At 37.9% G+C, this 60,948-nt stretch overlaps 4 protein-coding genes across 17 annotated transcripts; 2 read left to right on the forward strand and 2 right to left on the reverse strand.

The window, feature by feature from the left end:
* Positions 1-686: 686 nt before the first annotated feature.
* On the reverse strand, positions 687-3,545 carry LOC112164918 (CBS domain-containing protein CBSX3, mitochondrial). Of its 2 annotated transcripts, none has more exons than XM_024301273.2 (6): positions 3,394-3,545; positions 2,323-2,586; positions 2,145-2,226; positions 1,334-1,407; positions 1,138-1,198; positions 687-1,032 (listed from the first exon to the last, which is right to left on the reverse strand). In XM_024301273.2, the coding sequence occupies exons 2-6, from the start codon at positions 2,578-2,580 to the stop codon at positions 890-892; spliced, it is 618 nt and encodes a 205-aa protein (XP_024157041.1). In that variant the 5' UTR covers positions 2,581-2,586; positions 3,394-3,545; the 3' UTR covers positions 687-889. The 2 variants fall into 2 exon arrangements, with proteins under 2 accessions (XP_024157041.1, XP_024157040.1); XM_024301272.2 differs by lacking the exon at positions 3,394-3,545 and adding an exon at positions 3,202-3,334.
* Positions 3,546-9,823: 6,278 nt separating this feature from the next.
* Positions 9,824-13,924, forward strand: LOC112164917 (probable protein phosphatase 2C 66). Of its 2 annotated transcripts, none has more exons than XM_024301271.2 (5): positions 9,824-10,393; positions 11,294-11,683; positions 12,367-12,484; positions 12,601-12,824; positions 12,902-13,924. In XM_024301271.2, the coding sequence occupies exons 1-5, from the start codon at positions 10,112-10,114 to the stop codon at positions 13,487-13,489; spliced, it is 1,602 nt and encodes a 533-aa protein (XP_024157039.1). In that variant the 5' UTR covers positions 9,824-10,111; the 3' UTR covers positions 13,490-13,924. The 2 variants fall into 2 exon arrangements, with proteins under 2 accessions (XP_024157039.1, XP_040362116.1); XM_040506182.1 differs by lacking the exon at positions 9,824-10,393 and adding an exon at positions 10,454-10,745.
* Positions 13,925-29,601: 15,677 nt separating this feature from the next.
* LOC112167862 (scarecrow-like protein 18) lies at positions 29,602-30,819 on the forward strand. Its single transcript, XM_024304956.2, has one exon. The coding sequence runs from the start codon at positions 29,602-29,604 to the stop codon at positions 30,817-30,819; it is 1,218 nt and encodes a 405-aa protein (XP_024160724.2).
* A 21,038-nt stretch (positions 30,820-51,857) lies between these two features.
* Positions 51,858-60,247, reverse strand: LOC112167244 (nardilysin-like). 12 transcript variants are annotated; one of them, XR_005800553.1, is made up of 10 exons: positions 58,655-60,243; positions 57,930-57,986; positions 57,472-57,819; positions 56,855-56,901; positions 56,099-56,211; positions 55,451-55,524; positions 54,779-55,314; positions 54,355-54,682; positions 54,032-54,226; positions 51,875-52,189 (listed from the first exon to the last, which is right to left on the reverse strand). XR_005800553.1 is itself a non-coding variant. In XM_024304245.2 (10 exons), the coding sequence occupies exons 3-9, from the start codon at positions 57,767-57,769 to the stop codon at positions 55,070-55,072; spliced, it is 516 nt and encodes a 171-aa protein (XP_024160013.1). In that variant the 5' UTR covers positions 57,770-57,819; positions 57,930-57,986; positions 58,655-60,247; the 3' UTR covers positions 54,259-54,682; positions 54,779-55,069. The 12 variants fall into 12 exon arrangements, 5 of the variants coding, with proteins under 5 accessions (XP_024160013.1, XP_024160010.1, XP_040363038.1 ...); XM_024304245.2 differs by lacking the exons at positions 51,875-52,189; positions 54,032-54,226 and having other exon boundaries at positions 54,259-54,682; positions 54,779-55,096; positions 55,238-55,314; ... (2 more) ...; positions 57,764-57,819; positions 58,655-60,247; XM_024304242.2 differs by lacking the exons at positions 51,875-52,189; positions 54,032-54,226 and having other exon boundaries at positions 54,259-54,682; positions 54,779-55,132; positions 55,238-55,314; ... (2 more) ...; positions 57,764-57,819; positions 58,655-60,247.
* Between the last annotated feature and the right edge of the window lie 701 nt (positions 60,248-60,948).

Consider the following 60,948-nt stretch of genomic DNA (forward strand, 5'->3'; position numbering starts at 1 on the left):
TTCTACCAAATAAGTTTAATTTAATGGTAGTTTTAGTTCAAAATGTTACATGAAATTCGAAATTCAACTCTTTTTATTAAAAAGTAAATTATTGTGTTAAGTCCAACTCAGAACGAAGTTAGGCCAAAAAATAAACAATGATCTTTCCTCATGTTCAATAATATTTTGACGTTTTATCTTTGAAAAGAGTGTGATTCAATCGCCTCAAAATTATGCAAATAACGTGCAATGCTTTTCTTCATGATCAATAAAATTTTGATGTTTTCTCTTCAAAAAGAAAATGATGTGTTACTCTACCAGCTCAGACTCACAGTCACATGTGCAGAAAAGGTGTAATGATTCTTCTCCATAACAGGACACTTGGTTTTTGTAACTTCTGAAAATAGTAATCATTTGGGTCATCTCCCTAATATTTATTTCATGAGAACTGTTATTCAACGAACTAATACTGCCAACTGTCAACTGTCAACTGTCAACTAACCAAAGTGCCAACTGTCTCAGATGAAAATGACGAAATAGATTTCACGTGAAATGGATTGATGTCACTAGGTTGGCGAAAAAAGAACTGATGATCTGAGCTTTATGGCAGTTATCCTTTTCACGAGGATGCAGGAGTAGACGCACCCCAACACACGAGGATGTACCAAATGCCAAACATCCCAAAGAAAGAAAAATTTAGGCAAAAGAAGATTTGAAGCAAACATTTTATTAACTTGATAGTCCACAAGTTGGTAGTTCATGTGATAGATTGTAGACATTGGGAAATACAGAACCAAACAACAGGCGAAGCCCAAAGCATGCGATATATACAAGCACTCTGGCTTATTACTGCTTGTCATTACACCGTGTCAGCTAAACGGCGTCTTGCCATCCTCTTTGTCATCATTATCTAGTAACCACCTTGAATAAAAGCATTCAAGCGGTCGAGCTCCTCTCGGTGCTCACTCACCACAGCACGAACCACATCACCAATGGATACCATACCAAGCATTCCCCTGTCATCTATAACTGGAATGTGCCTAATTCGGTTATCTGCAGAGTAAAGAAACGAATATGAATATCAGATATTAGCTTCCTTAAATAAAGGGAAAGACTGGCAAATCAGAAAATATAAATACAAGAAGCAGCACACAGTACCTGTCATCAGCTGCATTGCCCGCAGAACTTTGGTGTCAGGGGTGACAGTGATAAGCTTGTTCTGCAGCCACCAGCATTTTCCATCAGAAGTTGTTACACATTCATCAAAAGATACGTAATATATGGTTAACAGATGTAAATTCTAATAAGCACGAGTTTCCGGGAAAAACAGGATGCAATTTTTCACAAGCTATACCTCCTCAGTCATGATATCCCCAACCTTTGTTGACTTGGATGATCTTCCCTGCACTATGATCTTCCTGAGATAATCTGATCAGTGCAAACAGAAATACCATTAGTTGAGGAGCACACAAATGTATCTTCCAAGCATCATTAGAGTCATCATGTACAGCCAACGGTGAATTTATTTTACATTTAAAAGTGAACAAGCAATTTCAAGAGCATTTCTCTTCGGTAAGGAGATGGTAGTTAGTATTAAAGCCCTTTAATTAAGTTGGCTATTACTAAACTTTATTCGAAAGGAATGTCATCTGGTAATCAAGAGCTATTAAAACCATTCAAAGTGATCATTCCAAAGAATTTTCCTGACCCCAAGTGTCACTCGTTCCTTCCAACTTGGTTTCCTAAAGGTGCTTACCCAATTAGCTGTTCTACTTTAGCTTATTGCTCAGCAACAAGTTCATATTATGAACTCTCCTAACTTGTACTCCGTGCTTTTCTTCACCCTTATTAACTTAATAATTTATCGTACAAGAATAAGGTTCAGACTCCAACTAACATTATAGATGAACAGTGATGTCATGTTGGTCTTTTGCTCATTCAAGTTGATCCTCAGGCTCTACTGCCCAAAATATTCTTAGAGAAATTATCAACATTCTAAACATGCTTGCTGCCTACTTGTTCTAACCAACAAGTTTCACATTAGCCTATCCTGAAAGACAACAGTCCAACTTCGGATTAGAGGACCCTTATCATAATCTCCAACAAGATGAGCAATGTGTTATATATCCAGTGGTTCAGACATGGAAGCCTTAATGTAAAAGTACCTCTCTCTGTTATGATTCCTGCAATAGATTTTTGCTCTCCAGGTTTCACGACCACCAAGGCTCCAACATTGTGCTGGGTCATCTGCAAAGGAAACGACCAATGACATAAATACACCATGCCACAGCGCATCAAATCATTGCAATAATTTGAAATTTCACAAAGCTCAGAAATGCTTACCGACTTAACAGCATCATAAACAGAATCATCTGTAGTGCACCAAAGCCAGGAACCATCAGCACCTTTACCTTTAGAGTTCAAGATGTCTGCAATCCTAGTGCTTTCGAAACCTTGCTCTTCTATGCGGGCGGGTGCAGCAGACTCAAAGCGTGAAAACAAAGCAGGCTGAATTAGGGGATTCACAACACGGACGTGTCGCAAAACTGCATTTTTCACAAAGTTCCCCTGTGATGAAAAGGCTTTAAGTGCTCCTTGCATTTTTATCTGTTTGAAAATACAGGTTACATTCCATCAACAAGTATCAAAAAGATAAAGGAATAAGCCTTTGATAGAAACAGTAACAAAAACATGAATCAATTATCTCCGGCCAATTCCACTTCTTCAAGTTTTGATTTACGTACTCCATCTACTATTGGAGTCTTTCCATTTAGACTTGGTCATTACAGCTTTCCATGGGGTTTGATTTTATTAGTGAAATGATCACACTTAATCTGGGCCCTGCATCCTACACATAAACTAGATCTGATAGTTTCTTGGAACCCAATTCACCTCACAAATCATTTAACATGGAATCGGGCTAATCCACCAAAGACTATAAAGTAGTTCAATCTAAAATTTCTTTTTCTTTTTCTTTTTTGCCAAAAAATTATGTTCTCTTTGTAGTCAATCTTTGATGGATTTTAGATTATCCAAGCAACCTGGACTTCAATATCCAAGTGAAAAAGTCAAACAAACAAGACCTTCAAAAAGTCCCACAGTCCAAAACTTGAAGAAAGATTGAAACTTGATCCTACATCAACTACTACTCCTGTACTCAAAACCACTTCACAACTTAAAGATTCAAACTTTTTTTCACTCAAAAACAAAATGAATACATACAATCAACATGTGAAGCGATCGATCAAGCACGAATCAAACCTCAAACAACTACTGCATCAAAATCGTACAACCCAAAATCATCTAGAACAATCTGAAAGATCATATAAGCATCTGAATCGAATAAGATGAAGATGAAGAAGAGTAAGGAGGAGGAGGAGAGAGAGTGTGAGAGTTAAAGAGAGAGAGGAGAACCTGAGACGAAAATTTCGGCTATGCGGATAGAGATGGACCCGTCAAGACCTAAGCTTGACGTCTTATGTTGTAATTGTGTTGTACTTTCCTGTGTCAAACGGCGTCACTTCGTAGTGGATAAGAAAAACCGTTTGGACAGCGTTTTCCCGTGAAATCTTGTCTTTAAAAAATGAAAAAGGCGCGGACTTTAACGGTTCTTGCTTCGTTTTTTCAAAAGATTCGTTTTTAAACCACACAGTTTCGAGGAATATTTTTGTTTCTTTTTGGGTTTTATTAAAATGTTTTTTTCTGGATTATATTTCCTTATCCACCCAATTAGTTGGCATCATTCATCAAAAATAGAAATAGTTAACATCATGATAACAAAAAATAAGGAAAATAATTGATTTCATTTATTTTTTGTGGGTTAGATTTCTAATTAGTTTCTTTTTAAAACATACCTAATTAATTATATTGTATATTCAATTCCTCAATGAATGATTTTTATTCCCTACTATTGAGAGTTGACCGTTTATTTGTATTACATCACATACTTTTTTTAGATGAATAACACGTAACATACTTGTACTAATTAATTTGGTTATCCCTTCTAATGTTGAGAACTCTGACCTTTCTAAAGAAAAGCATATTATAGTTACTTAGTTTTTGTCAAAATAAGGATATAGTGTTTTATAATCACTTATGTTACCCTTTCTGCTAGGGTTTGCGAGAAAGCCATCCATGGGTTGGCGTTTCTGTACCTCCCTCCATCTCTGATGGAGCAAAATTCCGACCCTGGTGTTGCAGCTGGCGTGTACGGTCGAGGCTGTACCTTTCTTTTTTCCTTTTATCTCCAAGACGTTGACATCCAACACCCGGGTTGAGTCCACAACCCTCTCTCTTCCTCTGATTGCTACGAACAGGGGATCGAATTTGTCCTCGGTTCACCGCTATGGAATGATGGCTGCGAGTGAATGGAGGGTTTGGGATCCAGGGCTCCTACCGGCGTCATGGAGGTCTGATTTGGGCACTAGGCCGAGTGGTGGATTGGATGTTGTACCAACAGCGGCTCCGGTTCTGCTGCGATCGGATCGTGCTCTGTTGGACCCCTTCTTCCACGGTTGGCAGCAGGCGTGGTGGTGTTCTTTGTCTGATTGGAGAATTTGGAAGGACTGATGGTTTCGCCTCTATGAGATGGCGGTGGCGAGAACTCGTGGGGAGGATGCTGCTCTTCCTGAGGCTATTTCACACTAGGTTTGCGGGTCTGCTCAAAGAGAGGACGCCGAAGTTAGGCTGGAGAGTCGGTGTGGTGTCAATGCGGCGCTGGCTGGAGTGATGATGTGGGGTTGGTGCGACGGCGCCGGCGGCGGCAAGCACAAAAAGTTTGTTGAATGGGCTGCTAGGGTTCATCCTTTTTTGGCTTGGGTTTGGATCTGTTTTTCAGATTTGGGCTTGGGTTTGGATCTGTTTTTCGAATTTGGGCTTGGGCCTGTTTGGGTGGACTAGGGCAATGGTAATTGGGCTCTCTAAGGCTTGGATCCAGATTTGGGATCCTGGCGAATTTTCTATAAAAATTTGGGATCCAGGGCGGCTTCTGTTTTGGTATCTAGGTTATTATTTTTCTTGGGATCAATACCTGCGAGGAACTGTAGGTCTTATTGGTCTGAGGTTGTCAGCGAGTCTACTGATGGATTCTGCGGATAAATTTAATTGTCAGTTTCTTATTAGTTTACTCCCCCCTAAGCTTCACTCAATAGGTGGAGTGGTATTGCGTTTAGCGGTGTCTCTTTCTGACGGCCCCACTGGGCACTGTGTAATATTGCTTTTTCCATATTGAATACAAATGGCTGACCTCCTTTTACTTAAAAAAAAAATAGTTGCTTAGTTTTTATTTATTTATTATGTCTGTGCTAGCAAAAGCTCATTTACAAGCCTTTGTAAAAGTGTTTGGTTTCATCGTACCACAATTGCGTGTTCGGCATATGGAGTCAACTAAAATAGATTGCTATAAGGTGAAGTATTTTTGTTTAGTATAAAGACTACAGTCATATTGTTATCATAGAGTGGTTGTCTTTGTACTGTATATTCTAAACCATGTTCATAGTCATATTTAAAGCTATGAATTCTTCAGTTAAAAAGAAAATTCATAATTTGGTTCGACATTGTCATCTATACATATGTGTCTTTTTGGTCACATTGAAGTAGAATATGGTTTAAATTCAACTTTTAATCTCCCTCGCCACTTAGGCTAACTCTAATGACTTTATTAGATCGGGTTTTTTTTTTTAATTATTAAGAGTTGGTACGGCTGCACTCAAGCCTGGATTAATGAAACTGTCGAATACAAGAGGGGGCATATTAAGTCTAAACCCCTGATAATAATAAGCATATAGAGTATTTCCTGAATAATATCAGGAATCTTGTATTCTAACAAGCACTAACTAGTAAAAAGTGTTCTACTGTCTACTCCATTTGTTTTGACACAACGTTGACATAACGAAAAGATAACTCGATATGTAACCTGATTAGATCGGGTCTTTTAGTACGTGTAAATTTACATATACAAAATGAATATAGAAATGAAGTGTTGGAGTTGAAATTTAGGTAGATGGTAGGGGCGTTGGAGTCATTTATGTTATCATAGTAGTTCCGCTTGTGTAGAGACATTGGCTCATTAAGAAAGAAGAACCGTTGGACATAAGCAGTGGGTGAGAAATTGCTTACATAAGTTATATACGTTGTTAAAAGGAGTATAAGTCCAATTTTTACATTTTTCATATTTAAGAAAGTTTATCAATCTTTATCCATAGTTAATGAATGATGCTGTTTACATATTACTAACTAATCGAGAACCATACCAAAATATTGTAAGATATAATTAGAGTATCTCACACACTTTACCTACTTCTTCATAGAGCCTATGCCATTTTGGTTGAGTAATATGAGTTCTACTTAAAGCCCACTCCAACATAATAAGCCCCTACTCAGCAAGTTTGAAGTTCACTTTTGGTTAGCTAAATTCAGCTAAGAGTAGACCTGTAAATGGACTAGATTTGGATCGGATCGACCTAAATTCAAATCCATTTACTTAAAAAAAAATTCAATCCAAACCCGCTCTGTTAACCAGGCGAATCATTGATAGTTCGATCCAAATCAGTATCCACCAGATTAACGGATACCCGATCTGCTAATCTGACCCGTTTATAATTTCAATATTTTAAAATTTTAAATAGTAATATTAAATTTGATACCTCATAAAATATTAATAAAATATTAAAACAACATGAAAAGTATCACCAAAAGTAGAGTTACATTATCAAAATTCTTAATGCTTCTTGAAATCTTGAGTGATGGACTATCCCTTAGATTTCTGCAAAATATTTGTATTAGAAATTCTTAATATTTTATATTTTATATATTTTTAAATAATAATATATTAATAAAAAATAATATTTTATTATTACGAAAACTGGCCGGATCGACCTAAATCCGTATTTGATCAGTTAAATAAACAGGTTAACGTATTCAGATTATTAACGAATCAACGAATCAAAATTTTCTATCCAAACCCGTCCAATAGCCATGGATCTAGAGTGGATCCGGATCAAAATCCGGTCCATTTACAAGTCTAGACTACCCACTATTCTCTCTTCTTCTTCTTCTTCTTCTTCTTCTTTTTCTTCTCAAGTTTTTCTCTTGGAGAAATTTTAAATACACCCCCTCAATTACTTAATGCACATCCTTTTATATTTTTTTGTCTCATTTTTTCATCAAACTTCCATCGATGCCCCTCATTAAATAAATAAATGAGAAAAAATTAAGAAAAAAAAAGGTCGACTATGTATCTAAATATATACATTCTTTTTTATTTAATTGTGGAATTAGTTGCTAATTAATTTCGGCACATATCAATATGGTAATTACTAATTGTCTTTCTTCTTTCTCACATAAATGAGGTTGGTATATCGCTAGAAGATTGAATAACTTAACTTTCTTACCTTTGTTGTTTTTCAAGTTAAAAAACTTGATGCCACTAAGATTTAAAATTATTTAATATATGTCAATATCTTCGTAATCGATATAGTCATGATCAATATTAAAATCAATAAAGAATGAGTCATGGTGATTGTTTTGCAAACAAAGTGATTGATCATGATGAATTCAGTACCAAAGCCAACTAAGGCCGAGTGGGGTAGTGGCCCCAGTAAAATTGTTTATTTTGTTCATTGATATTCTTTTTGGCCCCATGCTTCTTTTGACTCAGCCCCCATGCTTCACTGATATTAATACTATATTAATAATATGGGTACTAGTGGCAATATAAATATTCCATTATTCCTCTTAGCCAGCACGATTCCTCTCCTTCTCTCTTCTTCTTTCTCTTCTTCTTCCTCAGCCAGTCAACCCCAACTTTGCTCCTCCTCCAAAAACTAGAGATCGACATTCTCCCTGTCGTCATTTTTACCCTCTCTGTTTTTTTTATTTTTTTTATATCAATCTTTCTCAACTCTCGGTCACCTCTTTATCTCATTCTTCTTCATTTTTCTTTTCTCTTTCTTCTTCATCTTCTTCCTCTTCCCTCACTTCGGCACTCCCTCAATTCCTGTCCTTGTGTTCCTCAGTGCACAACACCTTCTTGCCCTAACGCGTCTTGATCTCCTCCACATCAGCCACGCTTCTAACAGCGCCGACCAAGTGGATGTCGACCAAGTGGAGAAAATTGATTTGTTTCATTACTTGTTGTAGGTGTAGCCTTGCTGCTACTGCAGATTACAGAATGGTACTATTTGCAGCCTTGCTGCTACTGCCATGAACTGAAAACCCGGAGAAATCGGACCATAGGGCCGGTCCTGAAAATTAAGAGGCCTAGTGCAAAAATTTAAATGATGCCTTATTAATCATGATCTCAATTAGAAGAATTAAGAAAATATGTTTGGTATAAATAGAAGAAAAAAATAGTGGACGCCTAAAAACATAAACAAGGAAGGAAAAATAGAGAAAAAAAAGGGTCAAGAAACATAACAGAAGATCGAAGAAGAAAGTAGAGAGGCCATAGGAATGAAAAGAAAAAAAATAATTAAAAGAAGAGAGAAGATCACAAAAAAGGCAAATAAAAAAATTAAACAGAGCTAAGCACCCATGGGTTTTGGAACCCAAGACCAATCAATCAAGCCTAACAACTCGTAAAGTGGCCAACTGAACTGAACAACAATTCAATAACTCTGAACATTCTTCACCTATATATTTATCTAAAGCCATTACAAAATTGAATTCAGAGGCCTTCGAAAACTGGAGGCCTTGTGCTGCTGCTCCATTTGAACACCCCAGGGCCGCCCCTGCCGGACCGTATTGTCTCAGTTCTGGTTTAGGCAAGTCTCGGTACTCTGCATGTTCAAAACCGGCCTGAAGTTGCTCTGCCGGAGTGCCGAGTAGAGAAGAGGCAGAAAGGAAAGAAATTTTTTTGCCCCCGTTTATCTACATCCCTGCCTCCACCATTGGATGTATTCATGCATCCAAGATATATTTGATGGTTTTATAACTTATTTCAATATGTTTCAAATTGTTTATATGTATGATCTTGAAGAGACGTCGATTGTATTATGAAGACGAGGAGAAAATTTAACATGTAAGAAAATTTTTAATTAATATTTTGATATATAAAGCATTTAATTCTTATTTTATTTTTGTAGACTCTTCTTTGTTTTTGTTTTTATTTATTTATTAATGAGGAGGGGTATAGATGAAAGTTTGATATTCATAAGGGGTGTGCATTAAGTAATTGGATATGTGTATATAAAACTTCTCTTTCTCATGATACCCTTAAAAAAATAAAAAATAAAAAGGCCTAAATGATTCAAAAGGTATTTCGACTATTTTCTTTCCCGCAAACTCTAGGGGAGATTCTCCAAATACTCTAGCTGGCCAAACTCCAAACAAAGAAACAAACCGAACTAGTAAGTGACACCTGAACCAGGAGACTCCAGTCCCCACTAGAAGCTGGAGTGCTGGACAACAAGTTTGACAGAATGTTCTAACATTTTGTTCCCTATAAATCCGAGACGTCATAGCAAATAACACCAACAAAAAACCACAAAACAAGGCAATGCTCCTAATCCACTCCCACTAAAAACCATTTTGCAAAAACATACCCTAAAACCAAACCATGCATTTGGGACGGACTTGACTTGTCTCTACAATGCAAACTAGATAACATTTTGCAGAAACACATGTTAACAGTTGCCCAAAGATATATAGCTGATTACCCAAGTGGTTTTATTTTTTTTGGTAATAAAGGATGTGTTTGGTGCCAACAATTAAACCTGTCTTTCTCGTGCTGGTCACATGACGCAACCGATTATTAAATGTTAGGCAATATAATGGACCAGTGGTAGCAGATAGAAATATTTATATTCATACCTACAATTTTATTTATTTAATTGTCCATTCTGGTTCTTTCCAAAGGTGAAAATAAACAAAGTGGAATGGGAAAAGACCACCTTTGGAAATAGACAAGAAGAAAAAATTGAAACTTTGAACAAAGGTCAAGAGTAAAAATGTCAATGAAACTTCATTACTGACATTTATACTGTTTGTTTTGAAGTTTAAATTATCTGGGTCTGGGCCAAAGTTTACAACTTTGCTCTGCTTTTTGAATCTGTGAGATTCCTTACAACGTTTTTGGGTGCTTTGGATCCGATTTGGCAGTTGGGTATTTGGTAGAGTATCAAATAGAATCAAAATGGGTTCTTGCTGTTCTACCAATTCCAAAGGAATGGGGAAGAGGATTGATACTGTGGAGATGAGCACTGTGGAGGATGATGGTACTTCTTCTCCTCCAAAGAGCTCAAAGAGATGGATTACGAGGAAGAAAAGCAGAGGTGAAAAGGTGGGTGACAGAGATGTGGGTCATCAGATTGAGATTCCTGGCAGGTTGATTAGCAATGGGGGCAGCAAAGTTGCTTGCTTGCATACTCAGCAGGGCAAGAAGGGAACCAATCAGGACGCCATGCTTGTTTGGGAGGTTAGTGATGACTTGGTGCTTACTCTTTTCTAGCTTAGGTTGTTTTGTTGCTTTGTGTATGATCAGCAATACTAAATTGTTTGACTTTGATCTGGGCCCAATTTCAGAACCCATTTCTGCAATTCTTACTATAATTTCTGTGGTGTTTGAGTAGAGAATGGGGTTGTAGAGCTAATAGGGAAAGTTGGAATAGTGTGTGGGGAATGTGGTTGACTTGGAGAAGATGGTTTTTGTTGCAGAGGGTTTTATTGAAATGGGAAACCAGAAGACTGGACCTTATTGTTGCTTCTGTTGCACAGTTTCTTGGTCAATTTCTTTAGTGCTATTTTATTCAGGGTTCACTCATTCTTAGGTAAGTATAATTTCATAGTGGTTCTAATTCAACATGTTTTCCTTCATGTTCACACTTTCGAGCAAAGATCGCTAATCCAGTTCTCCCACATATACTAATATATTTAAGCTTATTGTGATTATAAAATGACCCTTGTGAGGAATGATGGTACAAAACTACAAATGCCCTGCATGTAGGTTTGCCGTACTGTTATTGCAGATGAACTAGTCTTTAGAACTGCAAAGGAACCTTGCCATACCTTGTGACGTGAGTAGGGTATGGCTAACTGAGATTATGAGGGCATGAAATATTTGGCATGCATTTTTCCCTGTTGACAAAATAATACAAATTGCAGAGCATATTCAGGCTAATAAACCAGTCTACAAGCTGAATCTGTATATCATTAGTTGCTTTTTTTCGAGCCTTGGAATTTGTTATGTATACAGCATATTTTGGTTTTCAAAGATCATTAAATTTGGGGTCAAATTACATGCATTTTGACGGTTTTCCTTTTTCTTCTCTCTTTTGCATCAGTATGTGATGATTTGGTTATAATGTTTGTATGATAGGATTTCAGTTCAAGAAGTGATACAGTATTTTGTGGGGTATTTGATGGCCATGGTCCATTTGGTCATATGGTTGCCAAGAAAGTTCGGGATTCTCTCCCGCTCTTACTTTGCACTCAGTGGAAAGCTAATTCAGATGGTGACCTGAGCAACCTCAGTAAGACTGAAAATGCACTTGGAAATTCTAATTTTGAAGAACCGCCATCTCCAAGCATTGATGATGAATGGCGCGAGTCAATGGAGGTCCAGGAAAGTGAAAATCTCCCCGACATGTATACACCACTAAAAAAGTCATTCTTAAAGGCTTTCAAGTTAATGGATAAGGAATTAAGATTGCATCCCACAATCGATTGCTTCTGCAGTGGGACGACTGCTGTTACATTGATAAAGCAGGTGATTATTCATGAAATTGTGATACACATAATTCATCGATATTTGTAGACATGTATGCATTTGGATGTGTGACTGTACTTGTCTGTCTGTTTCTGTACTGCAAACACACTCAGACATTGAGATGTATAAGTGAAAGTAGAAAAACTTTGATGTTTTGAAGATACTGTAAAGTTATGGAGAACTTAGTTCTTTAAGCAGTCACGTTGGTGACAACTTAAGAGCCTCACACCACCCCCTCCCTTAATAAATACAATATTGGAAATTTGGTTTACCATTTCATAAGTCAAGTCAGACTGTCACTTAAAAGAGTGGAAATGAATTGTGAATTTTTGTTGTATATTGCATCTTTGTGCGAATATCAGTCTGTTGTCATACCTTTCAAGATAGAATTCTATAGCAAATTTTTGTTCCTTTATAATCCATTATTTCCTCATATGGTTGTAAGAGTTCTGATCTATGGATAAGCATTTTTTATTAATTTATTTATGTTCAGTATTATGGCGGAGAAGCTTAAGTCAAGTCATCCCTGCTCTATTCATGTTTTTGTTCACAATAGACATTTATCATAACGGCATTGCTTGGAGTGATTCAAAGTGCTATAGTAGAAGGCATTACAATACATGTACAAGATGATGAAATTTCCTACGAGTGTTGCATCTAATTTGTAATGTTTGGTTTTTCAGGGTCAGAATCTTGTACTTGGAAATGTTGGGGATTCAAGAGCTGTGCTGGCAACAAGAGACAATGAGAACTCTTTGATTGCTGTACAATTGACAGTAGACTTAAAGCCTGATCTTCCTAGTATATATCTCTCTCTGTCTCTCATCACACACAACAGATGTTATGTAGAACTACTGAGTACTGAACTACTGGTTTGGAAGAATGTTGATAAATATCTATTGTCTGTCTGTAATTAGGGGAAGCTGCTAGGATTCACCAATGCAAAGGAAGGGTATTTGCATTGCAGGATGAGCCAGAGGTTGCTCGTGTTTGGTTACCTAATAATGATTCTCCTGGTTTAGCAATGGCTAGAGCCTTTGGAGACTTCTGTCTAAAGGATTTTGGTTTAATTTCTGTCCCAGATGTTTACTATCGCCACCTAACGGAAAAAGATGAATTCATTATACTTGCCACCGATGGGGTAACTTGCTGTTCTTTTCTTTATATATTTGGGTTTCTTGCCACTTAAAACAGATAAATAAACTGTACATCATGCAGGTTTGGGATGTCCTTTCAAACAAGGAAGCAATCGAAATTGTGGCTTCTGCCCCTAGTCACACAACAGCAGCTAGGGCTCTTGTAGACTGTGCCGTTAGAGCTTGGAGGCTTAAATACCCTACATCCAAGAATGATGATTGTGCTGTTGTATGCCTCTTTTTAGAACAGTTTTCTGTAGCTGATGAGGTTGTGACAGATACTGAAGTGACGAAGAATAACGGAGAGGAAATGGAGATGATGGCAACTGCACAAGGTAACAGTCAGGATGTAGAGATCGTTGATTCTCATGTCATTGCTGTTGAGCATTTGGGTAGTGATTTAGAACTCTGTGCTTCTCATGCCACTGGTCTTGAGCATTCCAGTACTGTACGGAGCTCTGATGAGATTGTTCCTGTGTCCGAGTCAACAGAGAAAAAGCTTCCTATGAAGTTAGAGGGCCAGTCTAAAAGAAGTCTGGCAGAGTGCATTTCAACAGATGAAGATTGGTCAGCATTGGAAGGCGTTACCCGGGTTAATAGTTTGTTAAGTCTTCCGAGATTGTTCTCTGGTGACAAAAGATCTCCCAGTTGGAGAAAGAAGTGGTTATGAAAGATCAAAAAGGCTTTCATTCCATTTCACTCGGGAAAAATATCTTAAATGATACCTGTGTCCCCTCCAAATTTTGTTTCTGCAATAAACACAATGTTCAAGTTCACTGCCAGCCAGAAGGCAATCTGGAGGTTTCGGTTTGGATACAGATTCACAGGTATCGCACCATTCCTAGGTATACCAGTAAGCCACTATGTGTCGAGAAGCCTCTCTTTGTTGAATATAGTGCCCTGCAGATTTTGTTGGTGAATATTGTATTGTCCTTTGAAATATGGATGAACAGCTATATTGTAGTCTAGTGAAACTGAGATGCCCTTTTGTGTTATTTTTCACTGTAATTTCTTTAGACTTTTGGCTTCTAAATACAGTATAAATTTGATTTATTTGGCAGGGGAAGATTGTTAGTGCCACTGTTGCTTGATGCAACGCTCTTCACTCTGGTGTAATTCTTTTCATCTTCCTGAGCATGTAGCACCCTTTTGACAGTTGAAATGTTCGACGCATAAATATTCTCACTGAACTAGTTTGTAAAATTAAGATAGTGAAGAAAGTTCAACTCAACCATACCTAATTACCGAATCTCTTTTTATAAAGAAGAAACGATTTCTATTTTCTCACCTATCTACTATGGCGAAGCAAGCTGCTATAACTAGCCTGCTAGCGCTCAATCTAATATCAAGTAAAGGCTCTTCTCATACGAGGCAGAAGATGAACTGAAGGTAGAATCAATCCCATGAATTTTATAAGAGAGGGATGAACATTCACCACCAGTAAGCTTTGATCTTATTAATAAGATACAATTGATGGTTGACTGTTCTTGAGCAATATCTGAAGCTAAGTCACTTGGACTGGATTACCAATCAGGCGTCTCTCTCTGGCTCTCTCATACATTATGACTTGTTCTAGGAGAGGCTTTGGCAGTTGTAATAATTATCGCTACTAATTGTGGACCTCACAGAAGAAAGCTACACCGAAGTGCTGATATGCATTGAGTTCATATATCTACCCTGAATTGCTTGTTTAAGGCTCAAAGGCATGAGCCATCTCAAAGGGTTTAGTCCCAAACTGCCAATTAGTCATTTATTTTTGTAGGAAAATATGATTCGAGAGAAATTGTGTGTCATATTATTGATAATAGGAGTCCTTTATATAGGGATTTACAAAGTATATACAAGGTAATATAATTCAAATATAACTAGGAAATCTAGAACCTTCTCCTATTACAACTCTAGAACTAAACCCTAGTTTGAAGAGGCACACTAGAATTCAACATCCTTCAACACTCCCCCTTGTGCCACTCAAACTTGGTGATGACGCTTTGATCGTTGCCTCACTAAAAACCTTGTCAGCTAACAAAAATCCAGTGAGACAAAAATAACCCAAGTCGAAGGATAAAAAAGCGCAACACGTCTTTCACTCTTCGAGATTGATCATGTAAACATCATCCATCCCCCTGATGTCGACGTCTCCCCCTCATTGCTACAATCATGAGAGTTCGGATAACTTTCTTAATCTGATACTCTTCACATGTTTCTCAAAGGTAGATTTAGGTAAGGACTTAGTAAATTAGTCCGCTACATTATCCTCTGATTGGATTTGATTTGCTTCAATCTTTAGAAGTGATTGTTGTTGCTGATTGTAAAAGAACTTAGGTGATATATGCTTCTTGTTGTCGCCCTTGATGAAACCTAATTTCATTTGCTCAATATAAGCTGCATTATCTTCATAAATGCATGTAGGTTCATCTGTGGTAGACTTCAAACCATAAATTCCTTGAATGTGTCTAATTACAGACCTTAGCCATATACATTCATGCACGACTTCATGTAGGGCAATAATCTCTGCATGATTCGAGGAAGTAGCAACAAGGGTATGTTTTGTAGACCTCCAAGATATAACAGTGCTTCCCATGGTAAAGACATAACCCGTTTGGGAGCAACCTTTGTAAGGGTAAGAGAGATACCCTGCATCAACAAAACCCATCAAGACATCGTTGTCATTTTGATGGAGGGGAGGAGGAGGATGCCTGCCACTATAGGCTGCGGTGTCGACGGCTACATCACGGAAATTGGCATTTTGTCTTATGGGGTCCGATCCCAAACTTCCGTCATTTCTTTTCTCTCTATATGGATAAAATAAGCCCATATCAATTGTACCTTTTAAGTATCGAAAGATTATCTTTACACCAATCCAATGGTAGCGTGTTGGCGCGGAACTATGTCGAGTTAACAAGTTCACTGCGAATGAGATGTTCGGTCTTGTGCATTGAGCTAAGTACAATAATGCGCCTATTACACTTAGGTAGGGTACTTCTGCCTCTAACAACTCTTCGTCCTCATCCTTTGGACGAAATGGATCCTGTCCAGGCTCAAGACTATGGCCAATCATGGGAGTACTCACAGGCTTCGCTTTATCTGCATTAAAGCGCCTTAGTAATTTTTGAGTGTACGCTGACTGATGGATCATAATCCCATCACTACGGTGCTCGATTTCTAATCCGAGACAAAACCGTGTCTTCCCAAGATCTTTCATCTCAAATTCAGATTTCAAGTACTTAGCAGTTTCTCTTAACCTATCTAAAGTTCCAATTAGGTTCATGTCATCGACATAAACTGCTACAATTGCAAATCTGGAACTTGTCCTTTTAATAAACACGCATGTGCATATTTCATTGTCTACATATCCCTTCCCGATTAAGTAGTTACTTAGACAGTTATACCACATCCATCCGAATTATTTCAATCCATATAGTGAGCGTTTCAATCTTATAGAAAACGCGCTCCGTGGTTTAGAGCCACTTGATTTGGGTAATTGAAGTCTATCTGGAACCTTCATATATATATATATATATATATATATATATTTGAATCTAAATCCCCATAGAGATATGCTGTAACCACATCCATAAGCTGCATGTCAAGTTTTTCAGAAACTACCAAACTAACGAGGTAGCGGAATGTTATAATGTCCATTACGGGAGAATATATCTCCTCGTAATCGATTCCAGGGTGTTGTGAGAAACCTTGAGCCACAAGGTGGGTTTTGTATCTAACAACCTTATTTTTCTCATTACGCTTTCTAACAAAGACCCATTTATGGTCAACTGGCGTTATACATGGGGGTGTCAGCGCTATATATAGGCCCAAATACCTGTCTCTTTGTTAGTGAATCTAATTCAGCCTGGATCACATCTTTCCATTTAGGCCAATCCGCTCTTTGTTGACATTCTTCAACAGAGCGAGGTTTGATATCATCATGTTCTATGATGCCTTGAGCAATAGAATATGCAAACGCATCATCAAGGATAATAGAGTTTCTCTTCGATGTCTCATGTACACTACTGTAATTCATGGAGATCTTTCTATTCTTTGAAATTGGTTTTGACTTCTGACATTGGAGCGTCCCCCAATGATGTCTCTCTATTTTCCCAAGTTTTTCTATTTAACCCAAAATGGAAACTTTTTCCGAATGCCATAACTTCTTCATATGAACTCTAATTTTTACGTTCCACATGTACACGAATTCGTATCAACGCACTCTACAACTTTTGTGAATGAAGTTTTCACAAAATCGAAACGTACAAAAAGTCAACTCTTGAATCGAAACATTTCAAGCAAATAATAGTTCAAAATAATTTCTGCTCCACCCTTAAACCACGAAATCCTACTAACGAACACTTTATTAATTCCAAGAAATTCCAAGAAATTAATAACGCATTTTTGAGGTCTTACAAGATATGTGTGATCTCGTCACTTTAGTGATATCAGCTTACGCATCAGGCATCGAATCTGCTACGTTTTGAAGGCTGAGTATTTTGCGCACTTCAATCTCGGACTGTGCGGTTCGGAGATCAAGATGAGACAAAGTGGAGACAGACCACGATAATTCCTGTCGTTCCTGTTGAACATTAGTGTTCTTATCTTCTCCTAACGACAGGAAGACTGTCTCATCAAAGTGACAATCTGTAAATCAAGCGGTAAAGAGATCGCCTGTTAAGGGTTCTAAATAGCGGATGATCGTCGGAAAGTCATATCCAACAAAAACGACCAATCGTCTTTGAGGTCCCATTTTGGTGCGCTTTGGCGGCGGTATTGGCACATAAATTGCACACCCAAATTTGCGTAAGTGTGAGACATCAGGCTCATATCCAGTAGCCATCTGGAAGGTAGAAAAAGGTTGAGTGGCAGTAGGCCTCAGATGAATAAGCACCGCTGCATGCAATATTGCATAGTCCCAAGCAGAAACAGGGAGATTGTTGTGCATAACAAATGCTCTAGCAACCATTTGAAGTCTTTTAATGGCTGCTTCTGCGATGCCATTTTGGGTGTGAACATGAGAAACAGGGTGTTCAACCTCAATCCCAATGGACATGCAATAATCATCAAAAGTTTTTGATGTAAACTCCGCAGCATTGTCAAGACGTATTGACTTAATAGGATAATCAGGGTGGTGAGCCCGTAATTTAATGATTTGTGTTAGGAGTTTAGCAAATGCAGCATTTCTTGTGGACAAAAGCATGACATGTGACCAACGTGTCAATGCATCAACCAACACCATAAAATATCTAAATGGTCTGCAAGATGGTTGAATAGGTCCACAAATATCACCTTGGATTCTTTGTAAAAATGGGATATTTCATTTAGTGTCATTTGCATAGGATGGTTTAGATCCTAACTTTGCTAAAGAGCAGGCTTTACAAAATGAAAGATAAGCTTTAGAAGCAGAAAATTGGGCCAAGGAGGCATTGGTGGTGTCAAGGCCAACTTTGGGCCGCAGGGGGTACGCAGCTCCTGCCAATGATGGCCGATTTTGCATAGGAATGGCGCCATGTGGAGCCAATGCTCTTCCTTGGACCGAATTTCGGATTTGACTTCTTTTCGTTTTGAAAAATGGATGTCTGTGTGAAGTCTTTAGTATACGGATCATCATATCACGATCTGAGTGCCCCAAACGGTCATGTCAAAGCCTATATGTGTCAGAATCTCATAAGTCGTCTCTCATGACATGGTTGGATTCGATGATTCGGATAGTGGTTGCATACAACCCACTAGAGCGACACATAAGTTTCTCTAATACTCGTTTATGTCTGTAGTCATTAGAGATGATGCAAAGGAACTCTTGTCTATTCTCACAATGTGTTTCCACATGAAAACCATTGGCTATAATATCGTTAAAACTCAATAGGGTTCTTCCCGTCCTAGGAGTGTATAGAGCTTCGGTGACACTAATATTTGTGCCATTTGGCAACACAAATTAGGCTGGTCCTCTGCTATGAATCAATTTAGATGATCCAGCCATTGTAGTAACAGAAAATCGAGCAGGCGTCATCCATAGAAAAAGTTGCCTATTTCGAAGAATAGTATATGTGGTTGCACTATCCACGAGGCATTTTAGCTCTCCGAGAAACATACTGAAAATAATAAAGTTCGAATTAAAATATGTCCAAGACATTAAATAATAAAATGATACTTTATTAATAAAAATGGCCAATGATTACATCAAAATTTCTTAACCAAAGTCAAATCCAAAAAATAAAAATCAAACTTAGACAAATTGTAGTCACTCAATCCGTTCGGTAACTGCAATTTAGTTGTGACAAGGTAAGGTAAGGCGAGATTTTGGTAGAGCAAAGCTCTCTTTTAAAACAGTTCTCTCAGTTCAAACCTTTCCTAGACATCATAATTAATTGGGTGAGCCTAGTGAGAAAGAGTTAAAAATAAAATGTCATTTATTGACTAAGGCATAATTGCCATTACATAGTACTTGGAAAATAAAAAGGACTAATCTAATCAAAGTCTGCGGCATCTTTATGCACTTCATCTCCAGCTTTGAAGTCCTCTATGGTGAGATTGACGTCTTCACCATCTTCTTCTTCTTCGGCAAGGTAGACTTCTTGCTCCCTCAGGTCCCTGTACGCCTTGTATTTTGCAGCTAGTTGCTCGCTTGCTTTGCATTGCTTGAACCAATGCTCACTTGATCCACATCGATGACACACATTATTGTGGTTGTCTCCCTTTAATTGAGGTGCACGTTGTGGAGGTTCCCTAGGAGGGTTGACGCCACCACCACGGCCGGCGGAGCCACGGCCACCTCTCCCACGTGTGGCGTTGCCACCACGTGTATCCGCTCCAGTTTGGCAGTTACCTTCCTAGTTAGGGCGGTTATATGGACCCACACGTCCATCATGTCCTTATCATGTCCTTGCGCCCTCCTTTGGGTGCATTATAATTCTCCTCATCATGAACGCTCTTAGTTCCAACGGGTCTTGAATTATAATTCTTCACGAATATGTTATCATGTTTCTCAGCTACAGACATAACATTGATAAGCTTATTAAACCTCGTGATCCGTTCAACATTACATTCGTTTCGATATTGCTTTGGTACCAAGATTGTTGAGACCGGCCGGGAAGGTGGAGAGAGTTTTCTCAATTAGCTCTTGCTCTGTGACAGGCTATCCACAAAACCTCAACATGGATTTGAGGCGAAGAGGTTCTGAAGTCAGCAACATGTAGATTGCTCCATTGGACCTTCAAATCAGGGATAAGGGAATCTTGGACATTGCCAAAACGCTCTTCTAGCGCTACCCATAATTCTCTTGCATCTCTTATCGACATGTACTCCAAACGAAGTGATTTATCCATGTGTCGTCTCATCAGGATGACTACTGGAGCATGCTTAGTGGCTGTAGGCTCGAAAACAAGATCTGGATTTGGTGGCTGGATTATGGGTAATATCCCTAAAGAAGTGAGGTGGTTCTCAACGTCAGTTACCTAGCTATGGTATTCCGAACCCGTTGAGTCAAGCATCAGAAAGTTGAGTCTTGGTTCATTCGACATCCTGAAAATATGAAGAAGAAATAGATTAGTATTGAAGTAAAAACTTCCACGATCACTAATAATAAAATTTCCGAGCTATGCTTCCAAGAAATCAATTTCTAAGTTTATTTGGATTAGACCGAAACAATGATGTTTAATATGGTCAAAGATCGATACTTGAGGACGCTCTTAGTCCTATAATCACGAACGCTCTTAGTTCGTATACAGCGTGAATCCCCACAATTCCGCTTATTAAATAATCGAACCCACGTTATAGAAAGGTGGGATGGAGGAGAAGGAAGATTGCAAATCCCCGAATAAAATAAAGAAATTTAAAAGACAAGAAAGCAGGAACTTTAATCTTTAAAAACTTAATTGTTGATTTGGGGCTTGAGGACACGTGTGTGTAAAAGCAATAGCAGCGGCAGCACTGGACAGCAGTAGCAGCAGCAGTACGGCAGGACAGCAACGCAGCAGCGGTGGGGGGCAGTAGTAGACAACGGCGGTAGGCAGTGGAGGCACACAGGTGCGCAAGGGCAGCGTATGGTATGGCTAGCTAGGGTTATGAGCTTGCGGCAGTTTGTGGTGAAAAGGAGTTTCGGGTTTAGGATTTTTAGGGTTAAAGTTAGGGCACGTACTAATAACGTGTTGTAGAAAAATATGATTCGAGAGAGAACACACGATTCTATTATTGATAATAGGAGCCCTTTATATAGGGATTTACAAAGTACATATAAAGTAATAGAATCCGAATATAATTAGGAAATTTAAAACTTTCTCCTATTATAACTCTAAAACTAAACCCTAATTTAAAGAGACACACTACTAGAAGTCAACATCGTTCAACATTTATCTTAATTAGTTGAATAGAGTAGTTCACTCATTTGCAGAACTGGTTCATTCATTTATGACAGTTCCCTAGGGAATCATTATACCATAGACAAAACCCTGAATGATTTGAAAAGAAAAATGTGCACGCACAAATAAAGAACTATTCATAAAAAGACAACACAAACAATTAATACAGAAAGAAAAGAGAGAAGCCTCTGTAGTTGAGAATCCCATATGGTTTTGATTCTGTTATACCTATGCTTTTCTTTCTGTTCTTTTTCTTTCTTCTTTGCATTTTGGTTGATCCTCGATGCTTTTCCAATGACCTTTGTTCTATCCTTTGTTTATTACTGTTTGGTGCTGTGTCCAAAAGTACCATGAAGGAAGATTCCTCTGCAGGCTCAAGCATGATTTTTACCATTTTCATTAACAATCCTGAAAGGCATGCACCTTTAACAAAGCATTGGCATGAAATTGTATTAGAAACCTGAATGTGATTTTCTTTCAGTGACAATATGTAAAAGACAATGGAAGAAGAAACAAAGTGAAGATAATTAGGTTTCCATTTATCATCTATGTTAGTTTGCTTTCTATTCTGTAAATCTGGGAATGAAGTTGGGAGGGAAAAAGAGAACAGAGGGTGCAATTATGAAGTATCACTTGTCTTGTGGGAGCAGACAAAGGATCTAATTGATTTTTCACACTGATTTCCACATTGAGCAAGCGGGTGGTACAGGGATAGCAAGGTAGTGTTTCTATCTTTGGCCTGCATATTAAATACTATTGTTGGCTAGTGGTTTGTTTCTAACTTAGATGCCTTTTCACCTCAGCTGGCATTTCATGCTACATTGCAAATGAAAGGGTTGGGGCCCTGCAATTAATAGCGAAGTGAACCAATTGAATCAATTGATTGGTTCTATTAGAAATTTACTATTGCCTAATAGTTTAACTTGCATGCTATGACATGAATCAGATTGTCATTTACTCTGTGTGGTCTAGATTAATAATTTGAGGACATAACAGATGAGTTTGTTTAGCAACATTTATAACCTTGGAATAATGGCTGCTCTACTGTCTGTTTCCATTAAACATCATCTTGGTGAATCGATTTATCGATCATTGGATAAAACTAAAGTATCTGATGAAAGTCTCAAAGAAGCTAAAGTCACGTGATAAGATTTACAAATACTACGGGGGTAACTTTTGTAGATCCATTGGTAATTAGAATGGTCAATGAAATACACAGGGTTTGTGCACTGTTGTTGCTAGGTGTTTCAACAGATTTGAGCACTGTTGCAGGGGAAGATTCAGGTGTTCTGGCTTATAATGAGACTGGATCACCATCTTATGCTAGCTAGATAGGTTTGCTTAATATATTCCAAGCCAAAGAAAAAAAAACTAACAAAAGCAGTCGTTTACCCGCACGTGGTAAGGGTCGGTACGTGTAGGGCCAAATGCACTGGCAATTGGGACAGAAAGAGTTGAAAGGATTGCTTGTGTAAAATCATTGATCATTTCTGTATCTGTGCTCTTGTACCTTTGATACTGCTGCTGACAGCAACTATAGGTGCATAAATGGGCTTCCAGCAAGTAAGTTTGAGCATTGAATTGATTGTATCACTCACACCCATAGCAAAAAGATTCAGCAGAGCTTTCTAATAATGTGTGGGGATATTCTCCTTTTGGCTTCTACAAACTTTAGTGTTTATAATGATGCCAGAGGCCCAGAGCTTAGTATATAATGTCAGACAGCCACACTAAATCCATTAAGTAATTAGGAAATCAGCAGACAATGAACATTTAGACAATTGCAAATTAACAAAAGCAAGTGAGGCATGGAGATCCAAATAGCCACAAACTCATGACCCTGTCAATTGAAAATCCAAAACCAGGTTATCATGTTAAATACTCCCTAATAGTTTTTTTTTTTTCTTTGTTGGGCAGAAAAGAGAAACTTATAGTTGTAAGTTAAGAAATAGACCAACACGAAAAATATAATAGACACCTTAAAATAACAGTACAAATGCCCCACATGTAGAAACCGCTAAACAACCTCATAAAGGATATAAACCAGATGATGCAATTAGGTGAAATATGAGGTAATGTAGTGGAATTGTCAGAAAAAAAAAAAAAAAAAGCAACGATGAAATGCAATTTACAAACTAACAAAGAAATGAAGAAGGAAGATCGGAGGTTTCAAACAAGATCATTAACATGTAAAGTGTATGTTTGACAATTACGATAATAACTATATAGAAGTCTCAAACTGAGTCAATCCGAACCCTAAAACTGTTATAGCACTTGTAACGATGCTTTTGTAAAGTGTTTTGCCCACTAGTGGTTACTCTTGATCGAAAGCACTCTAGTTTCTTGAAATGCATTAGGAAACACTTCTTTTTTTGGATTAAAATCTTATTCCATACTTAATTTCAGTAGAAAGAAAGTAACAAGCAGGAATACAATGTAGTACAAAAGCCAAGAGACCTATTTTTAACTCAGAGTTGGATTATCATATCTGAACATACCTTTCAAATTCTAAAAACAAAAAACGGAGCTCAACTCACTAGTAAACCAATGAGGCTACAGATAACTCAAAATCAGAAACAGGCCATAACATATATAGTTAGAAACACTTCTTTAAGCACTCTGTTCTCTTAAAAACTCTAAAAGAAACTTGATAATTCACATAGATTTTGAAGCATTACTACTCATAGATAATAGATCGGCTCACAGAAATGATCCTCTGAATAAAATGATGCTATTTTCATTTTCTCTCGTTTATTCTCTTATATATCCTGGATATATATATATATATATATATATATATTCATGGTGAATAATGGTGAAAAGGCAGCTAGCTAGAGCCACAACCACATGTGTGTACATGGCATGATGATGCGGATGATCCAGCGAATCCAACAAAGAGAGACAAACAAGGAAAACCTGGCGTCAGCAAGCAATATATATTCATTCATGAGAGCCAAAGATTTGAGTTAACCTACCTTGCTTTCTTTCTTTGCCTTCCGCAATTTTGCAGAACTAGTGCTGCGCTGTAAGCAGAGGCAGCATGTGTAAAAGTAACCCATATATATTATTCCACCACGAATTCATAAAGGCTTTGCGTGTAAATGTGACCTAAGGAGGAAAAAGTGAATGAGAAAACTGCTCTCACCTCTCTAGCTACCTACCCACCTTTGCCCTAAAATTCCATCTCCTCCTACCTCTCCTTCGGCTTCTTCATTGCTCTTACAAGGGTAAAGTTATGATATGTTAACATTTCTCATATAGCAACTATTTTTACCATTTTAAAGACTCGTGTTACCACTTTGAGAACTAATATTACTATTTTGAAAACTCATGTGATAACTAATAAAGTTTACCACTTTAAAGACTCATGTTACCACTTTGAGGATTAATATTACTATTTTGAGGACTTATTTTACCACTTTTAAGGCAATTGTATGCATGTCATACGTTAACATATTGTAGAATTTTCCGCTATCATACTTCCCTGCTAGCTTCTTCATTTTCTTCTTCTCTTCTTTTTTCATTTTCTTTTTAACTTATCATATATTCATCAATTATGCTTTTTCTTTTCTTTTTTTTGCAGATACTGGTACTATTGGTTTCACATCCAAGACCTATTTATTTTTTATTTGCAGAATCATCTAACAGTCTCATCCATATCCCATATGTACTTGTCTACATTTTTATCCACAGTTGTATTTTGAATTTTCAATGAAATCATACAAATACATACTATATCCTGATTCCTCATTCGACAAAAGGTATCAACGTACTAATGTTTTAAATGATGATGTGATCGAGTAAGCTTGTGTTCGATCGATTGGCTCCGGCAGTGAAGAGAAATGGAGGAAATGTTTTCATACAGGTCATTTCAAGGATTCAATTATTTCTAGTGTAACAAAAGGGATCATATCGATCAAGCTTTAGCTCCTAATCTTCACACCAACCCTATATTACTTATAGCAGATAACCTACATCAATTCAACATGAGTTATACATGTTTAGAATATTTCCAACACACTATTTATTTCAAAATAAATTTAAAATTTAACTAATTTTAAGGAAAAATATCACTCCAACAGACTACTAAAACTAAAGTTCAATTTAGCTTTAGCTAAAATCCATAACTATATTTAGCTAAATATGAGAGAGAACTTAACTTGATGTAAACTCTCTCAAGGTTCAAATTGTTCGGTTACAACATAATTTCTTCATTTTTAAAGTATTTAACTTATAGATAACTATCATTACTGAAGCAAAATTCATAAACTCACTAGCTAGCTATATTTCACTTTGAGCTAATTTAACTTGTGAAAAAAAAAAAAAAAACCATCACGAGGTATAGGCTCTTTGTTCCCCTCGTTGTGTGATCCCATCATTAATAATACAAATATAGCTGAGGGTTTCTCTAACCTAACCTAGCAGGCACTTCCACCCGTTTTTCAAAAAAAAAAAAGCTATCACTAATCACTATTAGAGATGCTCTTGTTAATTACTTATGGTAAACTATATAGCATATGTAGTTAAAAAAAACCACTTATTATTGTTTTCATTCCAATGTGGAGCAAAATTATTTTGGGTGGTAAGCTTCTCACTCTCCATGCGGAAGCTCTTGGTTTGGCTGAAGTTGAGGATGATGTCGCCCTGGTGACATTGAAGAAGAGGTCAGGAAGACCGCTGGGAAGCAAGAACAAGGGTCCCAGGTCTCAAAAGAAGGTTGGTTTGACTCCTTTGCGTCTTACCTATCTTTCTACTACTACTGCTCAGGAGGTTGGCCCTAAAGCTAAGGGCAAGGGGAAACTCTAGGTTTCCTGTTTCTGTGCCTACCTTTGATTTAGAGTCTGATGCTATGTAAGTTAGTTTCTCTACTCGTACACCAATTGAGGTCTCTAGGTGAGTAGGGTTGCTAAAGCAAGAGCTTAGATAGTCTTGGGTTTTTTTTTTCTCATTTGGTTAGGCACTCTAATAAGTATGCGTATTTTACAATGAGGGTCACTTGTCATTTGTTTGGCTTTTTGTGCCATCTAGTACGGTTGGTATGAAACAACATATGATGTATGTGCCTTTTGGTCATAGATAAATTAATGAAGTTATCTATTTCTAAAAAAAAATTCCAATGTGGAGCATTTACTAATGGGAAAATTCTACAATGTGTTAACGTATGACATACATACAATTGCTTTGAAAGTGGTAAATGAGTCCTCAAAATAGTAATATTAGTCCTCAAAGTAGTGACATGAGTCCTTTAAGTGGTAAATTTTCTTAGTTACCACATGAGTCCTCAAAATAATAATATTAGTCCTCAAAGTGGTAACATGAGTCCTTAAAGTGGTAAATTTTCTTAGTTTACCATATGAGTCCTGAAAATAGTAATATTAGTCCTTAAAGTGATAACATGAGTCCTTATAGGGGTAAAAATAGTTGATGTATAAGAAATATTAATATACCATAACTTTACCCTTACTAATGTAACGTATATTTCTTTATTGTAGTATATATCCGGGAAATTCTAGTGTAGTGGTGGGTATCTCATACCCACATTTATAAAAGTGAGAACAAATTTTGTTGTCAAAGTTATAATTTGAGTCATACTTTGTGTAATCTTAGTTCTAATAATGGTAATTACACATCTTACGACATTTTACAAGTTTTTGAACAAATTCGTTGTCAATGTTGTAATCTTAGTTATAATAATGGTAATTATACTTCTTACGATATTTTTACAAGTTTTTGAATAAATTCGTTGTCAATGTTGTAATTTTTGTTTAACTATATGAAAATAGTGTAAATGAATATGGTAACTTTTGTTCTCAATGTTGTAATTTTGGTTCAAATACTTGTAAATTTTTGTTTAAATAGTTGTAAATGAGGGTATCTCATACCCACCAGTACTTTAACTTGTCTTGTATATATCCCACTTCATTTTTCCATAGCGAGTACCAAAGAAAGATGAGAAAGAGCAAGGCCTACCAAATAAAGATCCATTTTAAAATGTTTGGGAAAGCTCATGGAAGATAATTCTACCATTTGCAAATATATATTACAGACCACTTGAGCCTTTGGGGAAGTTCAAGTAGTGAGGGAGTGAAAAATTATGTTAAAATTAGGTTAAGTCAGAAGTTCCATCATTTCCAACAACACTAATATTGTAACAATAAAAATAATTAAAAAATGAAATTATACTATTTGCAAACATTACTGACTGTTAGTTACATTATTAGTTTACAACTTTCAAACAAAAGAAAAAAGAGATTTGTGCATTTTCTCTTGTAAGTCATATTCACGGTTCGTACGAAATTTTTTACCCACCCATATCTCTACAGAGAAAAGGAAATGAAAAAGGATTCTTAACTCACTCTCTCAATGGCATAGAGGAGTAGATATTTCTTGGCCACAAGCCCACAACCAGATATATGTGGAGTAGATATTAATTAGCAAAGGGTGGAAAGCAGTATATATAAATGTTATATCACTTTTATTCTACATATTTCCTATAAAACTGATTCGTACAGCCTCTGACAAATGTTGGGGTAGGGGCATGGAGCTTAAGTTGCTCAACTACCTCACAAGTTTCGTACTTAGAATTTAAAGCAGTATATTTTGGTAGTATCTTTGAAGAGAAGGGTATTTTCTATCAGCAAGCCATTAGCACTTTGGGAATATGTATATGTAGATCATAATGAAGCACTTGATTGAAACCAGTAGTGATGTAAGAGAGGAATATTATTGTTTTGCTATGAACCAGAACCAGTGAGAGGAATAGGGTTGTGTCGCTTTGATTGCATGAACTACAAACCCAGATCTGGAATTAGCTGTATAGATAGAAAGAGGAATATATGTTCACCTCAACTAATAATCTAATATCTCAAGCCATGCTCCTATTGACAGTCCTATCTAGTAGTCCTACCATGAAATATATACGTACATGCATACGTGTATAATATTAATAATGAACCTCTTCTAGCTAGAAAGATTCTTCCCTGCATTGATCAGGAAAATGGTTTCTAAACTTTATGAGGGCTTAACTTTCCATTTCTCTCTCAAGGGAAAAAAGTTGCATCAACTCCAACTCCCCAAATTCCAAATTAACAAGAACTCGTTCAGCTACTCCCACGTATTTGGAGCACTCTAAAAAATCATACTTGCATGTGAGAATTTGATAGGTTCAAGGTGATGATCATCAAGTAGATAGCTGGTGTCTGAGATTAACAAACTTTACATCCATGGTCATGCAGTTAAAAGTTGAAAGTTAATAACAGTACGTGTGATATAAAATTAACAAAAGTGTCTGAGGTCTAATTAATAGTGGTAATAAATTATATCAATAGCTAGCGACTATACTTTAATTAGGTCATGGTATATACACTTTACTTTCCAGGTCAACGATTGATTCGATCTCCTTGACCAAATGCAGTTCAGACAGTTTGCAACAATACCCATAACATATATGTGAGAAAGTGTATATTGCATGTTATCTTAAACTTCCAAAGGGTTAATTCCCAAAAATTCCAATTCTCTGGCTAATTAGTAACAGAGTGCATGTTACAAAATTTTATTTGAATTCACATATGGTGGATAATGATGCCCCACCACCATTATGATCTTCCTCAATGTTAATGTTATATATTTAGTTTCTAGCTCCAAGTCAGAGGCTAAAGCTGCAATATGGGATATTCCATGTAGATGGATATAAAAATAGAACTAGTACAATAATGTCACTCGATAATTAGCAAATTAATTAATTTGTTTGCAACCACATTGGTTTTAATTGCACTGATAATATGCAAGGTACTGGATTCAATTAGAAACCCTAAAAGAAGAAAGATGTGTTACACAGTAACAGTACTATCCCTACACTGACTACTCCTGCGAGCATTTCAGTTCTTTGCCTGTTTCTGGTAGCTCCCTCATTGAAAGCTGCTCCATCTATCATCATGGATTATTTATACGCTAAAGAAAACACAAAAAAATTAATAAAATCCCCATAGATCTCATCCCTTCTTCTTGCTATTCTTGTTTCTAAAATGATAGAGGGGATAGGGTATCATGTCTCTCTCTCTCTCTCTCCAAAACTTCTTCTTCAGGCCACCAGTTTCTGTAGAGCTTGGAATTAATTTGTATCCATTAATTACATTAACTTGTCTCTTTGAGAGATCAGTTTCCCCAAATATACCTGGTATCGATCGCAGTTACTATTGCCACTGCTCTATTCTATATATGTCTGCTCTGTGCACGCGTACAAGTCATTGAAACCTAGCTAGCTACCTCATCAAGATCTTAATCTCGCAGATAAATGCTCATGGGTTCATTCAATTCTTCCCATCATCAAAGAATAGTACCTCAACAACAAGAAGACCAAGATCCAGAGATTCACCCAGATCTACAACTGTATAACCAGCACCAGCACCAGTACCAGATTGCTCAGCAGCCATTGTTAATGTCACGCGGATTGACCTCCCGGCAACTCCTCATCAGCTGCGCTGAGCTCATTTCTCAGCTCGACTTCTCCTCCGCTCGCCGCCTCATTTCCATTCTATCCTCCTCGAATTCCTCCCCTTACGGAGACTCCACCGAGAGACTAGTCCACCAGTTCGTTCGGGCCCTCTCTCTCCGCCTGTCTGCAGTGGAGGCGGCTCCACGAGAAACCGTGAGTGTTGCCGCCGCGACTGCATCATCTGCCTCCACCTCCAACACGTTGCTGGAGGTGGAGACGGAAGCAGAAGAGGAGGCACTTCAGTCGTGCTACCTAACCCTAAACCAGATAACCCCATACATCAGGTTCAGCCACTTGACAGCGAATCAAGCCATCCTCGAAGCCATAGACTCGACTCACCACGCCATCCACATCCTCGACTTTGACATCAAACACGGCGTCCAATGGCCACCGTTGATGCAGGCCCTCGCGGAGAGATCCTACGGCTCAAGCTCATCTCTTCACCACCCTCCTCCGATGCTCCGCATCACCGCCACCGGTCGCGATCTCACTCTCCTCCGCCGAACCGGCGAGCGCCTCCTCCGGTTCGCCCAGTCTCTCGGCCTCACCTTCCACTTCCGCCCCATCGTTCTCTTAAACGACGTCGCAATGATCGACTACCTCAACCCGGCATCGCTCGGTCTCTTCTCTGACGAAGCCCTCGCTGTCAACTGCGTCCTCTACCTCCACAGACTCCTCACGGACGACGCACGTGACCTCCACCTCTTTCTCGACAAGATCAGAGGCTTGAACCCGAAGATAGTAACAGTAGCCGAGCGAGAAGCCAATCACAATAGCCCCATGTTTTTCAACAGGTTTGTCGAGGCGGTGGACCACTACGGCGCCGTTTTTGGCTCCTTGGAAGCTACCCTCCCGCCGAACAGCAGGGAGAGGCTGGCGGTGGAGCAGGTGTGGTTCGGAAGAGAGATTGCTGACGTGGTGGCGGCAGACGATGATCAAAGAAGAAAGCAGTTGAGGCATGAGAGATATGAGAATTGGGAGATGATGATGAGGAGGTCGGGGTTCTCGAATGTTCCGTTGAGTCCCTTCGCTCTTTCACAAGCGAAGCTTCTTCTCCGGCTTCACTACCCTTCCGAGGGTTACCAGCTTCACAGCCTCAAAGACTCGTTCTTCTTAGGTTGGATGAATCGTCCCCTTTTCTCAGTTTCTTCTTGGAACTAATTTATTTGCAGTACCAGTAGTACTATATAGAGGTAGAAATATATATACATATGCCCTTATAGCTAGAACTCAAATTCGAATCCTAACTAAGCTACTCCATCTGATTACTATATATGCATGGAATGATGGAAGAGTATATGTAATACCAAACATTGATGTGATGAATCTGGACGACGACGTTTGCATGCGAAGAAAACAGCAGCTTCCTCATAGCCATGCTTTGCACACTGTTTCTTTCTTTTAGCTATCTTTCTTTTGCTAGATAGCTAGCTAGCGTCTGAAATTGATCATGATCAGTGTTGTAAGGTTATAAATGTTTGGGCTTGATTTGATTTATTTGTTTTTGTAGTTTTTATGATCATCTTTAGTGATGGGATGATCTCTTTTTAATTATTTAATTTTGTATAACCAATTCATCTTCGAGCTTTTGGAAAGCAACAGTTAGCTGCGAAGTGGAGCTAGCATATCTAATCTCTTTGATTAATATATTAATTAATTTTTATCTGAATTTTGTACTTTATTATTGAGCACCATTTTCTACTTGAGCTATGAGTAGCACTAATATGCTAGTTTTGAAAGATTCAAGTAGTTTTTCTTTTTAATATATGCTAACTATGCTTCGCTTTTGGTTGAAATGACAAATACTTTAGCTTTATTAACAAATCTCTATCATGGAATACCATTACCACCATCTTCTCTTTGTCTCAATCTTAATAAAATAAAGGCAATGTTTAAAGTGGAAATGTATGGGTATGGTGTTTGCAAATGAAAACCACTCCTTGTTCCCCAAAATTCCTTTGTCTCCTCCAACGTTGTGCTTTCAAGATTAAAAAGGAGGGGATACATGAGCATTCTTGTTTCTAGCACTAAGTAGCTAGCCGTATATACCTGTAGGCTGTCTTTTAGTCTTAACTCAACCATTTATTACCCTAATTTATGCCGTCTGTCCCCTCAACAACACCATCAAAGTTCTCAAAATAGAGCATTTCTTGCTCACCTTGCCTCCTCTACGACCATACATCTCTAAACCCCCCTGCCCAGCCAGGGATCCCTCCTGTCTTCTCTAAATGATCTATCTGGTTTTTAATTAAGGACCACTAGTTAGTTAATCTCTTACTTACATGCAACAGCCTTAATGGTCCTCAACATTGCCCTAGCTGAGATTCTCTATGTTTCTTTATAGATGCACATATGCTTCTTTTATATTATGCATGGATAAACAGAATTTTTTGTTCTCTTGTTATGTTGTCTGTCAATTAACTTGGATCATTGATCACAGAGAATGCATAAAGTCAATCTGAACCATTTAGCAAATGCTATATTGTTTAACAAACAAAACATATAAAAGACGTTTGAAAACACGATATTATTTGTATATCGATACATCACTTAGTGATGTCCAGTAGTACACCTTAATATGAAGAGTTATTGCTGATATGTGGCAATGTGTTGTTTCAGTTTAACCTTTTTTTTTTATTATCGAGATGTACGCGGTATTTTTAAAGATCTCTTAGGTTTAGAGACTAATTTTTATGGGAGGTCAGGCCAAAACTCTTCCTCCACCTTCGTCACTAAAAATAGATTGAGATTTCAATTTCAATCAGCGTTAGTGAGATTCGAATCCGAATGTGGGCATTCCACATCTGGAAGATCTTATAAATCTAACCACATGTGGTGGTTTGTTTTAATTTTAACTTGATTTAACCGTCAGGGTATAGGGTTTCAAAAGTTGAGAACAAACTCTAAATCTGAGCAACTAATTATCAACACGTATTAACGACATGTCAAATAACAGTTCATCAAATATATCATGCATAATTAATGCTGTTTGATACCCAATATGCAGAATGGTTTCAACTAAAAGTCACAAAGACATCACCCAACTACCCAATTTCAGCCGTGGTAGTACTTCTAACTCACTATACTAGTACATCTTGGTACATATAGCGAGCTATCCTGATTTACGTACTATACAAAAAGTTTACCTTCCTTCAGGTTTTTCCATTATTAGATTTGGAGCAGATGTAAATATGACTAGTTGAAAAATTAATGGTCAAGTAGCCAGATTTTGATTCTCAATCATCCCGGGTACTTGCATATTCTTATAAATCACATAATCACATGCTCTAAACTCTAAAGCATGCATGGTACGTAAAAATTCTCTTGACTGTACATAACAGAAATTAATTAATGCACCATCCACTTATTTAGCGCAGTGTTGATACATGGAGGTTAATGTTAGTAGATAATCAAGCTCATGATTATCTAGAGTAGTTTGCTTTGCTTGGCTGTAGACAGCGACCCAGCAAGTGATAAGATGGTTACAAGGGCATGGCAACGCAAAGCTTAACTTGGCTTGCTGGGCTTGCGTGTTGGGATGACTAATACAACTGAACAGGGTTTCAGAGCTCTAGCTTGCTAGGGTTGGTGTAATGCAACATGGCGTTGACAGAAGACATATGCATCCATCTTTTCCTTTCCATCCATCTGATTCAGACGTAACCTTTTGGCCAGTACGTCTTGTTTCTTTGGACGAACCCCAGTTAACTCTTTTCTTGTTCATTGATTAACATTGCTAGCTCTTGGTAAGTTGATATACTTGGATTTTGATGCTCCTTGATCTCTCTTAGTCTCTTATTACTTATCTCATCGTCACATGCAATTAATGGACAATGGCAGATGGGATGTATTGAGTTTTGGACCATCGTAACACTGTTTTCCAAAAAGAATCCTTGGGATTATGCCACTCCAGGTTCAGGGTTTTTCTTTGGCCACTCTAAGAGCAAGTCCACCGGTATGACTTTGCCCGGGCAAAGTGAGGGAATGATGATGTGGTGACCGGGCATGGAGAAAAAACAACTTCCACCGGTGAAAGCTTGGCCGGGCAAAACCCACCCCTTCTTGACTACAGTCAAGAAAATAGTCAAGTGCATGACTATTTTCCTAGCCAATCAAGTTTGCTGCCAGCACGGCCCGAGCTCCCCACATGGCTGACGTCAGCCACTACGGCCAGAGAGAGACGCGAAGGACAACCGCCGACTTGTGCTTCTCCAGCGTCGCCACCAACACGTGGCGCTTCTCGTCTTGCGGTCTCCCCCACACCCGGCTTCGACGGTTCACCGACCCGGTGTAGACGGTCCCGTCCTTCGCCACCGCCACCGCACTCACGGCGTCCTCGTGCCCCTTGACGGACTCTACGCAGCGGAGGTTGGAGTCCCGCCAAATCTTCAAGGTCTGGAAGTTTATGGCACCGACTGTTGGGAGATGAAGCAGAGGTGAGAGACGGAGAGGTTTGGGGCGTCGAGTTGGAAGATGAGCTTCTGAAGGGAGGGGATAGATGGCAGCGTCTGGAGGGAGAGGTTGGAATGGAGGTTGGTGTTGCAGGTGTCGCTGTACTGGAGGAGCTGCTGGGGTTTTAAATGAAAAGTTAAAAAATTAAATAATGAACAACGAATTCCAACAGTGAAAAGTGAACAGTATTGACCGGGCAAGGAAAAAAACGGGTGCAAACCTATGTCCAGTGGCAGTGAATAGTAACTTGACTGGTCGAATTCTTGACTTCTCGACTTTGCCTTTTCTTGACTACGGGTGCACTTGCTCTAATGGATTGTAGCGTCCAGGTATAGATCCCACATTTTAATTGGCTGACTATATTACATTAACTACGTATATATTTCGTTTTACTGATATCTACGTATAAATAGCAATAGTTTTATAAATTTATTCAATATAAATCACTTATGATAAGTATCATTAGAGTATTTTGACATGCATCAATAATTATTCACATACTGTATATTTGAGCAGTACAATCACTTTCAAACATACTAGTTAGGTTTCTTTCTCTTTTTATTATTATCAATAAGATGGAATTGTAGTGCAAGTTTTATGGTCAAAATTAGCAACGGTAGACTGAATACATGAATGGGAAGGCTATATAGAGTTATGTAAGTATTAGCCTGTTAGGGTTAGGGTTCTGCAGCCCATACCAATGATTTTTTTACAATATATATGTACAAGTATATGGTTAGTGGGCATTTCCCTTAACCTGGTAAACTGTTAATTAACACTTTCCGGTTTGCATTTTGTAACCATGAGTAGCAGTGGCGGAGCCACATAGGGGCACAGTGGGTCACGGGACCCACTAATGGTTTTACATATAAATTAGATTAAGTTAATATATATACCAAGTAGCCATCATGGCGCAGCGGTAATATTGCTTTTTGCCTTGAAACACTTTCAGGGTTCGATTCTCCTTAGCTTCAGCATTTTTGTTTTAATTATTTAAGTAACTTAGTTGGTCTATGGATTAATTAATTATACAGAAAAATTCAGCATTTTTGTTTTAATTATTTAAGTAACTTAGTTGGTCTATGGATTAATTAATTATACAGAAAAATTCTTGAAACACTTTCAGGGTTCGATTCTCCTTAACTTCAGCATTTTTGTTTTAATTATTTAAGTAACTTAGTTGGTCTATGGATTAATTAATTATACAGAAAAATTCTTTATTTAATACACAAGAAAAATCAAATCTTGTTCCAATTTGATACTTGATCGTTTGATTTGATTTATTGAGAAAGACATTTTAGTAGTATAAATAAGGAAAATGTTTAGAAACGATTTTAAAATATGAAATCTCGTTGAGAACAATTATCATTTTAATAGATAGAATTTTAAATAGAGATTTTCATATTTTAATATTTTATATTTGTGCCCCAGTTAACTTTAAATTCTGGCTCCGCCTCTGATGAGTAGTACTCCCATGCCATTCTATGCATGTGTTTCCATAAGTTCTTCTAGGAATGTGTCTGTTAAGTGTTAAAGTGACTCGGAGAGAGAAAAAGAAGAGGATAAATCAATTTGTTAAACTTCGATCACAGGCTCGATCTTTCTTATATTCCATCATTTTATTCTTCAATTTCCAATGTGTGAATGGCTTAATTCTTCTTCCCACATTTACCTCATAGAAAACGAACAAGACAAAAGTCAAATCATCCCCAACCTACTCTCCCCCACTGAATATATCTCCTGGGCAATGGGCATGGGCTGCATACCATTATTTTTAATTAATTAAATGAATTGCAATCATTTTTTCCTCTTAATTTAAATGATCTGATTTTTGTTTTCTTCGTCAATTAATGTACGTAGATCGGTAGATATCTATTGTATATATATCAGTAGGTAGTAATAAGTAGTAACATTTAATTATGCATACATATAGAAGAAATGTGGTAGCTATAGCTATATGTAGGGCTATGACGTACTAATAATAAAACGTAGATACGTCCTTATCACAATGATCGATCTTTTGCAGATCGAGAATAGAGATATGAATCAAAATAACCTAGCTAGCTAGTTTTCCAGTTGATGATTGTGGTTGTTAAAGTAAAACCTTCCCTTCTCATCAATTAATCTTCTTCAATCTTCTTCCTTCTTTGTCCATCCCAAAGCTCTATGTAAAAAGATGTCAATCAGATCGAAAAGATGCATGGATATATGTGGACACACAAAGCCATATGATCTTTCTTTGAGAGGGAGGGAGGGAGCTCGAGAGAGAGAGAGAGAGAGAGTTATAGTTTGGATATGATGGTGATAAATAAATGAAGCCTGGGGATAGTAATGGAGTGTAATGTATGAGACGAGGATCAGCTGGAGGGAGGGAGGAGGGAGAGAGAGAGAGAGAGAGCAGGTGCAGGTATTCTGCGGATCATTATATATCTCCGATCCTGTTACATACATCTATTACTATCACTGCACAGTGCACACTGAACCCTGGCACCCTGCGCAGCAATATATATATCTTAATATTAGGGTCAATTGCAGAAACCAGCTCTCAATTATTGGGGAGGTTTCACTTTCAAAACCACTATAGAAATGTACACATACATATTGAGAGTGAGAAGGCCCCAACGTTTTGAAAATATTACAGTCGAGCCAACTATTACAGTCGAGCCAACTATTACAGTTCAGTCAACCGTTATTTTCGACCAAAAAAAAAAAGTCAACCATTAAATGTCTAGGAAACTCATTTCGTTAGATAATGTGAAACAATTTTACGAAGAGAAAGGCATATTAAAGCCAGAATACGATACAACATGGAAGCGGTTCTATTACATCGGTTGCCCTTCAAATCTAACTAAAACGAGATGTTGATAACTCTTAAAAATGTGTGCAAACAAACTGTTAAAACATTAATTTACAGGCATGTTAACTCACCCTTATGTCATATGAATATCCAATTTTTAAGATGTTCAACCCGGTTGTCTCATTTTGTTTTCTTCAGTGTTGACCTTGGGGTAAATAGTAATTGACCAAAAAAAGATTGAGGCGAACCTCTAAGTTCGGATCCGACATTACCACATTTTAAAGACTTGAAAGTCGAAAAACTTGAGAGTTCAAAGTGATTATCTTAGTTTGGTCCTCTTAGTGCGGCCTTGACATTCAACCAAACTAAAGGTCAACAGTACTAAAGTGTTTACGCTCCCAACTAAAATCCGAGGACCAAAACGAAATCAACTCCATACTTTTGGATAGGTGGGGTTGTAGCTAGGGATATGCCAAAGTGGCAAGTTGCAATAAGGGTCTGTGGCCGTGCGTGCAAAACAAGTTACAGTAAGAGCAGCACAGAAGGCACTGTACTGCTATGAGCGCTTGTGGTTTGCTTTTGGTGTTCGTACTTACACTTGTGCATTATCATCGATCTCCAAAATGCACCAAATGATTGATTTAATGAGAGAGACCACTCTAGCTTTGGTTTCAGCACACACGCAAAGGGCCATGGGAATAAATGAAAATTGAACACTAGGGCATCTAATACATCCATTTTAGAAGTAGATAATGTAGCTATAGCCTAGTAGGGTAAGGATTATTATGCTCCTTGAAGCATAGGCCTCACGAGCCCCATCATAAAGGACTGACCATGAAGATGTGTAATCTTATGATTACAACACCCAAAAGTTGTTCATAGATTTTGGGACTCACAGAGTTGCTACAAATATTACTCCCCACATCATGTTTGCTTCAAGAATCTTTGCTTCAGCCTTCATAAGATAGATTCTTATGTATCAGTAGTATTTCAAAGATTCTCATATACCATAAGGAGCAATTTGATGGACATGAGGTTCACCTTTTAAGTACTTCATGGCATATTCCATTGCATGAATGGTAAATAAGTAATCTCACTTTCGTAAAACGTTTCCAATGCATGATTCCATCTCCTTTTAACTTAAAAAGTTAAACATCGATAACATTAATTGGCCTTAATTCATGAAGGAACTTGGTTCTCAATTTGTGAATATTCATTTGAAGTCAATTGGAGATGGAAAAAAAGAAAAGAAAAAACAGACTTTAATGTATCTATGCTGTGTTAATTATTAACTGAATGGTGTGTTTGGTGGATCACTGGATCCTCTAGGATTAAGAAATAATGCTTTGATTGCACAATTGCTTGCTTTCTAGCTCCGTACATACGGTTCAATTAGTCGAAATAGCTGGCAGACGGCTGGCTCAGGCCACGAATATCTGATGGGCCTCCAATAGTCTGATTTTATAATTTTTAGAAAGGTTCATTTCTGGCTTTCTGCTAGACACACTCAGGTTAGATTCCGTCCCATATGCGAGCTGAACTGGGTATTTGACACCTTTAATACATTTTTATTGCTTCTTTTTGTTTAAGGAAAAGAGAACTGTACATAGAATTGAGAGAATAGTTGTGTTTTTCATTGATAATAGGAGCCCCTATATATAGGGAGTACAAGTACATAATCTTTAAGTACAAGACATCCTATTCTAATTAGAACTAGGAATCTAAAACATTCTCTCATATTACAACTATAGAAAGTAATCATAGTCCGGTAAGACACACATAATCATGATATCCTTCAACACTCTCCCTTGTGCCGACCAAACATGATGTCATCGTGACACCATGACGCTTTAAATGTTGTCTCGTTAAAAACCTTGCTTGAGTAATAAAAACCAAGTGGGACAAAAACAACCTCGAGGAGGAGAAAAAGAGTAGAACACGCCCTTCACTCTTCGAGATCAAATATCATGCCCCCTGATGTCGAGATCTCCCCCTGATTGCTACAATCAAGGGAGTTCATATATTTTTCTCATTCAGATTACTCTTCATATGTTTATCGAATGTGGATTTAGGTAACGTCTTAGTGAATAAGTCCGTTACATTATCCTCTGATTGAATTTACTCTTCGAGATCAAATATCATGCCCCCTGATGTCGAGATCTCCCCTTGATTGTAGGAGTTTAGATATTTTTCTCATTCAGATACTCTTCACATGTTTATCGAATGTGGATTTAGATAACGTCTTAGTGAATAAGTCCGCTACATTATCCTCTGATTGAATTTGATTTTCTTCAATCTTTAGAAGTATTTGTTATTGCTGATTTTAAAAGAATTTAGGCGATATATGCTTGGTGTTGTCGCCCATGATGAAACCTTACTTCATTTGTTCAATGAAAGCTGCATTATCCTCATAAATACACTTAGGTTCATCTGTGGTAGACTTCAAACCACAAGTTCTTCGAATATGTCCAACTATGAATCTCAACCATATGCATTCATGAATTGCTTTATAAAGAGCAATAATCTTTGCATGATTCGAAGAAGTAGTGACAAGGGTCTGCTTTGTAGACCTCTAAGATATCGCGGTGCTTCCCATGGTAAAGATATAACCAGTTTGGGAACAACTTTTGTGAGGGTCAGAGAGGTACCCTATATAAGCAAAACCCATCAAAACGTCATCATCATTGTGACAAAGGAAGGGAGGACGCCAACCACCTACAACGGTGGCGGCGCTGTGCTCCCCGGTCCCTAGCCAGTGGCGCGCAGTGTTGACGATGGCCTTCGAGCTAATGGAGTGTGATTCCATTCTTTCATCATTTCTTTTCTCTCTGTAGGGATAAAACAAGCCCATATCTATTGTATCTTTTAAGTATCGAAAGATTGTCTTTACACCAGTCAAATGGTGTCTCGTTGGCGCAGGGCTACATTTAGCCAACAAGTTCACAACAAATGAGGTGTCCGGTCTTGTATTGTGCTAAATACAATAACGCGCCTATTGCACTTAGGTAGGACACTTTTGTCACTAACACGTCTTCGTCATCATCCCTGGGATGAAACGGATCCCTCTTAGGGTCAAGACTACAGACGACCATGGGAATGCTTACAGGCTTGATTTTATAAAAATGCTTAAGCATCCATTGACACGGTATTCAAGTTCTATATCTAGACAAAATTGTGTTTCCCAAGGTCCTTCATCTCAAACTCAGATTTTCAGGTATTCAGCGGTTTCCCTTAACTCATCAAGGGTTCCAATTATATTCATCAACATAAACCGCGACAGTTGCAAATCTGAAACTTGTCATGGAAACGCGTGGGCATAGTTCATCATATCCCTTTCCAATCAAGTAGTCACTTTAGTGAGCGTTTCAATCTCATTGCAAACTCGCTCCGTGGTCTAGAGCCACTTGATTTGGGTAAATGAAGTCCATCAGGGACCTTCATGTATGTTTTTGTATCTAGATCCCCATAAAGATATGTAATGACCACATTCGTAAGCTTCATGTTCAGTTATTTGGAAACTACCAAACTGACAAGGTAGTGAAGTGCAATGACATCCATTACATGAGCATATGTCTCCTCGTAGTCGATTTCAGGACTTTTGTGATCAGAATCCTTGGGCCATGAGGCAAGTCTATAATCTCTTTTTTCTCATCACGCTTTCTAACAAAGACCTATTTATGTCAACAAGTTTTATGTTAGGAGGTATCGACATCTCCAAACCCGAAATTCTTCCTCTTTGTTAGTGAATCCAATTCAACATGGATCACATATTTCCATTTAGGCCAATTTTTCTTTACGTTGGTATTCTTCAACGGAGCAAGGTTAGATGTCAATGGTCTCAATAATCCAACGTCCTCATGTACACTAGTGTAGTTTGTAGAGATCTCTATATTCTCACGTTGCGGCGTCCCCCAACGATGTCTCGTGGACATAACCACAATCTAGAATATTCTCATGAGACGGATTTTGAGTATCAATGATCAATGGATCAGGTTGTGCCAAACTTGCTATCTTCCTAGGGTGAGAATACATCGAACCTATGGGTCTCCTACACTCTCTAACGGAACCCACGGCCTATGACGCCATTATGCCACCTTGTGGCGTCACCATGCCACCATCCATGGTGGTGGTGCAATGTCCTCTTGAGGGGACATCTCCTTTGGGTGGCACCATGTCATTTTGAGGGGACATCAACCTTGCAGGCATGTTTGTAGCAAGTATATGTGATCTCGTCACTTTTAGGGGAACAAGATGAGACATAGTTGGGACAGACTACGACAATTCATGTCAAACCTATTAAACATTGACTTTCTTATCTCCCCCTAATGACTGGAAAACTGCCTCATCAAAGTGACAATCCTTAAATTTGGCGGTAAAGAGATCGCCTGTCAAAGGTTCTACATAGAGGACTTATAGTTGGAAATTTATATCCAACACAAATATATATGCATTCGTTGCTAATGACTTATTTTGATGCGTTGTGGCGGCGCGATTGACACATAAACCGCACACTCAAATATGTGCAAGTACGAGATATTAGACTTGTACCTAGTCACTAGCTGTAACGCAAAGAAAGGTGAGTGGTGGTGGGTCATAGACGAATTAGCATAGCTGCATGCGATATTGCATAACCTCAAGTGGAAATATTGGTGCGCATTACCAATGGCCGGGCTACCATCGTAGTCGTTGAATGATGGCATTCCGTGAGACCATTTGGGCGCGTACATGGGAATATGATGCCCAATATCAATCCCCAATGATATGCAGTAGTCATCGAAAATTTTTGAAGTAAAACTCTCTAACATTATCAAGTGAATTGACTAAATGGGATGATCCGATAGTGAGTCTTTAGCCATATGATCTGGGCCAAGAGTTTATCATAAGCAGCGTTATGAGTGAATGATAGCGCGACATATGACCAGCGTGTCTGCGTGTCAATCAACATCATACAACATCTAAATGATTCCCAAGTTGGTTGAATCGGTCCACTGAATCCCCTTGGATTCTATGAGAACACGTGTCATTTGCATAGGATGATCTCAATCCTAATTTAGCTAAAAAGCAAGCTTTGTAAAATGAGCGATTGGCCTTAGAATCAACCAATGAGAATTTTGGTTGAGCCACAAAATTAGAAGTGGAGAGAGGTAGCACGTTGCCACCCTTGGCGTCAATGTCAAGCTCTTGCCATAGGGGGGTGACGGCATCGCTCTTTTTCGGCTAGTGACAGATGGTGGCGGCACCGTGAGGCGCGGCGGCGGTCCGGGTGTCTCCTTGAATAAACTTTTGATTCTTACTTCTCTTCGCTCGGAAGAAACGATATCCCTGTGAAGTCTTTAATATACAGATCAGCATATCATGACTTGGATATCCCAAATGGTCATGCCAAAGCCTGTATATGTCGGAATCCTAAAAGGTAATCTCTTATGACGTTGTTGGATTCAATTATTCGAATAGTGGTTACATATAACCCACTAGAGAGACATAAACTTCTCTAATACTCGTTTTCGTCCGTAGTCATTAGAGGCAATGGAAATGAACTTATGTCCATTCTCACTAGATGTTTCCATATGGAAACCATTAGCTCTAATATCTTTTAAATAAGTGTTAATTCTTGTTTACTCAAAAAACACTAGTATTGTGCCCACTTGCATCAACAGGTTTGTATTGTGCCAATTTATACAAATCTTAGAGGAAAAGACCTATAAGGGTAGTTTTTTCTAAACTAGTGCCTAATATGTCATATGCTGATTTTTGGATCTAACCTTTGTTTTTTCTTAGAAAATCCTGTTCAAACTTATGAGAAAAACAAAACTAGCCTTTAACATGCCCAAGTTTTTCACCTAACGGCACCCTGCCTAGCGGTTACTTTAACAAGCGGAATCACTGCTACTTGTTTCTATTTTAAGCCGAGGCAAGTTTTTCTAAAAAATAGAAAGTTTAATCCTAAAAATAGTACAGGAGTAAAGGCAGAAATAGATATAAATATTAAACATCAAGCTAAAATAATGACAAGGTGGATGAGCAATCTGAAATGATTTATTCAAACCTAATTACAGACTAAAATTCAGAGCCTCATTCTCGGAGGTAAACAGCTAAGAAGCTGTTTAGCTATCCATAAGAATCATTTACAGATACTTACTTGAAAAGAAAGTACTCCATACTTAGACAGAAAGGAAAGAGCCCACTGCTACTATGGCTTTCTTACTTCTTGAGAGAATATGATTATGCTCAATTTTCTTATTCTAGAAGTGCTTGAGGTTATGCTCATGGGTGAAACTAGCTTCTTCGTCTTCACTGGTTTCTTCTTCTTCTTCTTCTTCAGAAGATTCTTCAATAAGCAATTCTTTTTGTTGCTTAATTTGAAGCACAGGTTCAAATTTGGGTTTATAGGGCTTAGGATCACTACTATTCTGTTGCGATCTCTGATATTGAGTAGTAAAGTTTGGACCTACTACACTTTTTGCTTGAGTAAGCCGGTCGGCCCAGAACACCCGTTCTCCTTTTCTGAAGCCTATCGCTTCTTCATCTTGAATAAATAGTTGTTGGAGAATGAAATCATTTCCCAACAAGAAATCTGATCATTGGCCTTTTGATTGCCAAAGGGTATTGATTACAAATGTTCCTCTACCAATGGTGATGTGAACATTTCTAGCTACCTTGTTCATGGTTAAATGGCTTCCATCAAACTAGACACCAGTAGCTATTCTTTTCTTATCTTCTTTCCAAAGTTCTTCTGGAATTGCAAATTTTTTTGCAACTGTGAATCCTGACCCATTATCTACAAATGCATGTAGATGATATTTTTTGTGATCAGGGAGTTTTAATCCAATCTATATGTAGTTGCTGTATTTACTAGTAGAGACAATTTTCGAATGTTGTAGCTCATTTTCTTGAGCTTGTTCCTGTGGTATGAATGGTTTACATTCTTCTGGTGGTTCAACTAGTTCTATATTTTCATCGATTTTTTCTTCCTTGATTTCTGAGGAAGAGGGTTCCACAATATTTTGGAACAAAGTTTCTAATTCTTTCTCTTTTTGCTCAGAGAAATATTATTCATATTCTACCAATTGGCTGATAAGGCCATTCTTGGTTTTTCTTCTTACTTCAGCTATGAAGCATTTTTTGTGATAAGTCGTTTTAGACTCTTCACAAAACATAGGAAGTCCATTCTTTTCATGACATAAGCAATAGTCACAAACGAATGTACCAGGGTTCACCTGATAAGAAGACGTCATTGCTTCTGTCTTACTTTCTTCCCAGTTTTTGACTCTTCGAACATTCATCTGTCTAGATTCTAAGTATTCTACTTCAGAATCTATTTCAGAATCAGATGATTCTTCTTCTTCAGACCAGATAGAGTAAACTGACCTGTCATCTTCTTCGTCATTAGAATAGGCTATTTCGTAGCCTTTCATATTTGCTGTTTCTACTATGGGCTTATATTCTTCAAATAGAGCTTTAGTAGATCTTTTACCCTTTTCTGGGCATTCATTGGCATAGTGCCCTTCAGCTTTACATAACCAGTATCTGCAAGCTTTTTTGCCTAATTGCTTATTCTGATGGTTGGTTTGATGATTCTTCTTTTTCTTGAAAAATTTCTTTTTTAGATCTTCATCTTGTTGTTTCTTGACATTGGAGTTTTTCTTAAATTTCCAATCTTTTTTCTTATTACTCTTTCTGAATCTTTTCGAGTAATAATTTTCTTTTCTTTTTCTGTAGAACTTGGATTCATGGCATCCCCAGTTGGTAGGCATATCCAATATTCCATAACAGAAATTTTCAACTTTTTTGAGTTGTTTCTCAGCCATTTTGGCTCTAAGATTTGCCTTGCATTGTTCTTTCAGTAATTGCCTAATTCTTTCGGCAATTCCCCCAACTGAAAATCTTTCAATTGGTTTTTCAGCTATGCTTTCTCTCACAGCTGTTCTCCATGGTTCGGGGAGTTTTGTGTGTAACAGGTTGACTAGATTAGTATTTTCTAGTTCACCTATCCTGCAGTAGTATTCTTGAAATTCATTCAAGTATTCTTCAAAATATCTCATGTCACAGATTTTGAGAGCATAGATATTTGATTTGGCTGTTTCTTTAGCCTTTTCACTCAGATTTGAGCAAGGTTCTAAAAATCGGCCTAGGCGGCTAAGCGCAACCACCCCGTTCCGATTATGGCCTAGTCGATCGAGCTAGGCGCTGGGTAGAAAGTCGGCCGCCTGGGCAGTGCTGGGCGTTGCTGGGCGGTGTTGGGAGGTCGGCGATTAGGCGTTTCGGTGATATATATTTTTTTCAAATCTTTGACAAAACCAAATCCCAGACCCAATCACTTGCCGCACAGCTTCTCTCCCTCTCTCCTCTGAGTCCTCTCTCCGTCCTATTCTCTCTTCGACGGTGATGGACTGACGGTGGTAACTGGTAAGTCTGGGTTTATGGGTTTGTGTTTTTCACTCTTCAATCTTCATAGTCTTTAATTGATCGGTCTTTTACTGCGACTGCGTTACTGGGTTTTCAATTTTCAGTCTTCCATTCTTCAAGCAGTAGAGCAGACGTCCTCAAGAGTCAAGGCTCAAGCAGATTTATGGGTTCTTGAAGGCTTGAAGGTTGGGTTCAATCGATACTTCGATTTCAGTTTTTGATTTCAAATTCTTGAAGCTGGGTTTGATTTCAGATTTCTAGGTAAGTTGCTTGGTTACTTACTTTACTTACAGACTTGAGGATTCGATTTCGGATTTGGATTTCTGGGTAAGGCTGGGTTCAATCGATACTAGTCTTCCATTTATGGGTTTGATTTCAGTTTTTCCAGTTTTGTTCATACTTCATAGTTGTTAATTTTTTTATTACTATCTCATCTCTTTGTGTGTGTAATTACTGATATGCTGTCCCTAGAAAAGTAGTTGGAGTTTATTGAATATTGATTCAATTGATTTCTTGTCATGCAGGCCATGCTCCAGCTCACTAACAGATCAAGGATTCCAAATATTGTGGATCGCGTGATAAAAGATACCATGGATTTAAAACACTATGTTGATACTCCTAGACATGTTTGATCTTGTATGAGTTGCTAAGTTGAATTTATTACAATATGAACAGTTTGCTGCTGTGGCAGTATTTGTTTTGGAAACTCATACTACACTCCTGGACAATATGAACAGGTCGCTAATCCAACTCATACTGCACTCCCACAAACAGTATACGTACTACACTCCTGGACGTGTTTGTTCTTGTATGAGTTGCTAAGTTGGATCTCGGAGGGTTGGTGGGAATTGCAGACCGCATACCCTCTGTTTGAGCCAAACCTTCCCACTGATAACCTGTGTTGTATAGTCAAGGCTACAGATGGTCACATTTCTTATTGGTGGACAATGGTTTGAAGTGGTAGTTAGCACTTTAGTGTTCTGTCCATCCTTTTGTTGTATCTTTTTCGTCGAAGGATTCAGATGAAGGAAAGTTTTGATTGAAATAAATTTATACTCAATGTTCCATCTATTTGTAAATTGAATCAAATTGAATGTAGGAGTTTCATATAATACTTTTTATATTTTTATTTATATAATCATATGTTATAAAATAAAATAAAAAAACCGCCTAGTCACCGCCTAGGCCCCTGGGCGCTAGTCTCTGGACTTCCTCCCAACTAGCGCCTAGCGTTTTTTAGAACCTTGGATTTGAGAGATCTCCACAGAACTGATCGTACAGGGTACTGCAAAATCATACGGATATTTTGAATTTTTTATTTCTTCTAGCTAGTCTCTTCCTCCGGTAGTCTCTTTAAAAGACAGATAGTATTTTTTTGGCTACTCCAGTAAGAGTAGTTTTATAATACATATGAAGATCCGGTGCTTCAAAATTTCTAAGGGTAAGAGCAGAGGCCATCATCAAGCTATCTACCCATTGGTCAATAACTTTTCTTTTATCTAGAGCTTTGTCTAGATTTAGCCATATACCATAATTCGTAATTGGTACCCTAGGCATGTTGTCATTTGGGACAAATCTTTAAGAATTTCTTTCTTCTTTTCTGCCCGTAGGGGCTTTCTGTACATGGAGTTTCAGCTTTCCCTTTTGTCTAATGATGAAAGTTTTGGAATTTGAGTTTTCTCCGTCTTCCATTTCTATATCTTGATAAGGAAGGATTTTTCTTTCCTTTCCTGTTTTGAAGTTTTTCATTTATTCGATTAGTTTTTCTAACCGTTTAGGATTTTCGCACTATTCTGCTTCATCATAGAGTTCATAGATCGAGCTTTTCTGCTCTAAGCATATTAACTGGTTTATTTAGATCAGCTTCTAATTCTTCTTCAGTAATTGGTTCTGTTGATTCTTTAACAGAGACTTTGGTACCACTAACACTAGCTTCTCTAGTGTTGTAGTTTCTTCTAAGAAGATTTTTATTTATCGTGATGTTCTCAGGACAGACATCACTTTTTCTATGATTTTCAAAATTTAGACTGATTTCTCCAGTCTTTCTGCTTTCATAAATTTTTACTTTCGCACTTTCTGGTGGTTTCTTTGGACCAGATAATTTCTATTCAATAGGAAAAGTTATTTCATTCTAAGTAACCTTGTGAATCTGTTGTGAATGGTTCTTCTGACTGGTGAGGAATCCAGTAGTAAGACCGGGGATATTTGATATCCTTGTCTTAGGTTCTATTGTGGTACTCATCAGTTTATAGTATATCCTGTATACTATTGCAAGTTCTTGCATATCTTCTTTCATTGATATGCCATTTGTCTTGACTCTCAGTCGTAGACAGTGAGCTGCATCTTTCAAGCTGGTTGAGAAATTCGGGAAATAGTTCAAATATGCCACTTGATTGCATAGAGATGCTTCAAGTGTTCCCAACAGACTAGCTTGAAAATTTGTTAGTCTATTGTCTTGTAAGACACATAGAACTGAACAGTTTATGCCTTCTCGGGCACGAAGTTTTATGCCAACTTGGACTGCTCCAATGTGCATAAATTGATAATTCTTTGTTCTTGCTCTGGCAACTTCTTCAGAAGTAATCATCAAGAGATTTGTTTCTCCTGTTGTAGAAGGGGTTGTAAATTCCAATAATTTGAAATGATGGCTATCCATCAGTTCAAACTTTCCCCTTTTGTAGATTTGTTTAAAATCTAACTTTGGAATTGCGAAGTTTTTTACCTCTTGTTCAATTTCATTGTATTTGAATTATTCAGCATTTAGGAGTTGTACTCCTTTCTTTTTTTCCAAAAATGCTCATCATCTTGACATCTCTTGCTATCAAGTGCTTTGGTTTTTCATACCTGATACTAGTCAGGCTAGTAGAAGGATCTAGAAAAGTCATGCTTGGCGTAGGATTCTTGTCAGGTTTTTCTAATGGTTTGAATCCATTAGCTTTCTTTGATTTTACTGGAGGCTTTTTCTTATCCTTCAGTATAGTTTTCATAGAATCCAGCATTTCTCGCTGTTCATTGATTTTTCTGCCGACACTTGTTAGCTGTTCTTCTTCCCTTTTAGGAAGTTATTTGATATAATCTATTTTGTACTCCAATTTTTCTAATTGGGCGATTATATCTGGTATTTTTTCTAGATGATTTTGACATCTAGATATTTCTTGTATTAGGTTCTGATGTTTCTCATCAGAAGATTTTAGTAGAGAATTCAACTTCTCTAATAGTAATTTAGACATTGTCTCCATTGTGGATTCCCCTTTTGAGCTCTTTGCAAGCTCTGATACCAGAGATTTGCGGATCTAACCAATGCTCAAATAGTCAAGAGGTTTTTGTTCCTCTGTAACCATGAATCTTAACTCTTCTATATTTTTCTCAATCTTGTAGATTCTTTTTTGTACTAGGAATATTCTATCGTAGTAATTAGGAGTAGCTCGGCTGAGCCTAGCTCTGTAGTCTTTTCCTCTTCTTAACTTTTCTCGTTCTTCTTCTAGCTCTTTTTCAAACTTTCTACAATTTGCAAGTAAATCCAATTTAGACAGAATAATATCTAAATGTGCGATTATGGATAATGAAGATTTAACTGCTTACCTTTGAATATAGAGGATGAAACTTAGCTGCAATTGATATTTAAACAGATAATTTCAAAATATGGACCCACCACACTTTATCAAAAATATATAAATTATTTAAGAGAAAAATGGTGATGATATGGAGAAAGGTATTAGTGGGATGAATAGTGAGCGGTTTTGAAAAGTAGGGAGAAAAAGTGAAAAGTTTTGTGTGAGTGTGAGTAAAAATACGTTAGTGGGGTGTATGGCAAGTTCTGTTTTGGTGGATTTGGGGTGTATAAGAATTTTCCCGTTAAATAATAAAGTTCTGTTTCTGGTGGCTTTCTCTGGGTACCTCACACAAAATGCTATACCACCTGGAGTACCGATCCAACTTCTAAATCCTGAACCAAGAACACAACATTAGAGGGGTAAACAGTGCCAGACAGTTTACGCCTCTCCAATGCCTGAGTAAGACACTAATATATGCGTAGATCAAATAAATAGTAGATAAAGGAGTTATTACCCGTAAAAGGTGGTACTAATGCTTTAATACTCTAGCATGAGAATTTAGTTTCCCCTATCTTCGATGTGGGACGCAGGCTGCTCTCCTGATGTCTGATCAGCCCTCTGCAATGTAATTAGATGGGCTGTGCTAGCCATGCCCCGGGTCCTGGGGTGACATCCTCTATGAGCCCCGCCATGGTAGGTCGTGAACCCGGCCCATGACATAGTACTTGGGAGTCCCGATGGGCCCCAGCCGATAGTGTCAAATCTAGTGAAGTCTTCCCTAGTATGTACAAGTTCGAATTAAGATATTTCCAAGACATCAAATAAAAGAATCGACACTTTATTAATAATAGCCAACGATTACATCAAAGTTTCTGACCAAAATCTAATCCAAAATGACTATAATCAAATGTAGACAAATAGTAGTTACTCAATCCTTTCTGTAACTCCAATTTAGTAGAGACCAGGTAAGGTAAGGCGAGATTTTGGTGGAGCTATTCTCACTTGTAAAACCGTTCTCTCAAATCAAATCTTTCCTAGACATCGCAATTAATTGGATGAGCCTAGTTGAGAAAGAGTTAGAACTATTGTCATTTATTGATAATGTCTTAGGAAAAATGCCATTACATATATTCTTGGAAAATAAAGACTATTAATCAAAATCTGCGGCATCAACATTGTTTCCCTCGCTAGATTTGAAGTCTGGAATAGTGAGATTGATGTCATTATCATCTCCATCTTCTCCTTCAACTACGAGATAAGCCTCATGCTCTCTCATATTTTTATACACCTTGTATTGTGTAGCTTGTTTTATACACCTTGTTTAACTGTACGTCTTAAATCAATGCTCTGAAGATCCATTATTGTTTTTCACTAGTATATTGTCATGTTTCTCAACAACTGACATAACAGTGATAAACTGATGAAACCTCATGATCCGTCTAACATTGCACTCAAGCCTATATTGCTTTGCAACCATTAATGCTTAAACGAGGAGGGTTGAGAGGGTTTTCTCAATTAATTCCTATTCTGTGAGCTCTACTCCATAGAATCCCATTATTAGTGAGGTGATTCTCGACATTATTCACCCATCGGTGATAACCAATGTCATTCAAATCTAGTTTAGTTAAGTCGGAAATTCTAAATTCGGAAATTCTGGGACTCATTTCTCCATCCAACAAAATAACACTAGCTTTTAGATCCCTGTAAAATGATTTTCAATCTGGAGTGCTTGTGGATGTAAAGTACCCCTTGAGCAATTCCTTTCAAAATTTGGAAGTGTTTACTCCAATCCAATTTTGTGTTTACAGATGGATCTGATTGGACAAACAACGAAGAACACGAATATGATCAAAGAATTTTTTTTTTTTCAGAGAATGATGATCAAAGAATTAATGTCAGAAGTAATGACAAAATACCAAACAAAAGTTCGTCCAAACTTATATGGGGCATGTACTCGTAGATCAATATCAATTCCTCTTCAACACAGCAACCGAACAGCCTAACAAGATTCGTCTGTTGAAGCTTGGCTATAAGCTCTAACTCATTCATGAACTACTTATATCCTACGCCGGACTTCTTTGACAGTCTCTTTATGGCTACTTCTTGATTTTCAGGCAAAATCCCCTATTAAAGAAAGCAAATCTGAGACAAAGAGAATACTTCATTACGAATCTGAGGTAAACTACTAAAATCATGAAGGAGAGTAGTGTGGAAAAGTTGCAGTCTTAAACAGGCCAAACCCTCCCTCTCCTAGCTTATTAGCCTCATAGAAATTGTTGGCAGCAGCTAATAGACTCCTTAAACTAAAGATTGGTAGTTCTGTTTCATTCTGATTTCTGTCCACCTCCAGCAATAACATTCCTTATAATCTCACTATAAATGGATTACCAAGTTTCTTTCTGGACCTCACCGCAGGATGAATATCTTTGTAGAATACAACCAACTCAAAAATCACTCATATCCAACTCCCTACTGATACTTTCCAGTTCCTGTTCGATGATTAACCGGCATTCTTCAACTTGTAGAAAGCATCTTTTACTTGCTGAGAAAGTGCCAAGTAAATCATAACTAATATCTGAGTTATATGCTTAAAAGGGATGCTCTGTAACTATGTGATCTTCCGTTGCCAACTTACATGACAGATATAACATTATGTGAATATCAAAACATCATTCAGGTGCACTACGTACTGCTACCTGTAAGATAAAGATCTCCATAAACGCAATTAATGTACCATAATCAACTAGCTTCTTTCCTAATAAATCTAATCTGCATATCAATAAATCTTACTGATTTAAACAGCACCAGATAACTAGCAGCATATCAATCTAGCTAGAATTAGTCAATAGAAATGAAAGTTCCAAATTATAAAGATAAGGATATGACAATGCTAAAATGCTATTTGATTTAGGAAATGACAATGCTAATAGATAATGTGTACTATACATCCAAGGTTTTAATAGGTGCAGAACTCTCACATTCCCTTCTCATACTGAGAAAGTGATCTGTTTCAAATGTTCAAATCAGCTTTATTATGAGTCTTTTCACAATAGGAACAAAGCTGGATTACAGAAACCAATCCAATCACATGACCCAAGTTTGGTCAGTGTCTATTTATCAACTAGACATCAGCCCCAAGTTTATAAGAAGCAACAAAAAGAGCTCAATTACAATCTATTGAGTAGTACAGCAATTATACTTTTGGTTGGCAGCCTATCTTAAACAATGAATAGTCACAACCGCAAAATGCCACCATGGATATCAGCAATTCAGTACTTACCACCGTTGCAGGGTGCTACAAGTCTTCCCATGAAGTCCAACTCTGCAAGTGATGTGCACAATGGTTCAATTACATCAAATTTCAAGTCCAAGGAAAAGATCATAACAAGGAACCAAGTATTTCAAGTGAACAGCAAATGATGTTGACATTACTGGAGCTCTAATCGGGAGAAGACAAGTTGTTACAACCAACCATTCTGATGCTATTACCTATAAAACTGAGTAAAGTAGAATGCATATTGTCCATTATTTTGGACAATTTCACCTAAAAGTACACAGGAAACACTTTCCAGAAATAGTACATCGCTAAAGCTTCTCTGTACTTTACCCAAGTTCTGCATTTCAACCACATCTATCCCTGTTCGCTCTCTAGTTTGCAAAAACATGGGTTGAGAGAACTGAGTGGTGACTGCTAATGGTAATTATAATTGGGAGTTAACCATCATAAGCAGTTATTAACAGAAAACTGCATTACATACTTAAAGAAACTACGAATGATGACAAACCACAGAAGAGATCTCTTGCGGATTCAATTTTTCCAGCTTTGCACAAACCTTCAATAACAAGAGTGTAAACTATAATATTAAGTTCTACTTTGTTGGTTTCCATTTCTTTAAGCAATTCTATTGCCGTAGAAAGTTGGCTGGTTGTTACACAGGCCATCAAGTAAAACAGCATAAGTTTGAACATTTGGATGTTGGCCACAACGTTGCATCTGAGAGAACAGCTTTTCTGCTTCTTGAATCCTTCCCGCTTTGCAAAAACCATAAATAAGAGTGGTATAAGTAACGGTATTGGGAACAAGTTCCATACGGTGCATTTCCTTGAAAATCTTGTAAGCCTGATCGATCTTTTTAGCCTTGCAATATCCATTAATCAATATGTTACAACTCCAAACATTAACCATGGAGGCCTTGCTAATCATAAGATCAAAAATTTGTCTTGCCTCATCCATTTCTCTTCGCAAACAGTAACCGTCCATAAGCAAACCGTATGTAACCACAGTAGGCTTTGAATCATCATGTCAATCACACTTTTGGCTTCCACAACCATCCTTTCCTTACAGAAAGTATCAACCAAGACATTGACATCTGGAAAGATACGTTTACTCAAACATTTCATTAAGCAACCTTGTAGCTCGTTTCCACTGGCCTATATTGCAAACTCCTTGAATCAAAGAGGTGTAAGTAACAACGTCTGGAGTAATACCTCTACTAATCATTTCTGAGAAGAGGTTCATTGCATCTACAACTAGTGTATCCTTGCAAAGACTGTTAATGATGGTGCTATAGGAAACTATGTTAGGCTCACAACCGTTTTCTTCCATCTTCCTAGGTAATTGCATGGCCGCACTGTTGTTTCCTCTCATGCAAAAGCCCTTTGTTAGAGTGTTGAAAGTAACCACATTGGGGTTACAATGACCTGCCTCCAGCATTTTGGTGAAAATTCGTGCAGCCTCAGCCACTTGATTATGGAGAACAAAGCCGTGGATCAGAGTGTTGAAGGCAATAGCATTCGGTTGAAGACCGAATTTGAAGAATTGTCCTAAGACAGATAGGCCAAACCCCATTTGATTCAAATGGCAATAGCAGTTGACAATAGTAGAGAGAGTATAGTGATTAGGAACAATTCCACAGAGAAGCATTTGACTATTCAAAGAGACGACTGCTGAATAGTGTCAGTTTGGAAAGTTGAGTCAAGATTTGACTGAAAGGGATAACAGAAGAAGCCAGAGGACGGGAGTGAAGCATTTCTTGGAACAACATGGAGGCATCCTCAACATTACTCACAATAATGTTGGGTCGATTTCCTAGATGGGTTTCTCTCGAATGAAACAAAGCCATGAAATTGTTGATGAGGGGAACAGGAAGAGAAGAAGGCATACCTCTTGTGCTGCGGCTGAGCATCATCTTCACATTCAACAATTGCTTCCAGTTTCTGCTCTCAGCTTTGTTTCTGAGGACTCAGACCTTATTACTCTTGACTTTCCTTCTTATATCTTGGGTTATGAATATAACTCAGACCTTATGATGTGAATCACCAAATCCAAACCCTACCATATCACATCAAGGAGATTAACCTGCAGTGCCAGGACCAAAAGAAAAAAAAATGAAAAAAAAAAAATACTGCTGGTTTTATTTCACTAAAAAATTGAGTGAATCAATATAAATTTTATATGAATGTATCTACAATGATTTTGATTTTCACCTTCATCTTCCAGGTGGGTTATAATAAACGCAAATAAAACCTGGCAAACAATAAGACCTCAAAATGCTCAGTTTCCATCAAAAATTCAGAAATGCTAGGATAGAACTCAGATGACATCTTAAAGGCTGCAAGGTCTTCAATGACTTTTACAGACTCCGGCCGTGCTTCAGCCTCTTTCAAGTCTGTGTTGCATCCCCAGACACAAATTGCAAGTCTCCGACACTTGGGAGATGATTGTTGCAAATATGTTTTGTACCAGTTGATGACTTCCTCTTTCTGAATGCTTCTGAGTTGTTCTGCTTCCCGTTTTGCATAGTCAAACATATGCCTGCAGATCAACATTTATTTGAACTACTGTCAGAGCACAAGCATTAGAAAGGTCTAGGCAAAGCAGTCCAGTAGGCAGAGAGGATATATACACTACATTTTATCGGTAATCTGTAACCAAAATCGATTGGTTTCATAATGGAGGGATGGATCTTTCTCCAATAGCTTTGCAATTAGCCCAGCTCTATAATTCTCAAAAGAATCATCGTACAGTCCTTGCAGCAAATGCGAGCAAATTTTGGTTATAAGAAATTCCATGTCCATATTCAACTTTCAAAAGACAATGGTAAAAACAAAGAAAACAACAAGACAAAGAGATGAAAACTTTCACCTCTTCCTATGACAACTAGCTACATTAATCCACCATGGTAACAATCTCTGCACAATTTCAATATTTGTTCCTGCAAGTTGATCCCTTTTTCCACGGCATCACTAAAGCTCTTTTTATTCCCTTTCATGTATACACAACTAAAATTTGTTGCATACATAATAAAAATCTTATTTGAGCAAAAAGAAAAGAAAAGATAAAAGTAAAACCCCAAGATTTAAGTTTTACCCCATGTGAATCTATTAAATGGGTGACCAGGTGAGGCTGTATGGCATTGAAGTTGTTCTGCAGAACCTGGTTAAACTCTGCATTCCATTTGTTTAACATAGAATACCATTCAGCAATAAGAAACTTGTATGCTGCCCTATTGTTTAGCAAAACTGGGACATTTCTTAAAAGGAAAGACTGATATCAATAAACTCAGACAAGAGTAACATGCACCTGAATCTACAGCCTGTAACTCCCGCTCCATGGCTTCAATTTTTACAAGGGGTGAAACAAAGAACTGAGAAAATCTGATAAATCAAAGAGCCCCCAGTAAACAGAAGTCAAGTTGCTGAAATAGAAATGTAAATGGTGAAAAAATGAAAAGTTTTGACAGAGGGAAATATATTGCTACAGTAACATATGCAACAATATTCTACTAAATGAGAGCTTCAACTATTACATATTTGATTAGAATTCACTGAAATGATATAACACATGAGATGCTGAGGGGCCACAAAGAACACAATTGGTTCTTAGATTTGCAACCGAAATCTCATGTCCATCCCAAAATATTCTGATAAGGTAGTCTAACAAGTAATATCCTAAATATATGGAGCATATAAAAGAAAAGTACAAGAAAAGTAGCATAAACTTTTACACCACAGATCCTGTTATCAATTCACATTTGTTTTGGACATAAGTATGACTAGCAGACATATATCCGTTCAAATTTTCATATGAAAGAGTGAGACAAAGCTAATACTAAATATCAATGCAGGAAGCATCACCAAAATTTACAACCTCACTTTACCAATCACAAATATCTTCGATACCAAGGAAATGACTTACTAAAATTGAGCACTTGAAGAGCTCAGTATTTACCTTGTCAAGGCACCCTTGAGAAACTCTCGTTTCACTTCAAAATGGTAGCAAGTATGCTCTACTTCTGTGTATGCATTTAAACACCCTCCGTGCTTGGACAAGTAACTGTCATACTAGCAAAGAAACGGGTCAGAACAAGTGATAACCATAACATAGCACCATAGCAGTGTAGCACATACTTTTCCATATTAAGTTGCATGCAAGCTTTACCATTAACCAAGATACAAACTATTAGTATCCAATCCGGTAAGATATAAGTCAGAGCTAAAATGATTCTTAAGTCACAGTACCATACCCTGTGCCATCTAAACATCATTAAATCTTTTCAGGGCATAACAAACTGAATGAAACAGCAGTTATTTCCTAATCGAGTGAGAATAACACAAAAACCCATCTTTTAATCTCCTGAACACTAATAGTTGGTTAAAAAACATACAACAATTACTTAGTTGTTAAATGCAGCCTGACATATAGGCGAGCAGGTTTGCAGCCAAAAGAACAAGCAAGTCATCCTCCAATTGTATGGATAGAAGGGCAAGTTGATTATGTAGGTAAATGAGAAGTAGATATAATTCTTAATTTTCCATGTAGTAACCTCTATTAGAAAGAAAAATGATGCTGCTGAATCACTTCCATGAGCTCTCAGTAAATCTCAATATGTGATAAAGAACACAAAGGATCATGTGCATTCCCAAAGATTTGCGAATCAAAACCAAGTTAACTGGCAAGAAGAAAATACTGGATCGCCAAACATACCTCCTTCTCATCTGCAAATTCTGTACTCCCCATAAAGAGCATGTGTTCTGCACGCACAACATACATGTATAAGTTAAGTCTGCACATCATAAATTTAATCACGCTTTTGATTAAGCATATGCACACGTGTAATACAGACCTAAAAAGTGTGCAAGCCCCTGTGCCTCAGGAGGGTCACAGAAGCTGCCTATTCCTGCACACATTGCTGCTGCTGCCAGCAAAGACGGAGCAATCAAGTTCATTTATCCAATCAAACAAAATGCTAGTAACTAAACTTAGTAATCACCATTCCACTGTATCATTCTCAGTAATTATACTTGGACATAAGACAACCAAACACACAGCAAAACCTACATCCAAATTAGCTCAAGAAACTTAACATTTGTGTGAAAAAGAATGATGGTGCCATCTACAAGTACTACTAACCAAGCATTGATATTTAAGTTTATGTAATTGGGTTTCGGTCCCAAAGCCATAAAGTTCCAATCTTTTCCAACCTCTATGCACTTTCATCAACCTAACACTGATTTTATTAAATTCCAACAACTGGGTTTTCTATAATAAACTCCAACACAAGTTGGGTATTGCAAATTTTCAACACAAATCAGAACACCAACCTTCTTAGTCTGAGAATCCCCTCCCTTTTTCTTCTTCAGTTCATCTTCATCTTCTCCCTCATCATCTTCATCCTCTCCTTCACAATCTTCGTCTTCCTCATCCTCCTCCTCCATTCCTTCTTCTTCCTCAGCTTCCTCAGAGCCCTCGGAGAGTTGGGAATCTCCAATCTCAGGATAGTGCTAGCAATGCAGTGAGGCCATTCTCAAGCTTGATTAATTGGTACAGCCGTCTAAACAATGAATAGTTACAACCGCAATATGCCACCATGGATTTTAGCAATTCAGCACTTACCACCATTGCAGGGTGCTACAACTCTTCTGATGAATCCAACTCTAGTTTCTTGGAACCTGCAAGTGATGAGCACAATGGTTCAATTACATCAAATTTCAAGTCGAAGGAAAAGATCATAACAAGGAACCAAGTATTTCAAGTGAACAGCAAACGATGTTGACATTACTGGAGCTCTAATCGGGAGAAGGAAAGTTGTTGCAACCAACCATTCTGATGCTATTACCTGTAAAAGAGAGTAAAATAGAATGCATATCGTCCATTATTTTACACAATTTCACCTAAAAGTACATGGGAAACACTTTCCAGTACTAGTACATCGCTAAAGCTTCTCTGTACATTACCCAAGTTCTGTATTTCAACCACATCTATCCCTGCTCACCCTCTAGTCTGCAAAAACTTGGGTTGACAGAACTGAGTGGTGACTGCTAATGGTAATAATAATTGGAAGCTGACCATCATAAGCAGTTATCAACAGAAAACTGCATTATATACGGCAAAGAAACTACGACTGCAGAAAAACTGAGAAGCTGCTATAAAGCCTTCCTAAAACAGTAACAAGCAAGGAAAAAAGGTGGCTAGCTACCATGGCACGCCAAAAGACTCAAATTGAGGTCATCATTTAAAGCCCCAAATAAGTGCAAGGTATAAGCTTTCGCTTCTGAGAAGCATATACTTAAACTAGTTAACTGCACACTGGCAGCCTACACTCATAACTGTAGTTGCAAATGCTAAGGCCAAGACCAATAATAAACTAAGCAAGTGGAAGGAGCAAATCCTACTCTTGTATCACACAGAGTCTAAATTCCGATCTATAAATCTGAATCTAATTAAGTGAAATAAAAAACAGCAATTGAAATTAAAAACTTTGGAGCGGTGAAGAAAGTGACACACCTGAGCTTAATAGAGTTCAAATCAACTTTAACGTGAATCTTTTAACAGCATCAACAAAGCCGGATCTACTATATCCTTAGACAATAAAACAATTATCAATTCCATAGTTGATGCGTCTGCAGAGAAACGCCTCTCAAGCATTTCTTGAATAAGTTTCATAGCCCATGTTGTCTCATTGATATTTAACAACCCTCGGATAATGGTGTTATAGGTGCAACCATCTGGAGAACAGCCTTTCCCTCCCATTTCTCTTAGCAACTTTTCTGCTTCAACTAATAGGCCATCGTGACAAAGTCCATGAATCATTATATTGTATGCTCTCACATTAGGCTGAACTCCTTTTGTTGATAAGCTAGAGAAGACATCTCTTGCAGATGCAAAGACCATCAATAAGAGTGGTATAAGTAACGGTATCAGGAACAAGTTCCATACGAGGCATTTCGTTGAAAATCTTGTAAGCCTGATCGATCTTTTTACCCTTGCAATATCCATTTATCAATATGTTACAACTCCAAACATCAACCATGGAGCCCCTGCCAATCGTAAGGTCAAAAACTTGTCTGGCCTCGTCCATAAGTGAGTTGTAAGTAATGATATGAGGCTCAATTCCTGTTTGAATCATTATCTCAAGCACAGTTTTGGCTTCCACAACCATCCCTTCCTTACAGAATGTATCAACCAAGACACTGAAGGTGCGGACATTTGGAAAGATACCTTGACTCAACATTTCATCCAACAGCCTTGTAGCTTGTTTCCAGTGGCCTATATTGCAAACTCCATGAATCAAAGAGTTGTAAGTAACAATGGTTGGAGCAATACCTCTAGTAATCATTTCTGAGAAGAGGTAGAATGCTTCATCAATTAGCAAAGACTCTGGATGATGGTGTTATACTGAGGAAACTGTGTTGTTAGGCTCGCATCCTCTTTCTTCCATCTTCCCAAGTAAAGTACTTGAATTGCCGCCGTGTTGTTTCCCATCTTTCTTAATTAGTGTGCTGAAAGTAACCGCGCATCGGGCTTACAATGACCTGCGCCTGCCTGCAGCATTTTGGTGCAGCCTCAGGCACTTGATTGTGGAGAACAAAGCCGTGGATGAGAGAGTGTTGAAGGTGAAGACGTCTGGTTGAAGACCCAATTTGAAGAATTGTGCCAAGACCCCATTTGATTCAAATGGCAATAGCAGTTGATGATAATAGACAGAGTATAGTGATTTGGAACAACTCCACAGAGAAGCATTCGTCTATTCAAAGTGATGACGGCAGAATAGTGTTTGAGTTTGACAAGTTGAGTCAAGATTTGATTCAAAGGGATAACAGAAAAAGAAGAAGGCAGAGGACGGGGAGTGAAGCATTTCATGGCCTCAACTTGGGGGTTTCAGGGTGGTTTTCTCACAAGCCTCTCTACATGGGTTTGTCTCGAATGAAACAAAGTTGACGAGGGGAACAGCAAGACAAGAAAGCATACCTCTTGTGCTGCGGCTGAGCATCATCTTCACATTCAACCATCGCTTCAAGTTTCTGCTCTCAGCTTTGACTTTGATTGGGATTTCCGATAGGGAAAAATTCATCAACGGTGTCTGGATACTTTGGTGACTTTCAGAATGATACCTGAACTTTGAATGTTATCAATGTGATACCTAGACTTTACTTTTCGTATTATCGTCGTACCTCTGGCGAACTTCCGTCACGTCTCCGTCAACTGTGAGCACGTGTGACTCACGTGAGCCTAAAAATGAGGGCAAAAAAGACATTTTGCCCTCAGTTTGTTTTAGGGAAAAATTTACCAACGGTGTCTGGACACTTAAGGGACTTTCAGAATGATACCTGAACTTACAAAGTTATCAATATGATACCTGGACTCATTTTTTCGTATCAACGTCGTACCTACGACCAATTTCCGTCACGGAGCCGTTAAATTTTGCACGTGAGTAACTTCATGAAAACAAAAGGACCGATTTACCCTCAAAAGTTTTGTTTTTCTTTTTCTTTTCTTTCTTTCTTTCTTTCTTTATTCTTCTTTCTTTCTTGCTTGCTTTCTTCTTCTTCTTTTTTGGTTTCTTCTTCCCCTGATTTGAATCATCAAGATTCAAATCATCTTGGTCGTCCGATTCCCACCGCCGATTGCCGATCAAACACCGCCGCTGTGTCTCAATCCACCTTCATGCACCGCAGATGTTTATGGTTCCCCCCACTTCAAATCCTACGGCATATTGAAATTGTGCACTGAGGCTTCGCCGCTCACTCTGAGTTCATCCTCGCCACCGCCGACGACGACGTAGCCACCACCACTCTCGT

Source organism: Rosa chinensis, chromosome 5, assembly GCF_002994745.2.
Source record: "Rosa chinensis cultivar Old Blush chromosome 5, RchiOBHm-V2, whole genome shotgun sequence".
Taxonomy (NCBI): Eukaryota; Viridiplantae; Streptophyta; class Magnoliopsida; order Rosales; family Rosaceae; genus Rosa; species Rosa chinensis.

Excerpts from the sequence above, each read along its gene's own strand:
- LOC112164918 (XM_024301272.2), bottom strand. Across the intron at positions 2,227-2,322 it reads TTTATGATGCTGTTAAGTCG|ATGACCCAGCACAATGTTGG; the intron begins GTAAGCATTTCT and ends TTTCCTTTGCAG. Across the intron at positions 1,408-2,144 it reads AGGAATCATAACAGAGAGAG|ATTATCTCAGGAAGATCATA; the intron begins GTACTTTTACAT and ends TGCACTGATCAG.
- LOC112164917 (XM_024301271.2), top strand. The coding sequence starts at position 10,112 with ATGGGTTCTTGCTGTTCTACCAATTCCAAAGGAATGGGGAAGAGGATT. Across the intron at positions 10,394-11,293 it reads ACGCCATGCTTGTTTGGGAG|GATTTCAGTTCAAGAAGTGA; the intron begins GTTAGTGATGAC and ends TTTGTATGATAG. Across the intron at positions 12,485-12,600 it reads CTTAAAGCCTGATCTTCCTA|GGGAAGCTGCTAGGATTCAC; the intron begins GTATATATCTCT and ends GTCTGTAATTAG.
- LOC112167862 (XM_024304956.2), top strand. The coding sequence starts at position 29,602 with ATGTCACGCGGATTGACCTCCCGGCAACTCCTCATCAGCTGCGCTGAG.
- LOC112167244 (XM_024304240.2), bottom strand. Across the intron at positions 56,204-56,854 it reads AATTTGCAGATGAGAAGGAG|TTACTTGTCCAAGCACGGAG; the intron begins GTATGTTTGGCG and ends CTAGTATGACAG. Across the intron at positions 55,525-56,098 it reads CTCAAGGGTGCCTTGACAAG|ATTTTCTCAGTTCTTTGTTT; the intron begins GTAAATACTGAG and ends TTGATTTATCAG.